Source organism: Rhinolophus sinicus, chromosome 1, assembly GCF_057876585.1.
Source record: "Rhinolophus sinicus isolate RSI-liver-muscle chromosome 1, RSI-T2T, whole genome shotgun sequence".
NCBI classification, from domain to species: domain Eukaryota; kingdom Metazoa; phylum Chordata; class Mammalia; order Chiroptera; family Rhinolophidae; genus Rhinolophus; species Rhinolophus sinicus.
In genome coordinates this window covers 166,617,813-166,683,880 of record NC_142501.1, presented here as the reverse complement: position 1 = coordinate 166,683,880, position 66,068 = coordinate 166,617,813, and the positions used below count along the sequence as shown (strand labels likewise).

The 66,068-nt window shown below is 38.8% G+C and overlaps 1 protein-coding gene across 1 annotated transcript; it reads right to left on the bottom strand.

Moving 5' to 3' along the window:
- Positions 1 to 7,743: 7,743 nt before the first annotated feature.
- CDS1 (CDP-diacylglycerol synthase 1) lies at positions 7,744 to 59,096 on the bottom strand. Its single transcript, XM_019731301.3, has 13 exons — positions 58,447 to 59,096; positions 45,634 to 45,761; positions 40,191 to 40,287; positions 34,329 to 34,426; positions 31,538 to 31,677; positions 26,016 to 26,074; positions 24,123 to 24,205; positions 22,745 to 22,832; positions 20,776 to 20,844; positions 18,490 to 18,642; positions 16,895 to 17,014; positions 14,229 to 14,332; positions 7,744 to 10,565 (listed from the first exon to the last, which is right to left on the bottom strand). The coding sequence occupies exons 1-13, from the start codon at positions 58,561 to 58,563 to the stop codon at positions 10,436 to 10,438; spliced, it is 1,386 nt and encodes a 461-aa protein (XP_019586860.3). The 5' UTR covers positions 58,564 to 59,096; the 3' UTR covers positions 7,744 to 10,435.
- Between the last annotated feature and the right edge of the window lie 6,972 nt (positions 59,097 to 66,068).

The following is a 66,068-nucleotide window of genomic DNA, read 5'->3' as shown; positions in this document are numbered from 1 at the left end:
TTAGTTCTTTTTCTGGATTTTTCTCTCATTTGGGATGCATTTTTTTGTTTCCTAATTTTGACTGCCTCTCTGTGTTTATTTCTATGCATTAGGTAGATATGCTATGTCTCCTAGTCTTGGCTGGGTGGTCTTATATAGTAGGTGTTCTGTGGGGCCCAGTGGCACAGTCTCCCTGGTCACCTGCTCTGGGTGCTCCAGGAGTGTCCCTTGTGTGGGTTGTGGGTACCCTATTCTTATAGTTGAGCCTTGATTGCTATTGGTATGTCAGTGGGTGGGACTGACCCTTAGGCTGACTGGCTGTGGATTTTTACCACATCCACAGCTTAAAGGCTGCTGTGTGGGGGACTTACCCCACTGAGTGGGATTCGCCCCAGCAGGCTCTGGGGCCTATTGAGACCACCCTTTGTGTGTGCTATTTGTGGGCTAATTGGGCAGTGCTCTGCTGTGGTCTGAAGCCACCGTCCAAGTATGTTGGTTCTGGGGCCTCTCGGGAGGGGCTCCAGTGCAGGCCCAGGTCACCCACTGCCTGTGATGGTTCAGGGACTACGTGGTAGGAGCCAAAGCGATCCATGGTTGTTCACTGCCTGTGCTAAACCTGGAGGCGTATGGGAGAGGCCAAGCTACAAACCTAGGATATCTGCCACCAGTACCAGGCCTGGGGCATCTCTGCAAAAAGCGAGGACACCCCGAAGCCTGCTTCTACATGCCAGCTTTCTTAAGGTTCAGCCACTGATAGAGCCTCATGTGGTGTGCAAGTTAGGTGAGGCAGGGTTTCAGGGAGTCACTGAAGTGGAAAGAGTTGTAGTGACCAAGTTAATGTAAATTCTGTTTTGGTGCCAGTGCTGAACATGGAGCAACTCAGCAAGTCTCAGAGCACATTGAGGCCAGTCACTTCGTACTAGGGGCCTGCCAGACTCCCATAGTTTTCCAAGAAAGAGTGCAATGCCGGCAGGCCTGACTGCTTACAGAGAAAGTGCCTCCGGCGTTGGGGCAGTTGGGTTGGGCGGGATCCCAGCTGAGTCAGCAAGGTGGAGCAGCAGAGCTCACCACCCAATCAGATTCAGATTTGGCCTGTGGGGGTGGGTTCAACACAGGAAAGATGGCGCCTGCCTGAGGGCTGCACAGGAGTAGGACCTCACACAGGGAAAATGCTGACTTTCCTCCAGTCTTCCCGCCAAAATGACACACCTCATTCTGCACCCTCTTATGTCTCAGATGCCTCCCAAGTTACCGCCTCTCCGCTGGAGCCCAAGGTGAGTGCTTGCGAGCGAGGGAGTTTGTGCGCCGGCCGTTTAAGAGGATGCCTAGGTTTCCTGCAGCCTTCCGTCTCACCTGAACAGTCGGAATCCCCTGTTTTTCACAGCCTGATGCTGTGGGGGCTCCTCTTCCCACCACCAGTATCCTGTGCTGGGAACCTGGTGTGGGGGCGTGTGGTCCTTCACTCCTTTGTGGGAGAAGAAGCTCCTTGGCTGAGACATCCCTCCTGATTTTCAACCACTACACAGAGGTTTGGGGCCTGCTCTGTGTCTCCACCCCTCCTACCAGTCTCAAAGCGGCTTCTTTATATTGTTAGTCATAGGACTTCTGTACAGCTAGACTTCAGATGGTTCTCCAGGTTGATTTTTCTATATTTTAGTTGTATTTTAATGTGCTCACAGAAGGCACAAGCCTAGTGTTTATCTATTCTGCCATCTTGGATCTCTCAAACAAGTGGTCTGATTCAACATTTTTATACCTTACAAGGTGGTAACCCCACTAATTCTAGTAATCATCTGTCACTGTGCAAACTTACCATAATATTATTGACTATATTCTCCTTCACCATTTCACCCATCCTCCCACTCCCTTCCCTCTGGTAACCATCCCTTTGGTCTCTGTTTCTATGAGTCTTTGTTTTGTTTCTTAGTTTTGTGGGGTTTTGCTTTGTTTTAGATTCCACATATAAGTGAAATCATAAGGTACCGTGTTTCCCCGAAAATAAGACCTAACCAGACAATCAGCTCTACTGTGTCCTTTGGAGCAAAAATTAGTGTAAGACCCAGTCTTATTTTACTGTAATATAAGACTGGGTCTTCAATATAATATAATATAATATAATATAATATAATATAATATAATATAATATAATATAATACAATACAATACAATACAATAAATAAATAATATAATATAATATAATATAATATAATATAATATAATATAATATAATATAATAAATATATATAATATAATATAAAATATACTGGGTCTTATATTAATTTTTGCTCCAAAAGTCGCATTAGAGCTGATCATCCTGCTAGATCTTATTTTCGGGGAAACACGGTATTTGTCTCTCTGACTTATTTTACTTAAACTAATACCCTCTAGGTCCATCCATGTTGTTGCAAAAAGCAAAATTTCATTTTTTTTATTGCTGTGTAATACTCCTCCGTGTGTGTGTGTGTGTCTGTGTGTGTATGTGTGTGACATCTTTATCCATTCATTTATCAGTGGACACCTAAGTTGCTTCCATATCTTGCTATTGTAAGTAGTGCTGCAATGAACACAGGGGTGCATATATCTTTTACAATTCGTGTTTTCATTTTCTTCAGACAAACACCCAGAAATGGAATTGCTGGGTTTTATAAAGATCTATTTTCAGTTTTTTGAGAAGTCTCCATATTGTTTTCCATAATGGCTGCCACAATTTGCAGTCCCACCAACAGTGCAGAAGGGTTCCCTTTTCTCCAATCCTTGCCAAAACGTGTTGTTACCTTTTTGACAATAGCAATTCTGACTGGTATGAAATAATATTTCATTGTGGTTCTCATTTGCATTTCCTTGATTATTAGTGATGTTGTACATTTTATCATATGTCTGTTGGCCATTCGTATGTCTTCTTTAGAGAAATATCTTTTTATGTCCTCTGCTCATTTTTTGATCAGATTATTTATTTTTTGTTATTATGTTGTATGAATTTCTTGTATATTTTTTATATCAACCTCTTCCTGGATACATCACTTACAAATATATTCTCCTATTCAGTAGGTTGTCTTTTTGTTTTGTTGATGGTTTCCTTTGCTGCACAGAAGCTTTTTAGTTTGATAAAGTCTTATTTGTTTATTTTTGCTTTTGTCTCACTTGTTCCAGGGGATGTATCCAAAATATTACTGAGACTGATGTCAAATAGTTTATCACCTATGTTTTCTTCTAGGAATTTTATGGTTTCGGGTCTTATATTTAAGGTTTTAATCCATTTTGAGTTTATTTTCATATATGGTGTAAGAGAGTGCTACAGATTTTCTTTTCTTTTTGAGGCAATTATAAATGGGGTTGTTTTCTTAATTTCTCCTTCTGATTATTCATTATTATAAGTATGTATGAACAAAACAGATTTCTGTATATTAATTTTATATCCTGCTACTTTACTGAATTCTTTTATTTTATTAATTTTTGGTGGATTCTTTAGAGTTTTCTATATATATTATCATGTCATGTGCATATATTGACAGTTTTACTTCTTTCCAGTTTGGATGTCTTTTTTTTTTTTTTCCTCTTGTCTGATTGCTGTAGCCAGGACTTTCAGTACTATATCGGATAGTAGTGGTGAGAGCTGGCATTCTTGTCTAGCTCCTAATCTTAGAGGAAAAGCTTTCAGTTTTTCACAGTTCAGTGATGTTAGCCTTGTGCTTGTCACATATAGCCCTTAGCAAGTTGAGGTAAGTTCCTCTTGTACCCACATTGTTGATAGTTTTCTTTTGTTTTTAATCATAAATGGGTGTTAAATTTTGTCAAATGCTTTTTCTGCATCTATTGAGAACTCACATCCTTGGTTTTGTGGATGGAATGAATCACATTGTTTTGCAGATGATGAAACCAGTCTTGCATCCCTGGTATAAATCCCACTTGGTCATGGAGTATAATCCCTTTAATGTACTGTTGAATTCAGTTTGCTAGTATTTTGTTGAGAATTTTGGCTTCTATGTTCATCAGGGATATTGGCCTATAATTCTCTTTCTTTGTGGTGTCTTTGTCTGGTTTTGGTATCAAGGTAATGTTGGCCTCATAAAATGAGTTTGGAAGGGTTCCTTTTCACTGTTTTGGAATAGTTTGAGAAGGATAGGTATTCATTCTTCTTTAATGTTTGTTAGAATTCACCTGTGAAGTTGTCTGGTCCTTGGCTTTTGTTTGTTAGAAGTTTTCTTTTCTTTCTTTTTTTTTCTGCTTCAATTTCATTGCTAGTAATTGGTCTGTTCAGATTCTGTTTCTTCCTGTTTTAGCCTTTGAAGGTTATATATTTCTCTAATTTTACACATTTTTTCTAGATTGTCCAATTTGTTGGCATGTAATTGTTACAGTATTCTTTGATGATCCTTTGCATTTCTGTGGTGTCTGTTGTATCCTCTTGTCTTTCATTTCTGATTTTATTTGTGATCGCTCTCTTTTCTGCTTGATGAGTCTGGCTAGAGGCTCATCAATTTTATTTTTCCTTTCAAAGAACCAGCTATTTCATTAATCCCTTTTATTGTGTGTTTTTTATTTTTCTATTTTGTTTATTTCCACTCCAATCGTTATCATTTCCTTCTTCTACTTTGGGTCTTCTTTGTTCCTCTTTTTCTAATTTCTTTAGTTATAAATTTAGATTGTTTGAGATTTTTCCTGCCTCTTGAGGTAGGCCTGTATAACTATAAACTTTTATCTTATTATTTTTACTGCATCCCATAAATTTTGTAAAGTTGTGTTTTCATTTTCATTTGTCTCAGGGTAGTTTTTGATTTCATGTTTGATTCATTGGTTGTTTGGAAGCCTGTTGTTTACTATCTACACATTTGTGTTTTTTCCAGTTTTCTTCCTGTAGTTTGATTTATAGTTTCATGCCATTGTGATCAGAAAATATACTTGATATAATTCCAGTTTTCTTGAATTTATTGAAGCTTGTTTTATGACCAAGTAGGTAATCTATCCTGGAAAATATTCCATGTGCACTTTAGAAAAATGTGTGCTGTTTAGTTTGGGGATGAAATGCTCTATAATTACCTAGCAAGTCAAAATGGTCTAATGTGGCATTTAAGGCCATTATTTCCTTATTAATTTTCTGTCTGGGTGATCTATCCATTGAGGTAAGTGGAATATTAAAATAGCTATTATAATATTACTATTAATTTCTGCCTTTATGTCCATTAACATTTGCTTTATATATTTGGGTGTTCCTATGTTAGGTGCATATTTATAAATGTCATATCCTCTTCATAGATTGACCCCTTTAAAATTGTGTAATGTCCTGCTTTGACTGTTTTTACATCCGTTGTTTTGAAGTCTATTTGTTGACTATTGCTACCCCAGCTTTCTTTTAGTTTCTATTTGCATGGAATATCTTTTCCCATCCCCTCACTCTCAGTCTTGTGTCTTTCAATTTAAAGCGAGTTCTCTTGTAAGCAGCATATAAATGGGTCATGTGTTTTGTCTTTTTATTTATTCTGCCACCCTATTCTCCATCCTCTTTTGATTGGAGGATTTAATTCATTTACATTTAGAGAAATTATTGATAGGTATGTGCTTATTGCTATTTAGTTCATTGGGTTTTTTTGGTTGTTTTTGTGTTCTTTGCTGTTCCTTTCTTCTTATCTTGACCTCTTCCCTTTTGATTTGTTGGTTTTCTTTAGTGTTTTGATTGGATTCCTGTCTCTTCATTTTTTCTGTATTTTTGTATGTTTTTGGTTTATGGTTACCATGAGATTCATATATATATCTATCTATATCCACAGCAGTCTGTTTTAAGCAGATAGGCATTTAAGTTCAATCTCATTCTAAAAGCACTACATTTTTACTCCCTCCTCCACTCTGTTTTGGATGTCATTTTTTATGTCATTTTGTTTTGTGTATCCCTATTAATTATTGTTAATTTTGCTGCTATTGTCTTTTACCCTTCATATTAGCTTTTTAAGTGGTTGATTCACTGTGATTATTGTATATGTGCCTTTACCAGTGAGATTTTTTTTCCCCTGTAGTTTCTTACTTCTGGTTATGGCCTTTTCTTCTGTGCGTAAAGAAGACACGTTAACATTTCTTGTAAGGCCAATTTAGTGGTTGTGTGATCCTTTAGTTTTTGTCTGGGAAACTCTCTCTCCTTCAATTCTGAATGATAACTTTGCCAGATATAGTATTCTAGACTGTAGATTCCTTTCTTTCAGCATTTTAAATATCTCCTGCCATTCCCTTCTGGACTATAAACTTGCTTCTGAAAAATCAGCTGCTAGCCTATGGGGTTTCCCGTGTACGTGAAGCAGCAGCCTGCTGGATCAATCTCTGGGTGTAGGGGCCCCTTGTGTGCACACCGTGGTGTCCTCCTGTGCCTACTGGATCTAGCTCCAGGAGGGGTGGCTGGGGACGCACTACAGTGACCTGCAGGTCGGACAGAGAACCTGGGTGGAGCTCCTGCCTGCTATGCACGTACCAGGCAAATGTAAACAGTGGTGCTCACCCGTTCCTCTGGTCCTGGGTTATTCCCTCAGCTCCCAAAGAGCTCCCGTGGTTCCCTGACATTCTCTATGTGGTCCCTCTCTTGTGCAGAAGCTGTTCAATTGGCTCACAGTTGTCTTAAGAGGAACTGCTTTAAATAGAGGGTACAGTCAATGTGTCCACCTATGCCGCCATCTTGGACCCGTGCCTCAAATGTATCTTACCTGTACTAGCTGAAGCTTCTGGTTTTTTTTCTTTACAAGTTCTTTTTTTTCATTTTAAGATTTTATTGGGGAAAGGGAACAGTGCGTATTTCCAGGACTTTATTGGGGAGCAGTGTGTTTTTCTCAGGACCCATTTGTTCCAAGTCAAGTTGTTGTCCTTCAATCTAGTTGTGGAGGGCGCAGCTCAGCTCCAAGTCCAGTCGCCGTTTTCAAACTAGGCAGAGAACTACTAGTTCTGATGTTTTTATTGGTTCTAGAACAAAAAAGCACAGTGCTGGTAGCCATTCCAGGTTTGCTGAAGTGAATTGATGTGCTGTCACCCATTCAAAGAACACTTCCGTTAACACCACCTAAATCAGATGGGGCCAGAGATGTAGTTACGTTTCTATGCAGTGCTACCAAACTGTCACTTCCCATTGGAGGTGGGGAACAGGAGAGAAGCAGATAGGAATTAAAAAGGAAACTATGGATTACTAATCAGCTCTAGGCTGGACACAAATCAAGGTCATTCGTGAGTTTTCACTTAAGCCTTAAAACGACCCCAGGAACTAGGAATAATGAAGCCCATCTCAGAGCTTTGCAAAATGAAAACTAGGGAGGGGCTGTCCTAGTTTTTTAAGAAAACTAGGGAGGGGCTGACCAAGAGACACAAGTGCGAATGTGCCCAGGTGGGTCTTCAGACTCCAAACCCATCCATTTGTACAGATGCTTGAGGGCCTAGGGAGTGCTGGCATTGAGCCAGACACTGGGAACCCCACAGTCGAACAAAACAGAGGCCATTCAGCATCCATGTAACGTACAGCTCTAGTGAGGACTAGATCAGAGAGTCACAGAAGTAAATTATAAACTCTGGAAGTGCTACAGACATTCAGTACTTTACCAAAAGGACATCACCTCGCTACAAACACATGTTCAGTCACCACCAGAACGTAATTATCCCCATCCCTGAAGATGTCACTCTTGGTGTTGGTGATGGAACACACACAATATACAAGACTTACTTATATCCATCATCACTCTGTAAATACAAGTTGAATGAATGTTTCTTCTCCAGTGAGAAAATGGCATGACAAAGTCAAAATGTGATTCATTCGTTTTATTTTCCTATCTGTTTCAGTAAAAGATTCTGAAAACTGACGGACACATATCAGAAGCTATCTCTCTCCCATATACAGTATATATACACTGTTTTTACTTTTTCTTTTCACTGAACAAGGTGACGCTATCTTTGTCCAAATCAAAGTACAAACAAAGAGATACTATAAATGACAAAAAAACAAAAAGGTGAGTAGGTGGTTTTTTCATTTTCAGACAGTAAATGTATATGTGCCACCACAAGGGGAAAAGCACTGAGGAAACATTTGCATCTCACAGGTTAAAAATTCCAGCAATGAGTATCATTCGAGTACCTCCCAAAATTGCTAATTTGGAACAATTAGCCATTACTGGGAAGGAAGTTTCTAGTCTTTCATTTCTCAGCCACCACATTGCTATACTAGAATTTAAGCCCTCTTCACGGTGCACATATAAAAATGATCAAAGTCAGGGTTTTATGGCTATCTTTTGCTAAAATATATTGTATTTTAATATTCATGCTATAAAAGCACACTAAAAAGGTACCTTAGAGCTCTGTTCAAAGTAACAATTTACTTTTCTACATATAGAATAATGTACACCCAACTCTAAAAGTGTATTTGAGGAAAGCTATTATTGTGACCCCAAATATTTCTAGCTTCGTATTTTGTTTATAATATTGATTTTAAAGTACATGTATTCACTAATGCTCTCTTATATAATAATTGTGTATTGCAGTGCCTCACCAATCACTTTACAGAAAAATGCGGAGGGAACTATGTATCTCCAAGGAGTTATTATTGTGCAAATCACCAAGTTTTCAACATAAATTCCTACTACCAATTTTCCATTTTATTTTTAAACTTTGGTATGCTAAATTCTTTTATGATCAACATTTGGAGCTTTTACGAGGCAAATAACAAGATGCTGAAAATTAACTTGTACATAGCCTGATTTTAAAAGTGATCATTCCCTCCTGTAATAACACTTCCAATGCTACATCTAGGTTTTTATGGAGTGAAATAACGCTGACCGAATACATACAGTGGAATGTATGCCAAACCAAGATATCAGCCTCTCGGTACTGAGTTTAACTACATCTCCCATAATGCACATGGTGAAGCTGCTAGTTAGAGATTACCTCCCAGGAATATCTACAGTGGAACCAGGTATATCTACAATCTTTTATTGTAGGTATAGGAGTAGAACAGAAATATAAAATAATCGAAATTTGTTTCTGATTTAAACAAAAATATTTACTCTTTTCATTAGCAAAACATTCTTTAAAATATATCTTTCTCTCCTCTCTGAACATTTAGGCAAAGAGCAATAGGCAACCTCCGAAGGTTTATTGCTGACTCTTCAGTACAATAAATATGGTTGGTTGTAGAGAGCCCACAGCAACAGTAGCTTATTTACATTCACTGATAAGAAATTTATCTGGTTACAGTGTCCAGTCCACCAGAGGAAAGGTTTGGCATTCGTGTGCTTTTTGTTCTCGGTGGCAATCACTTCTGCTTGATTTTCATTCTTGGAAGAAAAACATCAGCTGATGTCCTCAGGTCTTACATGATGTGAAAGAGGAATGGGACAAAGATGAGCCGTTCCCATGGAGTTAGTCTGGGTTGGGTCTCCAGGCCGATATTCCCTCTTGCCAAGTGAGTGTCCGGTGGGCTGCCCAGGGAACCAGGAGGGAGGCACCCACGACAGGCATGCAGAGCCTTATCTGGACATGGGTCACTTGTGCTCAGCCGAGCACCCCACTCTCTACTTCAGCCACCATCCCTACTCACTACCCTATAGATTGATCTTTGTGCTCATGGCTATAGAACTTATAGAAACCAGTTCACAGGGAAACAAGGAAAAGCAAGGAACTTGGCCACGAGGGGGCCTGTGCCATGTGTCACTGTCTTATGCTGTCTCCTGACCCGTCTGTTGAGATAATCTGTGGATGATGCCTACATTGTGTTCTTCACAGCAGAATTCGCTTTTGTTTCTCTTCAAAAGTTTTTGCAACGTTTTTCCAAACAACTTTATCGGAAGCAGAGTTTGATGTCTGCTCTTTCTAGCGAGCCAATAATGGTAGAAATTTCAGCTTCCCTCGCTTGAATTTCATACCTACCTATAAAAGTGGAATGTTTTTTCCTGGCAAATGATTACTTACTTATTTTTAGGGAGTGGGGGGTGAGGGGAAGGATCCAACTCAGTCCTTCAGAAAATACTTCAGACTAAAAGAGGAGAAAGTGCAGGAGAACTAACTTCCTACTGTGCCTTACATAAAACATTTTGTTAAAATTAAGAGCCGCTCCAAGTGCAAAAGTAAATATTTGTGCAAAGGGCACACTGCCAGGTGCAATCGTAAGACATCCTCAATTTACTCATTTTACAGTGTTTGACTCTAAAATGCAAGTCTTTTAAATTATGAAAATGGCAACTAAGGGGAAGGAAGTTGACATCAGAAAATACACTTTAGGAAAAGTACAGGACATTTTGAAGATAATTTGCTACTTAATTCATAACGTAGATCAAGTAAGTGTTAAATATTCACAGTAATTTCAGAGAAGAAACATTCATGTCTGTAAATCTTCAATCTATTGCATTTTTAACCATTTTTCTGTACATTTACAAAATTGTATCCGTCAGTGCTTTTCTGTAGAATTCCTTGTTGTCAGTTCAGTCCTTCCCTTCTCTGGAACCAGTTATACCTTCAATGCAGGCTGTAGGATTCCTTTCTCAATGAGATGAGTCTTCAGAGTTTTATATATGTTTAACTGCTGTTCTGGTTGAAGCACCAACAACTGCTGTAACACTTTGCTGGGATTTGGACCCCTGATAACAAAGCAGAAGAGACAAAGTTCATGCTATTTTAAGAAAGCTAAAGGAAGCATATGCAGGATTTAAAGTAAACCCTGTATTTAAGTGTAATCTAGCAATCTTTACAGAATTGAAATAGCTCTTGATCAGAGCTCACTTTAATGCCCAATTTTAGTGTCAATGGTAGGAAAATAACCCCAAAGTGATTCTCTGTTGAGAGGCAGGCAGATTAAATGTGGTAAAAATGCACAAACACAAAATTCAGGAACAACACTAGGCAATACAGGGGGTACATATCTAAGTTCCATAAAAATTCTCAAAAGGGCAACCTGAGTTAGAGGTGGGGACAGATAACGAGGCCTGGGCTTAGACACAGAAACTACCCTGTATAGAAAGGAGCAAAATTCCTAGTGGGTGACGATAAGCCAAAAGAGAACATGAACATATCCTTTAAGTTTTTAGCGTCAAAGAAATTTCTGACAATGGAAGGTAGTTTGTTGAAGAAATCCCGCTGGGGAGCTAGGAATGTTCCAGAGACAGGACACACAGGTTCTGAGCCTAGCACTCAATTCCTGCCTGGGATCTACAATAGGTGCCACAGAGAGTCTTCGGTAAATCCCAATATAAGAAAGAAGATAAAAGTGGATCTGCTCTAGTTGAAAGGCGGACAAGGAGGAGGGGAGCCCTGCCCTCCTCAGCCACCTCCCCCAGCGGTCCCCGTGGGGAGAAAATGAGCCCAGGGACACTGCAGGGTCCTCTCCTCAGGGAGCCTCCTTTGCGTCAGCTCCTCCAACATCCCTGCTCCCGCCCTTCCCGTGCCACCTCCATGGCGCGCGCTGAGTCAGAAAAGGTCTGGCACAGGACTCCTACCCTCACACCTTTCCCTGCTGTGACACTATTACAACAGGGGATTGCAGTTTCCCACTCCCTGGGCCCTAGAACTCAACCCATTTATAAACTGGAGGTCACCTGTGTGATCTTCTAAAGTGCTACTTTGTCAAATTCGGAATGAACCTAATTCAGGTTTTCATGTATATGTATTGTTCTTTGTAATTTCTACAGTCCCCGGAAGATGAAAAGTGTGGCTTACTTTTTGTGAAGAGCAATGAGTAAAATCCAACAGGAAGAAGCAAGATATAAGTAACATATAGAGAATGGTACAAAGACATTTACAAGGGCAATTACACTGATGACTTACAATAGGGCTGTTCAGTTCAAATGGAATATATGAGTAGAAAACCCAGCAACAAAGAAATGCCTGCTACATAACGATCTCAGGACCAAAATCTTAGATTTAAAACATTGCACAATATGCAGATCTATCCATCCCATGAGTCGCCTTCATGCATGTGGCTCACAGACACCATATACTCAAGTCAGGACACAGCTTGTCTTACATTTCTTCAAAAGATTCAGCAACTTCATAACATAAACCCAGCATAGGGGCCCACAGAGAAAAGGAAGACTATTCTAGCAAGTTCAGCTAAATGCAAAATTATGTCAGCAGGTGCTCCCAGCTAGTTGCATCCTGCCACTAGCACTGTATTCCTGAGTCTAAATATTTGTTTTCAAATGGCAGACAACATGGCTCAACATGACTTCTCTCTACTGGGAGAGGAGCGCATCACAAAAAAGAGTTAATGCCCGAAAAGCTATCTTCTTAAAATAAAGAGTTCAAATTAACTACTAATTACAAATACTCAAATATATATCAGTAAACAAATCACATAAATGGAGTGAATATTCCAAAAAAAAAGGACAAAGATTGTCAACTAACTTATAAAAAAGCAAACAAAAAAACCCAGATATACGCTTGTTAGAAAAGAGAAACACTCAACATAAGGATAAAGGAAGGCTAAAAATAAAAGGATAGACAAAGAAATACTATGCAAACACTAACCAAAAGAAGGGTGATGTAGCTATTCGAATACCCAAAATAGGCTTGATTACCCAAATAGTGTATAAAGATGGACATTATATAATGGCATTATAGTGATTCAACAGGGAACTATGACAGCCCTAAATACGTATATACTTAATACAGCCTCAAAATCTGTAAAGCAAAAACTGATAGAATTAAAAATAGGAATAGGTAAATTTACACTCATAATGGGAGATTTTGACAAAAAAGAGTGGATAGGAAAAAAAAAGTCAGTACAGAAGATTTAGCTAAACGTCACCCAACTGACAAACTGACATATACAACACACCATCGAGAAACTGCAGAAGGCACATTTGTTTCATGTGCACTTGGAACATGTAACTGAGTAGACAAGATACTGGGGCATAAAACAAGTCTCAACAAATGTGAAGTACTGAAATAATGGAGTATGTTTTCTGACCATAGTGGAATTAAGGCAAAAATTAATGAAGGAAGAAGAATGAGAAAAAGCCCCTTTTATTTGGACACTAATCAATATGCTTCTAAATAATATATGTGTCAAAGAAGGTATAATACTGGAAATCAGAAAATATTTGTAACGGAATAATGAAAATACAATCTGTAGGATGAGAATAAAGTAGTAAAGGGAAAATTTATAGTCTTAGATGAATATATTAGACAAGAAGGCTAAAAATCAATAATCTAAGCTTTATCTCAAGTTTGAGAAAGAATAGCAAATTGAACCTAGAAATAGATGAAGGAATGTCAGATGAGAGTAGACATCAATGAAATAGAAAACAAATATACAGTAGAGAAAGTTAACAATGTCAGAATTTGATTCTTTGAAAAGATTAACCAAATAGATAAAAGAAATAGATTAACTCCTAACAAAACTGCCCAAGAAAACTAAGTGTTAATACAAAAATTCTCACACTGCTATGAGTATATTTAAAATGTATATTGAGAGATCTATAAATATAAGTTTCAATCCAAATAACTCTATGAAGGAAATACATGTTTTTTTATGGCACTAGTGGAGATCATGGAAAATAAAATTACGTGGTTAGCTTTCATACCCCAAACTGGCACTTTAGGGCAGATCCAAAACATTGAGTTTAAAAACAAGAATAAACCACCCTACATAAAATAGCAACAACCATCCACTCGCCCCACCGCACCTCTCCTCTCCACTAACCACACAACCATAATCCCCTGGCCTATTTTATTTTTCTCTATAGCACTTATAGCCACCTAACAAGCTGTATTTATTTGTTTATTGTCCACTTCTGTCCCTTCTCCCTCCAACTCCCCAATAAGAATGTAAGCTTTGAGGGCAGGGATTTGGTTTGTTCTGTTCGTAGCTATATCTGTGCCTAGAACATTTGCAAACACATAACAGCCCCTCAAGTAATCACTGGTAGACTGGATGAATTACTGTGTCCTCCTTTTTAAGTCTTCATATTCACTATCACTGCCATACCCACAGTTGAGAAATTAAATCTTCTGATGTTCCAATCCAGTATCCTCCATATTAAATGGGTTTTAACCTGGCCCTATAAACACCATGACATATATTAATTGTTTTTCGAAGTTGTTCAAATGGATGTAACATAATTATAATCTCACCATACTGCTCAGGGCTACAGTGTGACACAACAGGGGACACCGCCATTCCCTTCTGATATTCTAGATTACCACTGACAGAAAAAAGTCACTTATTCACACTAATGCCTATGGAAAGGAGAACTTCAAGAAGTCACCTAATAAAACATTTTTTAAAACTCTAATAAAAGTACCTTATAAAACTTGTGATGTAGACATGCACAAACGTTGCCATCAGATACTGACAATCAAATCTGTCCATTATCCCGCCATGTCCAGGAATGGTGTTTGCAAAGTCCTTCAGAAACAAACAAACATATCAGCAAATTTTTTTTTAAATCACCTGCTATAAAATTTCTATCTGTAAATGTTTCGTTGGCATCAATGGACACTAAGGAAAATATTTTAATATTGGAGATTTTCCCACTAACTACAAACTTATTAGAACATGTTCAACAGATTAAAACTACATCTTTTGAATATGTCACGTTAGAACAATTACTGAATTGACCCACAACATTCAAATAACACTAATTAAATAATAATTAAGTCTAGCACTAACTTTTTTTAATTAATAAAACTTTCTGAATCAAAGTGCTATCAGCTGGGGCTGGCCCGGTGGCTCAGGTGGTTAGAGCTCCATGCTCCTAACTCCAAAGGCTGCCGGTTCGATTCCCCATGGGCCAGTGGGCTCTCAACCACAAGGTTGCCGGTTCTATTCCTCGAGTCCCGCAAGGGATGGTGGGCAGCGCCCCCTGCAACTAAGATTGAACACGGCACCTTGAGCTGAGCTGCCACTGAGCTCCCGGATGGCTCAGTTGGTTGGAGCGCATCCTCTCAACCACAAGGTTGCCGGTTCGACTCCTGCAAGGGATGGTGGGCTGTGCCCCTTGCAACTAGAAATGGCAACTGGACCTGGAGCTGAGCTGCACCCTCCACAACTAAGACTGAAAGGACAACAACTTGACTTGGAAAAAAAGTCCTGGAAAGTACACCCTGTTCCTCAATAAAGTCCTGTTCCCCTTCCCCAATAAAATATTTTTTTTAAAAAAAAGTGCTATCAGCTAGCACTAATCTACTACTGTTATCGCCTACTTTTCTGTTTAAGCAGAAACTATGTGGGGAGCTATTTTAGTGTTGTTGACAGGTGTACAGTGGTTCTAACTCAAATTTATCCTAATATTCTGAAATAAACTACTGTGATAAATATTTATTCTTCTTTTTTTAAGTGTTGGGGTAAACAAAAAATCAAAATAGATAGTTCATTTGGGACACATTAGTCCATTAAACAGCAAAATTAAAGGAACAGTTAGTAAGCCCCTGCAAATAGACTGTACATATATATCCACATGTCTGAGTACCCAGGAAATGGCAATGACTAATGCCTCTTCTAGTTTACTCAGGCAACCTGAAAACATCTAAAATGCAACAGCAATTACACCTTCCTTTCAGACATGCAAAAAAAAAAAAAAAAAAAAAAAAAATCTCAGTGTTCAACAAGAAACCTTGGATTGGAGACCATTAAAGAAAATACCATTCTAAACATAACATTTCTCTGTTTAAAACAATTATTGAGAAATTCTTTAGTTAATTTTTGCCAACACATTTCCTTCCTTGTCTGCCCTGCTAACTGAAGCACAGGAAAGCCACTCATGGTAACTCAGTTCCGTTCTACTGTGGCCTGACGGCCCTTACAGGACACTTGTCATGCACAGCCATTGCTGTGGTCCTTTGTGGACATGTACTCTCTCCCCTAATACATGGTCAGCATCTTGAGGACAGGAACATCGTATGCACTTTTCCTCTCGCCTAACACAGTATCTGCCCCACTGCAAGTCCTCACTGAGTAAACTTATTTCCTTGGTCTCCAAGGCCTTACGCGATCTAGCGCCACACCCCTCTGCAGTCTGACTTACTCTCTACCACAGCCACACTGTTCTTGCTCCCCTTCAAACAGGCTCCATTCCTCCACTCCTTTGCACTCGCTGGAACTCTCTTCCTTAGATTTCTCTGCAGGACTCATTCTTCTCCTTTTCTCAGATCCCTGTTCAAATGCCACCTCCTCTAAGAGGCCTGTCCTTACCCCTCCACCTCCAATCTTCAGCAGCCACTCTCTAACTTCTAATGGCACAACATTCGATCTTAACTTAGTGAATCCATGTGAGGAGAAGTGACATAATAGGGCAAATATACGTCACTTTATGAGAATCTAAATTAAAAAAAAAAAAGGATGGTTTTAAGTATCTGGAACAGGGATCAGCAAACCATGTCCCACAGACCAAATCCAGCCCACTGCCTGTTTCTGTAAATAAAGTTTTATTAAACCCACCATTCATTGATAGACTTATTGTCCACAGGGCTTTGACACGACAGTGGCAGAATTCAGAGTTGAGTAGTTGCAATATGATTAATAAACATATGATTTGGTCCTTTACAGAATGAGTTTGCTGACCCCTGATCTGGTCGAATGGACAGTGACATATCCAAAGGCTCTCCTACATGTCCTTTCACGTGAGGCTGGGGCAACAGAGTAAACTTCAGAAAATTCATGACAGAATTCTCAGATGAGCACTTGCAGGACCAAGATTCTGTGCTTGTCACATGCCATTCCTATAAAACAAGCTCACATGACACTTTAAAATGTATTAACATGGCACGACCAAAACCTAACAAGAAAGAATACACTTAAATCAGCCAGGAAACATTTCTGTGAGGCTGAAACAAAGAGGATGTAAAAGTTTTTGCCCAAGGCCTTAATATGTGAGACCAATAGAGAAACAAATTCCAACTATATTCTCTAATTATATTACATTCTCTAATTATATTCTCTAATAATGTAACAAAGAATCTAAACACACACCTTGATTTTGAAAGCTCTTTTGAATCCACTGGCAAAAAAGCCTCCGAATGGGCCAATCAAAGATGCAAACGTTGAAAGAGCAATGCTGTGTATCTGGAAAGGATACAAGCTCACTGTTTCCTAAAAATGGGGAAAAAGAGGAGAGGGGTTGGGGCTAACTGCATTAAAATTGTATTTGAGCACGTCACTAAACTAAGAACCATGACAGAAGTAGTAAGTCAAAGCATATGCCACATTTTTGTTAATTTCACAAACTTTCAGCATCATGGGAGAAAAATATATTGTAAACTCTCATTACCATCCTCCACTTAGGCAACGCCCTCCAGGCCCTCTGCATGCATCGTGACAGCACCTGGCACACTAAAATCTTGCAGCTGACAGGCTACTTTCCAGTTCGTCCAGCAATTTCTACAACCCTTGAGTTGTAAGCTTACGAAGAATCATTTGAGTTAATTTCTGTATTTGTTTTTTACCAGTAGTACATTTTTGGTAATTATATATTTTAATTTTGTATCTTATTTAACGTCATATGACAAAGTGAGGGGAAAGTTGGTCTTTCTCTTAAAACTAAGTTAAATGCCATGGAAACACATGAAAATAAGTTGCTTTAAAAAAGAAATTACCAAAATGAGCATCAGCAAGACAATTATAAAAGATTTGCGGAAGAGATCATAAAAATTGAGATTATTTTGTAAATTTTTAGTTCTTGCTCCACTTGAAATAAACTGAAACTACGAATTGTAGACAGTGCATAATGGGTGTGGTTTAACAACCATCATTGAGAACACCAATCTTTGGACCTGTTTTTGAAGCAATGGCCTTGCCCCTAATCAAAGACTGGCAGTATCAAAAAGTTTTACAGCAGGTAACAGATGGCTTAGAGACTGGAAAAATTCTTTGAATCCATGAGAAATAATTTATTGGTTAACCTGCTTCTCAAAAATTATAGACTTCAGGTAAAACCAGAATATTTCATATACACACATGTACACACAATTATTTGATTCCCCATTTTAAGTAACCACCCATCAGTCCCCATGGCATACATCAGCAGGGTTCTAGCTGGACAGCATGTCAAAATCCTTTCTTGTGAGACCTCAAGGTTGCCTTTAAACGGAAGTCCTGTGCTTTTGGAAGGGAAACTGATTTTAGAAGCAGCAGCTCTCTGTACTAACAAAGTTCCCCTAAAAATCTAGGAATCTTTGAGCTGGTAAATTTTAATTAATTTTTAAATTGAGTCAATTCATGCCAGTTACATGTGAAATTCATTGTAACTCGTTCAATTTGAAGAAATCTAAGGAACATTGAAAAATGTTTTCAAAACAAATATAAGATAAATTACCATCAGTACTCAAACCATAAGGCAAGTAAACTAATACACAACTGGTTTATGATGATAATATTTATTTTATATTCAAGAAATGGAAATTACAAAGGGATAGAATATATTATGGATGCTAAGCAGGCAATGAAACCACTTCTATATCATAGAATTAAAAATTCTACAGAAATCAATTTCTTGTAAAAATCTTAATCCTACTTTTAAATGAAGCTTAATCTTTAGTATAGAGGATCCACCACCATTTTTATCTTACCCGTCTCAGCACTGCCTTTAGAAAGGGAGGAAGCGAATAACTCTGAAGCTGGAAAAGTTCTGAGGGCTCGCATTCTGTAAGGAAGGAGTTGACGTCACTTCGGTATTCCACCGGACAGACAAAGTACTGGTATTTGGATAACACATAGGCGGCCTGAAAAAGAAAGCAAGAGTTCATGGAACAGTCAATGAAAAATTGTGTGTGTGTGTGTGTGTGTGTGTGTGTGTCAGCAGAAAGGTGAGAGAGTGCCAAAATTTCTTTCCATTCATATTCTGCTATGTAGTCTCAAAGTTAGATAGATGGTCACAACTGATCCAATAAAAGACTTTGAAAAGCCACTGACAAACAAAAGGCTTTGGAAATCAATGAGATTATTATCTCTGTATAAGCACAATCAAAAGAGGGAAGAGGAAAGAGAGAAAAAGAAGCTGATTTGAACATTTAAATAAACATTATACAAGATTTTACTTTTTTAAAGTACACATAATTAATATTAGCAGAAGCAAACAATCATAAGGTATGGAAGAGTACAGGACTGAAAATCATTAAATAAAGTTTATATTAATATCATCAATTAATAAATAACGAGTGATCTAAAAATTTTTTTCCCCAAAGTATAGGTGAGAAGCACCACTGTTCTTAGACAACAGTTTATTCTCTTTTGCAGCCATTCACTCCATTATATTGCTCAAAAATGGTTAACAAAAGTACAAATGTAACAGTAGGAATGGATAGAAACTGATTTTGCTTCTAAATAACCAGTTTACTCAAAATCACTTATTAAAAAATATATAATTGCCCTCCTCATTATTTTGTCATAATTACATTCTTATAGGGTAGCTTTTTATTTTCCTCCAATGATAGTATTTTTTCTTATAGTATTTCTAAATTAGTCTTTAATAATACCAAATTCTTGTACTATCATTTAACTTGATAATGCTCGCATTCTCCCTTCTCTGTAAGTATAAGCATTGGACAGGACTGGATCCCTTTTTATTATTTTATTTATCAACTATTATCAATATTCTACAACATAAACACTGCATTACAATTTTATCAAATTCTGCTGGAATTTTCACTGAGCATGAACTAAACCTGTAAATTAAACAGAGAATTTATGATGGTTTTCCCATTCAGGAACCTGATATATTTTCGTTTATTTGTATATTGTTCCCTCGCAAAGTTCCACGTTGTTACTAGTTACTCCATTATTTGGCTATGGAATATATTCTAGAACTGTCAAGGACTGGACTCTTAAAAAATTAAACTTCCTAACAGTAATTTTGTTGTCTATTTATCTTATATCCAGACATTTTACTGTACCTTTGTTGATTCTCATAAGATACTTCTTGACAAAAATCTAAATTCCATAGCTGCAAACTAATTTTTTAAAACATTCACAAGATCCATTAGTCATGGCTAACAGTGAACATCAATTTTTTTACATTAAAGTTTATTAGGGTGACAATAGTGAAATTACATAGATTTCAGGTGCACAATTCTGTAATACATCGTCTATACATCACACTGTGTGCTCACCACCCAGAGTCAGTTCTCCTTCCATCACCATATATTTGACCCCCTTTACCCTCATCTACCACCCCCCACACCCCTTACCCTCTGGTAACCACTAAACTATTGTCTGTGTCTATGAGTTTCTGTTTCTTTATTTGTCTTGTTCCTTTGTTGCTTTCAGTTTTATATCCCACATATTAGTGAAGTCATATGGTTTTCGACTTTTTCTGTGTGACTCATTTCGCTTAGCATAATAATCTAACAAACTTTTCCTGCAAGTTGGGCTCACAGCAGTGAGCACCCGCTAAGCCAAGCAGCAGCATGTATTAAGGAGGCAGAGCTCTTCAACATTATTTGCATTCCCTGCTTTTACTCAAAGCACACAATTATTTGATTTTACACAATTATTTGATTTCAAAGCTACCACCTGTCCCAGCACCTGTGTCCCCCACAAGGCAGAACAGCTGTTAGAAGCTGCCAAAACATAACAGCCCAGGAGTGGGTCTCAGGCCTAGTTGTACATTAGAATCCACTGGGGGAGTTAACTGATGTGGGATAGGACTGGACGTAGATGCTGTGTGAGCTCCCCGGGGATTCTGATGTGAGGCCAGGATGGGAGCTCCTGGGATACAGAATAGATTCTGTTTAGTGGGTTTCAGTACATACATTATTAGCATTTTGTGATATTATTCTTTTAGGTTTAGGATCGACTGAGGAACTTGCTACCGCTTTTCAAAATGTAAGCAAAACAAAAATCCTAGTAAAACTCACAATGAATCCAAACACGACCGTGGAAAAGAAACCGCCAATGAATCCTTCCCAAGTCTTTTTAGGAGACAACTAGAAAAGGCCAAATAAAATTTAGAAGGGTTAGTGCTCTCACAAAACACAATACACATGCAAACTCTGCTCAGTGAATTTCCACAAGATCCTGTACACCTCTCCTTCCCTTTTTCCTATTGGAATGGCTTTGCAACCCTTTTTCCTTCATTCCATGGTCCAGATTTATTTGTGCAAATCTCTTTAGTAGTATCTAACACATATTAGGCCCTCAAACATTTGACATACAGCAAAAATAGAACGAGTACAACAGAACATGGACATTACAGCACACCAGATTTCCATATATTCCCAAAGGCCATACCTACAACAGACCTCTTTCTAAAATGGCAAAAGGGTCCATAGCCACAGATCCAGTATTTGCTCCACAAGTATTCATCTATCCTTCTCCCTTTGGTCACATCTATGTCTGTCTCCATGAAGAAATGAGAATGTTTAGAGCTAATGTTTCTCTATCAATGTGACATTCAGGCAGAGGAATCTGGAGGAAGGTCAGGAACTTGGTGATGCAGCGGCAGGAGGAAAAGATTTAGGGGTGGACTGTACTCACAGCCTGAGGACTGAGTAGCATAAGCACTGAGGTGTGGGGAGCTGGTCACCAGGAGATCCCTGATGGCTTCTGTCATGATCCTTTCGGCTAAACAACGGGACAGACACCAAATAAATACCTGAGGGAAGTCTCTGCAGTCAGAAACGAGTGATAGCTAAGCTACACGAACTCTTTATAGACCTCCTGTCTGTATGATGTTCATAAAGCTCAAAGCCAAGAGGGTTGGCAGAAGTGGTTACTTGACAGATCTGACAATTCTGCCATCGTGAAGGAACTGATATACAACCTCTCCTCAGACAGATGATTCAGTGTTATTGTCATGAAGTGGGAGTTGACTCCAATACAGAAGTGCCTGCTGAGTATTTTAAAGATAGCTTATCAAATTGGATTGATCCATAGCATATTGATTTAGAGGTGTACTTGTTTAATTACATCTGAGTATATTATACAACTAATCCAGCCTGATAAATTCACTAGAAATCTATATTCAAAATCAGACAGTGAGGCTTCTATAGCCGTAACAGCCTCTCTGAAGGCTTCTTAAGCCAAAAACTCAGCTGGCATAGAAACCTTGAATGCTTAATTACTTTCTCTTGTGCTCAAGCAGTTTTAGAAACTGTTAAAAAATATATAACTGGCTTGTATCCCTACAGCTCAGCCTGGTGCTATGTGCTGGAAGCCTATGTGGGAAAGAATTCATGGAAGGTTTTTTGAAGGACAAGATCGGTTGTCCCACAAAGAATTGGTTTGTTTCTTTCTTCCCAAAATGAGAAGTTATAACTTAATTGATTTCCTTCTTCGCCTCGATTTACCAAATCTAAGGCAAAAGAACATGGTCTGCTCATGTGTATTTTCCTTTTCCTTACCTTAACTTTTCCTTATACTTGCATTATCAGTATTTTATTGTAGGGCCTTACTTTTTTTTTTTTGAAATGAGTTTGGGTGTAAAAGTCTTACAAATGATATGAGACTATGAAAATGGTACAATGTACACTTTCAAAAAGTTTGGAAAAAGGGGGTAGATGAGATAGCTGAAGGGAGAACAGAGTCAAGGAAAGGGCTATTGGGGAGCAGAATAAAGAACTACACCATAGCTAAGGGAAGGAAAACAGCAGCAAGATGAAATGAGCCTTCATGAGAGAAGTATAACTAATGGAGCCAACAGAATATATTTGATGATGAACCCAGATGGCATCATTGGGAAATACGGCTCACTGCCCCTACATTCTGGCTGCTAAGTGCAGCCAAGGAAAATAAAAACGTGCAACAGCACCAAATTGTTGCAAATTTTCTCCAGTGGCTAATCTTTAAGGTTATGGTAGTGGATTGCTTGTGATATTTTTCCATTACCTTAATTAATGGAGTTCTCCCAAAAAAAAATCCAAAAAGGTAAGCAGTGATGTCATTGCAGATAACACTTGATATTGGGACAAGGAACCTTTAAAAACAAAAAAAGTCAGCAGAATAAAGTTCATACGATTAAGTAACAAATATTTACACAGATTATGAGTCATAATGAACCAATACAATAAACCTTTGAATTACACTGCAGCCTAGTCCAGACAAAACACTTGCCAAAACATTATTAGAAATATTAAATATCAACCAAAGTTGCCCATTTAGCAATTAAGCAGAGCAAAATTAATTAATAAACTAACATAAAAGGAGAAAATTGCTAAGAAAGATATTAAATTGTCAATTTAATTTTAATATTAAATAATTAATTTCTATAGCTGTGGACTTTCAAATTTCAGTTTTATGAGGAACAAGTAATAATTATACAAAGAATTTTTAAAACAGTTTCAAAATGAACATGAGTCATTTTTTTACATAGAGTATAATCTGATATATTTATACCAAGCTCTTCATATAAATTCTCTTTCAGGAAAAATTATCAATTTTAATTCTATCTTAGCCTATAGTTGCATTAAACCCTACTAATTGTACAGAACCTACTAATTTCAGTAACTTCCCCCCATCAATTACAAGTTTGTATATGGAAGACAATCTTAAAATGATTCTGTTTACACACACACATACACACACAGCTTGGTTTAAAAAAAAAAAAAGCTGTCAAGAAAATAATACATTTTTACAAAAATCAATCAACTGTAAAGGATTTAAATTAATGGGTTTAAAAAGAATGTGGGAAAATATGGTCAGATTTCTTAAAATCATTTTTCTCCACTCTACTTGTTAATATTAATTTTAATAATTTTAAAGTAATTTTTAACTTATTACAAATGTTTTCTTAATCTGCAAGTCACTGCTGTACAGCAACTAACTCCATACATCAAAATCTGGACACCTATTCCTTGATACGAGCAGACCAGAACCTACCCAATTTTCACCTAGAGAAAATGCGCTGCCAGCGCACTGTTTACAAGCAAACTTTCATGCCCTTTTTGCATTCCACATAAATAAAAAAACTATGCTTTGTAAAAAGTCACATTAAAATGGAGTAAAACCTAAAAAAGTAATGGTTTGGAGCTTTTATGAGGCTTTTCTACATTTTATTTGGAACTTAAATAAGGAAGTCTTCCAGTTGTTAACAAAGCGTTTGTCTTCAGGTGTCAAGTAGTACACAGAACTCAGGAAGGTATTTTAATGGAATAGAGCAACAACAAATAGTACATTTTAGTAGAAATCTGTAAGTTTTAGTCCAATGTGAAAGAGCTTTAAAAGTGCTATGACAGAAATACAAAGCAGCATAATACTGTTCCCTTACCATATCATGCCTTCAAACAGATTTTGGATGACAAGATGTGACTGAGTAACTGTTATCAGTAAAGTGACATGAGTCCATGCGAACTGTTAATAGCCCAACGATACAATAATTAGTGAACACAACTGAACAGTGCAGCCCAGAAAGCAACAGCAATTTTTAAACAGAAATTTTTAGCATGACTTTTGGTTACATTCTGTAAGATAAGGTCATAAAATAAATGCCATTAGCAAATTATATTCATTCCGGTGCCTACTGGACCTGTATAACCATGAGAACATTTAAAAAAGTAATCTTAATTTACACACAAATGGAATGCTAATAATACTGAGATAAATTTTAAAAACTTAAAAATAAACCATAATCTTGAATCATTAGATTAAAATGATAATGAGAAATTTATGGTGTGTTTATGGCACTTAGAGGGGGACATTTTACTCTGGCTGCATTCTGTAGTTATTAAAAATGCTCAACTCTATTTTCCTTTAAGAGTTCATGTTTCCCATCAAGAGTTATTTCTAATTTCAATCAAACCAGCAGGGATCAATTGTCCTTAAGCTCCATCTTTTCAGATTTGAAAGTCTCTTCACAGCGCTGATCAATGACAGTATTCAGTTTCCAATTTGTTTTCAAAGGCCTCTGTGTTTCCATTCCATCTAGCCTGCGAGAGGGCCACTTCAGCAACTTTCAGTATCATCAGAATGACTGTCATCATTTCGTATCATCAGAATGACAATGGGAAAAAAGCTAATGTTTCTATGTACTAGTATCATAATTTTAATTAAAATTTATAAAGTGACTTTTCAAAATTCTTAGGATTTTGATTTATCCATAATAACGTATTTTCTATTTCAGAAAATAATATACCAATTGGTGTTTTATTTTTATCTGCTTAAAGGATCCAGTTCTCTTTATCCTGGTTGCTTAAAAATGCATACATGATTTTTTTTTTTAATTTTTATTGGGGAATATTGGAGAACAGTGTGTTTCTCCAAGACCCATCAGCTCCAAGTCAAGTAGTTGTTTTCAGTCTAGTTGTGGAGGGTACAGCTCACTGGCCCATGTGGGAATCGAACCAGCAACATTGGTGTTATGAACACTGCACTCTAACCAACTGAGCTAACCGGCCACCCCCCATACATTTATCCTATTATTTGTAATTTGTCCTGATGGTTTCTAGATTTTTTTCACTGAGATTTTTCCCTCGATATCTCCAGAAGTTAGAAATGTAAGAAATAATACAATTTCTCAGCACTAACGCTTAGCAGGAAGTCTAATAGAAAAAAGCAAAGCATACAGAATAGGAAAATATATTCCAAATCTAAAACAAGCATTATAATACATGAATTCACAGATCTAAATACTATATTTTTCATTTTGATCTTATAAATAGCTGCCTTTTTAGAAAATAAGTGAAGTTCATCATATACAGTGATAAATTTCATAAAACACTGAATGCTGTTCAATGATAAACTGAATAAAATACCTTAGGCCAAAAAGAATTATGCAATGGTATGACTAACCATAGCTACCAAAAAAATAATATGCTCTGTTCCCTTTATGCTCAACTAAGAGCTAGTAAATCATAGTTATTTTCCATAGAGAGAAATATGGTAGATGCTTCCCAGACTTACTAACTGTTCAGGAAACTACTGAAATGCTTCAAATTTCTACAAATTTAGGGAATCCAAATAATTGATTTCAATTTTATAGCCTTTGAAAGTATTCAAAGAAAAAGTTTTTAGGAAACTTTGAAACCAGTTAAAATTTTAAAACCCTCAAAAATCTCTCACATTTAAGCAACAACCAGCAGATTAGACTGTATCTTTCCACTACAGAAAAAATAATTAAAAGGTAAAGATATATAAAGACTACAAAGTAATGGGTAGTACATACCATATAAAACTGCAGCCTATAATGTTTCTTCACCAAGCTCAGCACAAACATGCAGAAACCTGTTCAAGAACAAAAAACATATGCTTGTTGTGCAATTTGTTACAAAGTGTAAGCTTCACTAAGCTCAAATGAGCCAATTTTCTACACCATGTCTGGCATATTCTAGTCACTTACTGATATGCCATCTCTCCTACTCTTATATTAAGCATTTTAAGTAAAAGTTGCTTGAGGGAAACAATCTTATATGCTCCAAAATGCCTAGTATATTCCATGTCATAAATTCAATAAATATCCTCTGCATTAAGTGGATTAGTCCTTGCTAATATGTGGACATAGAAAAACAGATCTTGAATTGCAGTTGAATAAAATGTATTTGCTGTATCAATCCACCAAGTGTATGTATATAGAATGTTTCAATCTCTACATAATACAAAAATTAATAATTATTATGGCAGCTAACACCTGTTGAACACTTATTATGTTCCAGGCTCTTGTCTCAGCATTTCACAAGCATAACTCATTTAATCCTTCCAACATGCGTATGATGCAGGTACCTAGTATTATCTCCATATTACAGATAAAGAAAAATGCACAAAGGTCTTCATTAATTTACTGATTATCACAAGGCTAAAGAGCAGTTAAACCCTCAGATCCTATTGACCCTTAAGAGTCATGTGGTTCCATAAACCATTATCAGCAAAATTCAGGCCAAGAGTGACTTGAAATTTCTCAGAACCATATTATAATATAATATTCTTAATCATTTCAAGATCTACAGACAGCATTTGTATTTATGGTTACATCCTACAAATTTATTAGAATGAAATTTTACTAAATAAAAATTCTACCTAATTAAATGAAATCTAAAAATCATGTACTAAAATAATGGGAGGTAATATGAAGCACTTTTTGCCAAATATGTCCATAAAATTCTAGAGATAAATAATTTTCACCGAGGTAGATATTAGAAATGCATAAACCAAGTTCAATTTCAGATAAACAGCCACCCAGGCATTCTATTCTGCAACATCTTTAGAGACTGAGACAGAAAATGAATTGTCAGCTAACTTTTCCCGTATGAAATAAACACTTTGTACATCTAAATTATACTTACCAAGGCAATTCTACCCACTAGAGTAAGTAAGGTTTATACTACTTTGACCAGAGCAAAGAATCAAATAGCAACTGCCTTGAGCTATATTTTGATGGCTGATTTGAAATGTCAGTGTGAAGAATGGTGAGAGAGGAAGAGAATGCATACTGGCTCCCAGATCCCACCTCACCTCCTCCTGGTCACCTATAGAATAATCTGACTGGTTGAACTACAAAAGAAATATGGAAACATTTTCTAAGCAGAGGCACAACTATGTCACTTTCTTGAGAGACTGAAAGAAAGCAAGCGGGGAGGGGTTAAAACATGGAATTCAGCACTGAAATCACCAGTAGTTTAAAAGACCTCTTTAAAAGGATGGCTTTTAAGTTTTTCTCCTACAGCAGGTAGACTTATTTTCTGGCTCAAGTAATGTAATTCCTATGTTGTTTTATGCCATTGGTCTATGGTTAAGGGGGCGAATGTAGATTAGACTTGGTTCAGAGGTAAACAGGGTAACAGCAAAGCAGAGACAACACAGATGCCTCTGGAACCTCCCCTTAGATCCAAACGGACCCCACTGGGGCTCCCAGCACCACCTTGGGAACTTCTCAACATCATTAACTAGGAATTATCTCCTCACAAAAACTACTCCAACATGTATGGTTTTCTCTATCTTGACATATTATATACAATGGTATATAATACCATTCACTCTTAAGCATTTCTCCAAATGAAATTACCAGCAGAATCATTCAGTATTTTCATAATGGTAATTTTATCCAGGACAGTCTTGGCAACTCACTTTTACCTGATCCAATTTCACCAGTATATCAACCAATAACATGCAGCTTTTTAGGGTGCTCTAATCAAAGACAGAATTATTTGTCTCCTAGAGACATTAAGGTAATACCATTCTTCCAAATGGGGGGCGGGGGTTTAATGTGTTTTCCTAGCATATCTAAGGTTAAATATTATTTTTGAAGAAAAACAACCTGGGGACATGGTCGTGTAGTCCATCTAGCCCTGTTTTTGGTGGGTTAGACTGCATGTCCCAGGACCTGGTCCTTTTCCTGGCTAGCATGTGGCTCAATACACCCTTTCTTTTAGGACAAAAAAGGAAAAATAGTCTGAAAAATAACATACGTGAATTTACTTTTTCATTTGCAACCATAAAGTTGTATGTATGTTTTATGATTAAATGTGTAAAAACACGTGCGTATGATAGTTCAGTAAATCTATGGAAAGAGTAACTTTGTACATTTTGATCCATAGGTTTACTTTTTCCCTAAATACAAAGAGTATTTGTATAGTTATATTTCCAAATAAAATCATAGGCTTTATTACAGTACCGTAAATAAAAGTATTCATTTAAAATGCTTCCTAACATACAGTTCTTGATGATATGTTTAGTTACACTTAGTGATCACCATTTATGTACACAGCCCTGTGCCTGGTGCTGTCCCTACAGAGCTGTTCCCTCGTATCAAGGAGTTCTCAGATGGTTAGGGAGATCCAGTTCCCAGTGGACTAAAGACAGGTATATTCAAAAAGAGCAAAAAACAATGAGATTTCTACCCTGGTCAGGAAAAGTAAAGGAGGAAAAAGACAATGAGAAGTCCAAAGAATGGAATTTCAAAAAAAAAATGGACAATCAAAAAATATTTATTAAGTATTTAAGATGTATCAGACATGAGATATAAAAATTGAATGACACAGACATTCTTATTCAATGTCTATTCAATTTCAATTCATAATATAGTTGAGATAGAAAATATAAAGAAATAATAAAGTTGTTTTTAAGATTTACTATTCATGATTAACCAGTTCAATAAATGCATATAGTCTTTAATTCAAATAGCAGACATGAAGATGGACGCCGAATTAAATACTGGAGCTTAGTGACTCGTGCCTCAGTCTTTCATGTGACTAAATTTTTCATTACACTTACATAACTATTCAAAACTCCGAAACGTTTCAAACATCATGTTAAATAAATTCAGAAGTGCACAGCATTATGTATGCCCATATTCAGATACTAGACTAACCACATCTGAGTTGTTTAGGAAATTTTCAAGTGACTATGCATTGTAGAAATTTAGAAACTGTCACACAAACCAATGATTATATTAGCTAAAAATTTTCTATTAATCTGCATGGCGAGTTTAAGTTGTAGAACAATAGTAGCATGTGTATAATTTCTAATAGACTTAAATTCACAAATTACAAGTAGTTTTGGAGATACAGTCCTTTGTGAACAGTTATTTGTGACATTTTTCTAAAGATTTCATCAACATTCTTTGAGGTAAAAGATATTCAGGATGTTTGGGGGAAACCTTAATTATGCATTAATTTTAGCTATAATTTAATTTTATATGTCCATTGCTTTTCTTGAATTCAAAGTATTATATTCAAGTCACACCTTCTCCTTAAGGGTTTTTAAAAAGAAATAAAAAACGTTGGCCATGAATACTCGTAAATACAAGCAAAAAACCCAAAAATCACTAGTTGACTAAATAGATGGTAATGATATTAAGGGTCAAAAATCTTAAGCTTATTCACCCATCACTGCTAGACATCTCATCACATGAATACTGTGGTTTCTAAAGAGTCCCAAATCCAAAATCACCAAGATCTTTTAAAAAATATATCTAGACGTTAGAGAAAATGTCTGTCCTATTATTTTCAGCCTCACTGATTTTCTCTTTGCTATCAGTTAAATTCATTTTACAACACAATGATATGAATGTCAGAATGACTTCTGGGTCCTAGTCAATGAGTCATTTTGTATGTTAGTAAACAAGTCATTTAATCTCATGGGCCTTGGTGAGGGGTCAGACCGGGAGATACCTATGTTTTACTTTAATAAAATTCAATGTTAATGAAATAGCTTGGGCTATCTCTGCTTTTTAAATCTATACTTTCCAAGGTTAGAACTAAAATGTTGACAGAATTCCTGGAATATTGTTTAACAAAAAGAATTCCAAAGACTTTCACAGCACAACTTGAGAGACAGGTACAAATAGCTCAGCCTAGCATACTTTCTATTTCCTTACTCCTGTTTCAAAGTCTAACTGCATTTGCTAGAGTAAGCTCATCCATGCTGCTAACCACTTCAGCAATCACCAGTAAAGCCTCAAGACTCAGCAAACAGAACACTGATGCTGAGAAAAGAGCTCTAAGAAGCACTGTGTGTGAATGTGCTTGTTCTCAGCCTCTTGATTAGTCATCCAACAAATAAGTATCGGGAACCTAAATGCCAGACCCTGCACTAGGCACTGGGGATTAAAAAAACAAGAGACACACAAATTGGTGCTTATGGTCTAACTGGACCATACTTAGGCCACACGTAAAATAACAGATAGAGAATACTAATATAAATATACTAATATATTCATATATTATACCTATATATTATATATATTTATAATATATAGATATATAATATATTAAATATATTAAATATAATATATAAATACATAATATATTAAATATAAACATAGATATAAATATTAACATAAATATAAATCTATATTGGAAGTTTCGTCATTTAACCCAGTAGCTCCTAACTTAACTACAAGCTTGCATTTTAAAAGTATATCTGTAAGACTGTAATAATGTCAGCATCTGCGTGTGATATTATACAGCAGTTTTGCAAAATATTACACTGGTGGAAACTAGGGAAAGCCTATAAAGGATATTTCTATTACTCCTTAAAACTGCATGTAAAGACACAATGATCTCAACAAAAAGCACACTTAAAATGCCAATAATTTGAGATACAAAGCAATTTTTCATAGATTGCCATAAATAGCAGTTGGTTTCTAAGATCAGCCCTCAGTATTTTTATTTAATTTGGTAAACTTTTATGGAAAAGAAATCTATTAATTCTAATTTTATCCTAATTATCTGATTCTTAATCTAACATCATAAGAAACATTTGGTATAGCATACTATAAGCAAATATATGCAATATATATATATATACACATAAAGTGTGTGTGTGTGTGTGTGTGTGTGATGAATATATAATAAACCATGTTAGGAAAACTAAGTACCCTGATTAAATCTACATGAAAACTCTATTTCCTTGGGACAAATAAAGCAATATAAATGTGAAAGTTTCTTTGTAAATTTCACTTGGTTTTTAATTATCAATCCATATATTTAAAAGTTTCTTTACTACAATTTGCAAAGAAAACTGTCATGTATAGAGTGACTATTAAGCAAGTACTTTTTTAAACCACCATTAGGTAGTGATTGCTGTTTAAGAACCTAATGAAAAAAATATAATAGCTTTCTACATGGGACAATTAAGAAAAGCTGGATTAAAATGTAACAAAGGATGTTATGAATTTAAATAACATAAACAAAGATAAACATGTAAAATATATTAGCTACATATCAATATAGAATATTTCTGCTAACTTACCCGCCAGATAGAGGGCAAATGATATAAATCTGTGGTAGCGAATGAGGAACTGAAGTTGCTCTTCTCTTTGAACAAATGTAGCAAAGTAATCAGCTAAAGTCTCTCCATAGAAAAAGTAGTTTACACACAGTAGAAAGTACCTGTAATTTAAAAACAATTAGCTTTTTTATATTTGAAGCTTTTTCCCCCTTCAACTGCCACAAAACTATTCTCTCTACATTATGATAGTGACACAAAGATCAAAACCAAGTTCAGAAGACCAGCTCTGGATATATTCCATCAAAATGCCTTTTTTCCTGTCTTAGATTTAATTTCAAACTTATCTGTCAACAAAATACTGAATTTAGTTCATACCTTTATTTACTACACACACACACACGGTATTAAGTTTAAAATGAAAATTCACTCCCAACTACTCACAGCTCTAATGCTTTTTAATATAATAGTAGAGATCCTAAGCCAAATTCCCACCTGCCTGGCACATATTGGAATCTTTCTCCCTCTCCTCAATGCTCCAGACGGACTCCGACTGAGCAGTGACTTTTAAGGGGTAGCAGCGGGGGCTAGCAGGTAGCTGCAGGTAAAAATCTCTTCAAGAAACTTAAAAACTATATAGATCAAACTTTAAACTATACTGTAGTTCAAAGTTTGAGGGATTTAGTCTGGTTGGTCACAGTTGACTAGTTTTATCCTCATTACTACTTGACTTCTTGAGGTTGTCCATCTCAAGATGGACAATCTTTTTGTCCATTTTGTTTCTTCAGTTACCCTAGGAAAATAACTGTATGTGCAAGTTTGCTTGTATATAATGGAGGTGCCAAAAAAATGTATACATACGATTTGTATTCATCTTTTATTATCGGTATATATTGAATATTACAACTTTAATAGTTTTTTCCTTTCTTAAAATGTGTATCCATTTTTGGACACCCTCTGTATGTATTTTTAACCATACACCCTAGTATATTTGCCCAAGGATAAAGGTACTATCAGAACAAATGGCTAAAACACCTTTACCCAATCACCCAGGGGTTTGGGCATGGTATTTTCCTTCTCTCGGCTGTGCCAGCTCTCCCAGTTCTGGTATATATATCGTTTCCCCCAGGGAGAGGGAGAACCCATGAGATCTTGCTGCTTGTGTGAGCCAGGGGAAAAAGCTGAGATACAGTCCCTTCGAGTTCCTCTGCACCTCATCCTTTGAAGGGCAGAGTCCTAGGTGGCCAGGAGAGCAGAAAGAGAGGGAAGGGGTGGCTTCCCTCTGGTTCTCATGAATGGATCTAGACCCCACTGTTCTCAAAGTAATGAGCAAGTATTCTCAATTCTATCCGCTGTGTTACCATTTTTCTATTCCCCTACAGTAGAAACTTTGACCCTACCCCACCCAATCCAACTTTCTGCCCACTCCCCTAATAAACACCTTTTGCTCAGGTGGGCCAGGAATAGCTCCTGGTCTGTAGCACATGCATCCTCATTCCCACACCTGGAACCTGGTGCCTGCAGCTTCCCCAGCCCGGAACTGGTCTCCAGCCAAAGCTTGTCTTAATTTCAAGTGACAGTGTCTCTCTCACCTTATCCATGAAGTTTTCTACAATCACTGGAGCCCATCCTGACCTACCCCTTTTTTCTACATTTAGAATCAATCCTGCACGGTTTAGCATTTAATTATTCTCCAACTACTTAATCTACCTAATATTTCCCGTACAGATTTTACCATTCAAAGAAAATTGCTAGAAGGAAAAATCAGCTATGACCTAAATCAAGAAACTATTTTTTTTACTATTCTGAACCCAAAAGTTGATACATTTGTTTCAATAAGACACTGGCCCCTCTGACTGATACTAGTCAAACAACTATATTGAAAGGCATGGCCAGTTAGGTTATTTATGAACTATCGAATTATGTTTCCTGGTCAAGGTCTTGACAACCAAGAATTACATCTGGAAAGTTTTAATAAGAAAACTTTAAATCTTAAGATCATTTGGTAATTTTTTTTTTTTTTTTTTACTAATTTTTCCATGATTTGTGCACACAGAATATTTCATGGGCTGGTTAACTGCCAGTGCTATTTACAACGGTGCCTTACACACTGTCCCCAACCAAAAGTCCTCTTCTTCCCCTACCTTCATGCTGCATGTCATGGGGCCCAGGGCCTGGAGAGGAGACCAAACATGAACAGCAAAGGTGGGGTCATCCCTCCTTACTCCTCCCCAACCCCACCTATGGGGGCTAAACAAAGGGCGGGCCAGATTGCAGGGGTGGGGATGGGAGACAGACATTCAGTGTGGGCTTTCCCCTCCTGAATGAACCACTGATCACTAAAAACAAAAACAACAACAACAAAAAACCCACAACTATTTTCATATCTCATCTTTCAATTTTTGTAGAGATTTTTATGTGTGGTCTCATGTCAACTAAGGGGAAATAAAGCACAAGATTACACATATTTGTAACATTTTACAAAAATGAAATGTTTTGCTAAAATTGTAATTATAAAGGATATTAAAAGTGTCCAATATTGAGGGTTTTTTTTAAAAAGTATAAGAATGGTGTATATATTCAACATAAATGAGATACCTCTATAAAGAGTGAAAGAGGAGATAAGAAAATAGTTGTATTGGGAGACTAAAGGTGATTTTCTTCTTTTCAAAATTCAATTGCATTCTTTTTATTTATCTTCCTCTAAAATCAATCTATAAGGTAAACTATGTGGATAATGACTGATCAGAATGCCTCCCTTACAAACTTTAGAAATAACTCATATTTTCATATCTGAAAGTTTTAATTTACTTACCAGCTTAGGGTTCTAAACCATGGCAGGTCATAAGAACGATAGACCCTATAACCTATAGTGATAATTTCATGGAAGCATTTCACTTGGATGCCTAGAACCTGAAACCAAGAGAAAACATTGACATACATTTCTCAATATTACATTTGTGCTTCATCATTTAATAAGTAGCTTGCTGTCATATGTATTTTTAAGATCTCTAGCCTACCCATTTTAATTATTCTAAATGTCAGTAGCAAAAATTCAATATTCAATGTCTCTAAAATCAAGTGATATCCCAAAGGGGTAAGCAAAACAATGTTTTATTGAGAAGACCTTCCCGGGGTAGGAGGTGGCATTGTAGTTCAAAGCTTGAGATATAGTCTGGTTGGTCACAGTTGACTAGCTTTATCCTCATTACTACTTGACTTCTTAGTAGTAACCTCAAGATAGACAATCTTTTTGTCCATTTTGTTTCTTCAGTTACCCTAGGAAAATAATTGTGTGTGAAAGTTTGCTTGTATATAATGGAGGTGCAAAAAAAATGTATACACATGACTTGTATTCATCTTTTACTATTGGCAATATATCGAGTATTACAATTTTAATAGTTTTTTCCTTTCTTAAAATGTGTATCCATTTTTTGGGCACCTTCTGTATTTATTTTTAACCATACACCCTAGTCTATTTGCCAAGGATAAAGTAGAACAAATGGCTAAAACTCCTTTACCCCGTCACGCAGGGGTTTGGGCACGGTATTTTCCTTCTCTCGGCGGTGCCAGCTCTCCCACATCTCTAATCAATCCCAGCAGTGCTACTTTGGCAAGCTATAAGCAGCCGTCTCCATTTGCAGCCACTTTGGCCAGTCAATCGCATCTATGCAGTTCTGTTTGCACAGTGCGTTATATACACACTTAGTAAATGGGTTTATATTTATGAATCCCTTTTTGGTGGTACATATAGTAGTCCTTCAAACTACTGTATCCGCCAACCTGGGTACAGATAATTCTTGGGGATATAGCATCATACCCAGCACTTGGCTTAAGTCAATTCCAAGACTCAAAGAGCAAATGGCAAGTTGAACACTTATTACCCTGAACTAAGAGATTAAAATCTTTATTAATATAGCAGACTAACTTTTTCAACCCCTAAGAGTATACCAGAGCACTTTTTGTACAGCCCTGGAGCTAAGACTGAGTTTTCTATTTTTTAAGAGAGAAAATACAGAAATCGAAGATTATGTGACAGAGACACATAAAGCCTAAAATATTCCTATCTGGTCACCTACAGAACAAGCTTACCAAACTGCCCAAGGACATACTTTGGGATTTCTTTTACAAGCTCCACAAATAAGCTTTCCCAACCTACTGCTCAGGATATTCTTAAGCTGTTCTCCCCCACTACACTATTCCATGTCCAATCACATATGTAATGTGTCCCTTCAGCCACATGGTAAGAAATTACTATGCCAAACTACTATAAGTAGTTCTTTCAAGAAAAAGTCATAAATGTATCATAAAGAGAAGAGGAAATTTAAATATTATCCTTCAAATAACCTTGGTACATAATATTGAAAGTTATTTTTAAACAGATATAATCAAATAATGGGGACAATGCTAGATGTTAAAATAAAATGGCAAAGCCATGCTATTTATGGAACCAAGGGCCTCAGCGCTGCTGAAATACTGAAGGGGGGGGGGGGTCGGGGGTGAGGCGTAGAGAGAGATAAGCCTGGTCACAGAATCATAGAAAACAGCCCAAAAGACTGCACAGGAGTTTGTGCTGATCATGAAGGGACGTGATGCGACGTGAGTATCTAGGTATGACAGAGGTAGAAAGAATTGACCGGAGAGCCAGCAAAAGTAGGGACAGTCCGGCAGTCAAAATACCACTGCCCAGATGAGTGTGGATGAACATCTAACTGCGACAGTGGCAGACGGTGGAGTACAAGGAATAAGAGACATTGAGGAGGAGAACTCACTGGATTTGGTGGTTGAGGAAACTGGGGGGAGGGAGGGCAAAGGAGAGAGGGGAACACAGTAACATTAGGGAAGCCTCAGGAAATAGATCTGTACAGAACAGCCAGGGATGGAATAGAAATTCAGATGTGAATATGTTGAGTCTAAACCATGTACCTACGGGTTATCCAAATGAAACTGCCTAATTTCACGTTGGGAATCTATTAAAATAATCCTGCATATGAAAAACGTTTACATTTTAGTATGTTTAGGATAGTGTTATTCACAGTAATGAAAAACCAGAACATAACCTGAATGTCTAAAAATAACACAATGATTTAAATAACTTGGGATGCACTCCATTCCATTGAGTAGATGAATGTATTAAACCTCACGGTTGTAAAGATTGTGGAGCAACACAAAACATTCAATAAGATACTTAGTTTACAGAACAGGATACAAAATTTTAGTCAATTATGATTACAATCATGGTTTTTAAAACATGAAAGAAAAAAGGATGAAAGGAAACATATCAAATGGTAGTATAAATTGGGTTTTGGTAATTGATAACTGGTTAGGGGTGATTTTTTTTTTAATTATCTATTTTCCAAAGTATTTGTAATATACTGTTATAACTCTCGTGATGGGGAAAAAATTAAAACACTATTTAAAAGTAAATTATATAATGTATATTAAAACAATTATTATAAGAGTTTCCAAGAAAGTTGGGGGGTGGAAGGGGGCCCCCTACAATATCTTTTATATGTTCACATCTGCCTTTAAATCAAAATATGCTTTAGTAACTCCATCATTTAGAAAAATATGATCTCAAGCTGTGAATACAACAATTAAAGAACTATAAATAGAAGGCTGAAGGAAAAGTTCATTTTAAGGAACATGAGTCCCATCTTAAAATAGTAGCTATCATTTCCTAGAATAGTAGCTATCATTTTAATAAAACTCTCTTGAATGAGTCATTTTTAAGTGCTAATATTATAAGGCAAATGCAAGCTAGACACAATGTATATGACTCATAATATAAATGACCTAGTTAGGGATATAAATGTAATTAAGATTTAAAACATAAAAATACTATCAATTGAATACCAACAGTGTGCTTATGTGTATATCCATCCATACTCCCTTAACATAAATATCATAAATATAGCATGTGGCTTAAGTCAATTCCAAGACTTAAAGAGCAAATGGCAAGTTGAACACTTATTACCATGAACTAAGAGATTAAAATCTTTATGAATGTAGCAGACTATACATGTGTGTGCATGCATATGCAATAAACCTAAATAAGAGCAGTAACTGTTCAAACCTACTTTAACTAGATCTTTAATTTTCTTATATTCTTCTCTGATTAAGCTAACCAAAGAAATAACAGAATGCCATTGTTGTAATAAAATGTTATCTTCCTTTCATCGCAGAAAAAATAAACAATGAAGCCCAAATACTTTAGGTATGCTTAAGATTCTGTCTTTAAAAAATCAGAATCCAAATACACAAGGATGTCTTTAAAGGAGTTTTGAATTTTGCCATAAAAGAATAGTTAAAAATTAGTCTCTATCTACAAATTCTGGCCCTAGTTACCACACCAACCAGTCTAGTTTGGAGACAATGTCACTTATTCACAGGGAGACCATCAAACTAGCCTGAGTCAGTGTATCAAGGTGACTGGTGCTTTGCGATCGATGTCTTAGATAAAAATTATCTTCTAAAGAGGAATCACAATTTAAATGATCCTCAGTATTTTCAATGTCTCTTCAGTGCTTTACAAATAAATCCTAACCTTCTTCACGCAGTATTGCAAGGCCCTCCTGGATCTGATCCCTAATGATTTTTCCAGTTCAAAGGCGCAGTACTCCAGGTAAAGGGCATCACCCGCCTTTTCCTGACACACCCAGCCATTCAGACCCGGTCACAGCAGGCACTCACTCCACCCTGATAGGTCCTCAGGGTCCACTCAGAAGTCCCTTCCACAATGCCTTACCGAGCTATCTGCCGTCATCCAACCCCTTCTTCCCAGGCTCACCCACTCATCACACAGCACTGGAAGTGCTCTGCACACATTCACTCCTTAAATGCCCACGTCCCGAGGCCAGCGTGGGTCACTGGCCCTCACAGCCCTGGCTGGGTTCACAGTGAGAAGACTGGGAGCTGGGGCCCCTCACGCCAAGTCACAGGGGGCAATGCTCCCCCTGCCGACCTGGCTTTCAGACTCAGCGTCTTCTACCCTCACATTCAATCAGTCCTATCCATTATCCATTTTTCTTTTTGAGAAAAAGCTCTTCAAGATGTCAGCCAAGTAACAGAACAGAAAAAGTAATCTCTAATTCATTTCTGTGACCCTCATATCCCCAAGGAAGTGCAAAATGAATGAGGACGAGGAGAAAAGTGAAAAGTGAAGGGCTTCATGGTGCTTAGAAGAGCTACTTTAAGTGGTTTCAGGAGTTGCAGTTTTTTTCCAATCGTGTCTAATTTCAATTCAAAACGTATTCTTTTATAGAATAAAAGAAAAACTGTATCATATTGCCTATAGCTCAGCACGCAGAATAGGACTGAACGTGAAGGGAGGGAGACAAGTGACACAGGTAAAGAGACTTCTAAGTGGGCAAGAGCAGCCAGGGGACAGGGAGCTGAGTACATAAGAAGAGGCTACATTAATCGAGATGGGATGAAGAAAAAGAAATAGTAAAAAAGAGGGACACTGCATATCCCACGCTTTCATTGTTCACTGCTAAACCACTGCTCAGCACCCAGTAATGAATTTATTAAACAAATGCATTTCTTCTGCTCACTCTCACCACTTTAGGCTTCAAATGTTTCATGCTTCTTTACATATCAAAGCTTTTATACACACGACTCCTCAGCTGTGACCCATCCTTCTCCCAAGCTTCCCCTTTCCCCTCGCTGCCTCTACCTGCTCAGCCTTCAGACCACGGCACATATGCTGGGCACATGCCTCTCAAAAGTCTCCCGACCACCCCTTTGCTCTCATAGCATCCTCTTCTTTTTTTCAAATGGTTATTGCAGTTTTTAATTATGTATCTGGTCAGTTCTTTAAAGTGTAGATAGTAAACTCCGTGACAGCACAGACAGGTTTCCTTAGCATCTCCACGCCACACCCCAGAAATAACACAATGCCTGGCACATAGCAGGCATTCTGGGAGCACTTGCTAAATGAACTGAAAGCTTTAAGTACTTGTTTGGCTTCCTGACTTGGCTTCCCACACACAACACAATCCCAAAGTCCTAGAATGGCTTCTGCTTGCCTCTCGTCTCATCCCTAAACATCCTCCACATGTACAACTTGCAAATCCCCCAACGGACCACATGCTCTCATCACCTCCCTGCCTCGCCCATGATGTCCCCACCCCGGAATGCCTTCCCCTGTCCAGCCCCTTCTTCAGGACTCAGCTTGGGCACCAGCTCTTCTGAAACTCTGTCCTCATCACTCTCTCAGGCTGGATTAGGTACCTCTTTACTGTGCCTCTGCCAGTAAGTCCTATCACGGGACTTACCCCGCTTGTTTACTATCCTATTTATTCACATGGTTACTTGTATGGCTCTGCAATTAGATTGAGTTTCTTGAAGTTAGGGATCTAGCTAACAGTCAAAAATACTGAAGTCATGTATGAGTGTGTGTGTTTCCGTTCTATTTCATGCTTCGTACAATGTCTGACAAAAAGGTATGTTACATATACTTGGTCTCTGCTCAGTGAACACATGGAATGGCCATTCTGCAAACAGAGGAGATTAATCCAGATCATTTCATGAACTAGAAAATGCTTAAAGGAACTAAATTCGCTGTTACCAAATCTTGAATTACCTTCTTTTTTATGACATGCTCAAATTATTTCAATCACATCAATGTTGAAACACAAAGTAAGAGACGCTTAGGGAAATGTAAAATACTTACAAGAAGCATCAGCATAAAAGATCCCATATAGATAATCAGGAAAAACAATGAAATCATAGTTAGAGTAAGAATTCCACGAATCCACCAGTTTTTCCACCTACAAAGAAAATGTTTATAACATCAGCATTTATGTATTCAGAAAGAGGGGGGGGGGTTTCAGTATGAAATTAGCAGACTTATGGATTTTCCCTAACTATACTTTAAGAATCCCTTACGTCACCTCACATAACAACAAAAACCAACCAACTAACCAATCAGCATTCATTCACTCACTGAGAGCTACATTAAATGTAAAAACTAAGTTCGCCAAAGGAAGAGAATAAATTTTGTTGACTATGAATGAGGATGAATCAGGAGGTTAGGTGGTGAGGTTGGTCAACGCGGACGTGTGCACACCCCCCCAGGCATCATCCAGAAGGGAAGGAGCCAGGTGCAGAAGCCCTCTAAGTAGATGACCAGTCCTCTGGGGTGGCAGACAAAAACAATAACGGTTTTCAGATGGTACTGACTGAGAGCACGACCTTCCTGTGAGAAGAACGAAAGGCTGATACAGAACTGAAACTGCAGAGCACAGTGATTTCAGTGAAATGAAGAAGGCACGAGGAGGTCAGGCCCAGGACAAGGCCAGATTGGAAGTCACTTCCTTCTATTGCTCTGTGTGCGGCCTGCTTTCCTGGATTAGGGACAGGGCCATTGGGAGAAAAGTATTTTCTCATCCCCGAAACTTTGCTTGGTCCTTGGAGCACAGCATCTCTGCTACACGCCTGGTGAGCTCCTGGCAGGCTGAGACCTGATCTCCCTCAATCCTCGGGTGTCAGTAGGGCCTGGGGTGCCCAACTGCTCCTTCTCCCCCAGGAGCCTCATACTTCATCCCAGTTTACCTTACAAACATTGTCACTCTTTATGTGGCCAGGTCATGAAAAATGTCAGCAGCCACTGTATGAAACATGCAAAATGATTCTAATTACACCTATACATGGACAATGATTCCCGAATCTATAATTGTTACCCCTGCTTTTATTCATTCCACACTCAATTTTGCATTTTACTGAGTACTTTCTTCAAGACTTTTCTGAATTCTATCAATTAAAATGATAGCATTTAAATTATGTAACAAAAGATTTGGGTTCAACTTCAAGTATAGTAATATATATGTATAATATCTAAGCACAGGATTTTATTCTCCATCCCATAAAAGGAATATTAGCTGATTTCATCCATTTATCAAATATTGAGGACATTCTCTGCTTTCAATCACTCTCCTGTGTAGTCCAAATATATCTTATCCCTTTTATCATGTCATTTCTGTGCTCAAGATCTAAAATGCCAACAACATTAAGTTCAAACCCTTTTTTCTAGCTTCCAAGGTTTTTCACGAGGTGATCAAATTGTACTTATCAGCCTTTATGGCCCTCTTACTGTTCAACAAACTATATAGACTCATAAATTTCTCACAGACTGTAAACTCTGGGGCTGAACTGGAATATAGAGTCAAAACTGCTACAGCTGGAAGGCTCCATTTAGTTTTCTAGATATAACCCTCTACGGATTAATGAATGGATTAGGAAACTGGGCTAGGTCACAGAGTTGGTCAGAGGTAGATAAAGGACCCTAAACCAGTCTCCTGACACTAATCCCATCCTACTTGCAGGAAACCCAGAAGGCTACTTAGCCTTCCTTTACAATTAATCCTCAGACTCAGAACTATCAAGAACCTCTTCTAGGGAAGAGGACAGATGGTACCTAAGTGCCAGAAACCAGCCTCTAGGTAGATGTTGCCAACACCCACGTGTGCCTCTGTTAGAGGCCTGGCTTTGAACTTCAGAGAATGGTAGCTGCTGAGAACCAGAGATTTTAAACAGGGAACATACTCTCTTCATGTCATCCAAAAATTCCACAGTGACTGAAAACCTGGGCCCTCAAGGACCATATTCTATCTGGTTGTCTTTTATATAGATAGTTCCTCTCTGAGAAAAATTCCCTTCCCCCAGTAAGATCAAAGATTTAATTCCCTTATTTATTTTGACTCCCCAAGTTTCTCAAGAATACCTAATACAAAGTTAAGCACGTAGTTAAATGTAACATATACATCCACTGACACAGTAACCAAAAGTCATCCTTCAGAGGACAAGCACTAAATTTAAAACAGAGCATGATATGTTAAAAAAAAAAAAAAAAAAATATTCAGTGGTTACTAAAAACCAGAGAACAGGCTGATTTTGAATTCAAAAGTCTCAATTTCCTTTACTATGCTACCATGATCACATTTGAGAGAGCCTTAATTTTTAGACGAAGTCACTTCAAAAAACTGTTTTGGGGGCGGCCGGATGGCTCAATTGGTTAGAGCGTGAGCTCTGAACAGAGTTGCCGGTTCAATTCCTACGTGGGCCTTTAAGCTGCGCCCTCCACAGCTAGCTTGAAGGACAACACGTTGGAGCTGATGTGCCCTGGGGAAACACACTGTTTCCTATAAAATTTTTTTTTTAATTGTTTTGGAAAAAGGAATTCAGAATCAGTATGAGAATTTCATTCAAGTCTCATGTCTCAAGAACCTACTGAGCCAGAGACAATATTTTTTAGAAGTATATTATAGTGTCTTATTAAACGTGTCTTATTAAACGTGATCATCTAAAGTGGATACACATTTATTGTTCAAATCAATTTTGAGACGTGCGACAACCTACTGTTACTACCACTATTAAATCATGTCAAGATTAAAAAAAAAAAAAATGGTGTTCCTAGTGCCAAAAGCATCATGAGTCATTAAAAACCTGGGTTGGTAAGACAATTCACCTGAGCCAAGAATTGGGACCCAGAGGCCCTCCTCAAGAATAAACAAGAACTTGGCAGGCCATCTGGCAAAGAGCAGGAGTTTTGAGAATGTCTACCTATCAGCCTTTGGAGAAAGTAGACAGGAAGTGTGCAGATTCCCAGGAAGTAGGAAAATGGCATGATGGAGTGAGTATAAGAGACTGGTTTCTCAGCCTCAGCACTAGCAACATTTTGTGCCCGATAATTCTTTGTTGTGAAGAGCTGTCCTGTGAACTGTAGGGTGTTTAGCTCCCTCTCTAACCACCACCGTTTCTCATTGTGACAACCAAAAATGTCTCCAATAATTCCCAAATGTTCGGGGGATGGATGGGGGGGTGGAGGGGGGCAAAATCCAGGGCATTGCCTCTGGAGGAAAACTCCTAAGGAAGACGCATGGCCGAAGAAGAGCTTCACTAAAGGACAGAGACAGACTTAACTGGCTAATGTTCACACACACAGGTCAAGAAACAGACAACTTGGGACAACTTGCCAAGTAACTGAAGACCTTTCAGGCCTCTTCTGATTTCAACAGCTTATGCTCTTTTTGACATTATATATTAAAACCTTCAAAACGAGCATAAATCTTGACCAAGCTATTTCACTTTTAAGACTTTATTCGAAGGAAGTAATTATGGATGCTAAATTAAAGTTAGCTACAAAGAAAAATGTTTAATGCAGAGTTGTCTTTAATCATGAGAATTTAGCTAAATGCCCAGCAATAGCTGTTGAGGTAACTGAACTATAGTCATCAAAGAAATATATTATGCAGGCATCAAAAATATTTAAGTATATTTAAGGATGTTGTTCTTAATACCACAGAATGAAAATGACAATAGAAAGGCAGGAAAGAGAGCAATGCTATTTTTACATCACACATACACACATACACACACACACACTTTGCACAAGAAAAAAAGCTTCAGAGTAAACCCCACAGTATTTTAAATATCAGTGTCTTGGTGCGAAGGTTATAGAGTTTTTTCTGCAATTCATGAAAATTTCTTATGTAATCAGTATTTTTAATCCTATGCATCTACAACTTCTAAATCATTGCACGGCAGACTATTGTGGGTACTAGATAAAGAGACTAAAATGAGTAAGATATAGACTTTGAAACATTCATGTAATCTTTATAGTGAAGTTTCTTGAGAAGATTGAAATTGGTCACTTATAATCTATTGTTCATGTTTTAAAACCCGTTCTTTCATAAATAGAGTAGAATGCCTAGGTTCAGCATGTGGTTCTATCGCTTACTAGCTACATGACCCTTGATATGTAAAATTTCTTTGTTTTAGTTTACTCATTTATAAAATAGGTATGTAACTGAACCTGTGCTACAGGATTGCTATGAGAATAAGTTAGTTGATAGGTGTAAGGTGCCTGGAGCAGTGCTTAGGACATAGTATATGCTCAATAAAAATGAACTGTTATTTGCTATTGCTACTTTATACTGGGGGGTGGACCTTCATTATTAAGAAATTATTACGAATGACACACAGGAATCCAGCATCATTCTTATATAAATCAACATAAGACAATTTCAAATCTGAGATATACCTGACAAGATTTTTAAAGCAAAGGTACATTTGTAAACTACATCATGAAAACAACTGGGACCACAGCTATTAAAATAATAATCATGCTTCTAATAATGGATAGCAAAAATCTGTTCTATTGACTAAAAAAGTATGAAAACTTTGCTTTAAAGCAATTTATTATAATATGGTTATCTCCTAGAAATTAAAAACAGAAAAACTCATTACATTTACTAGATATATGGACCAGTTTTTCTCATTATGCCACATGGGTAGTAATCAATTTAGTAAGTCACATCCAACATTTTTCATTCACTAACAGAACAGTATCAAACAGAAAGAAATCACAGAGGGCATCACATAATAATGGCAAGAACTGCTTCATAACATTTTTGCAGCAGTTAAAATACACATGTGGTATAAAATCTATCTCTTACTGTATGTCACTGTCAAAAAAGATGGAAAAACACTGTTCTATACCAACACTTGAGATTTTACATATTACATAAAAGCTTACATTTACTTTGCTTTTATAAATTTTATAATTCATGTTACTAACACATAATATGGAGGGCAATATAAAACTAGCTGAAATTTGGTGGTGATAACACATTTAAAAATATAGCACAAATATAAAATAGTAAAGGGTTGTGGAGTTATAAACGATACTTTAAAATTCAGTTAAGAGGAAAAAAAGGCCTATTTTCATCTGGCACTTGAAAAACAGGGAACAGAGAATATAGAATTTTCTTTATTACATATTCCAATATCAGAAAGGGCAACCTGATGTGGTAAATGGATCACTGCTTTCAGGAATCTGACAAACCAGGACAAGAATCCCAGGTCTGTATCTCACTAGCTCTGTAACCATCAGTTAATCTCTCAGACTTGATTTTCTCATACTTCACAAGATTTTAGGAATTAAATAAAAAAAATGCACATTAAGCATTTAGTAGCGTGCCTCGTATATAGTGACAAAGCATAAGCCTTCCCTCTCAGAGCTCTAAAACTCAGAAAAAGTGAAATTTAATACATGGACCAGGATAACCTCCCAACTTATCTTGTGCATCCATTATATTCATCTTCACCAATCATACCTTGAAGATAAACCAGATAGAGCTTTCTTGAGGATCTCAGGGGTTCTATCTGAGGATGGTGGGATTTCTGGAATATCAGAATCTGCTCTGGAATCCAAATCTCCATATCTGTCATCAATATCTGTTTCCTAAAATTAAAGAAAAAGGAATATCATTTTGTAAAACACACAAAAAAGCACACTCTTGCCAATGCTTTCATTTATTGCTCACTGTGTCAAATCTCAGTTACATAACTTGAAACAAAGAAACAACTATTAATTTAGCTTGCTATCCAAGCACTGCTGTACTTCCTCGTTAGGAACATCGGATTATCTTTGCTAGAATCTATCAATATAAAGAATTCATTTAAACGAAATACACAAAAAGGAACTCCCATATTGTCTAAATTCTCAAATTTACCATAAGAATCAAATATTTATTCTTTTGCTACTTAACTAGGAGAACATGGTATTGATTCCACATAGATTGAACTCTGTACAGTCCTTTTTCATTACAAGCAAAGCCTCAACAACAAGAGTAATACCTTACACTGGCATAGCACTCTATATGTATAAAATATATATAACTCAGTTTTGAACTTGTTCCTTATGCTCCACTCCCTTTTCCTCCTTTCTCCTACGCACCCACCCTGCTATCACCAGCAACCTTGTGTAAAAAGTGCTGCACATACATACATGTACTTTGGAAGAGTGGGTTACAGAGGGAGAAACTGGGGCAAGGGGGTTGAATTGGGGAAGAGGAATGAGAATATTCACAGGAGGCAAATGCAAGCAGATGGCGCCTGAGCAGAATGTTAGGCCAGAAGTGAGCTTGGGAATGAAAGTGCCTAGGAGTTCAGAATGTTCAGGAATCTCAAACCAAACATAGCCCTTAGTAGCACCAAAGTTTCATCATCCCTTGTGACTGCTTCTTCATGCATCCATTTTATGTAATGCCAAGGACTGAGCGAAGCTAAAGAAGTGAGCTCGCCCCATGATTGAATCAAGTCTTCCCATTCCTCATGAAGTGGCTGACCAAATAAAACTTTAGCCCTGGAGGAGTATTTTCAGTTTTCACAAAGCAACAATAAACGTGTGTTTGCTAACTATAATGTTCTTCCTATACAATCATGAAATTAAATGTCATTATACCAAAAATGACAAGTGCAACAGACATGTCGAATTCCCACTGTGACACTGAGAGTCAGTTAGCCCAAAAGCAGTTTAAACACAGAGAGAGAGAGAGAGAGAGAGAGAGAGAGAGAGAGAGAGAGAGACTTAAACCATCAGAAAAAACACCCCCTGAAAATGTCAGGGCACCTCCTACCGTGTTTCCCCGAAAATAAGCCCTAACAGGAAAATAAGCCCTAGCATGATTTTTCAGGATGACATCCCCTGAACATAAGCCCTAATGTGTCTTTTGGAGCAAAACTTAATATAAGACCCAGTCTTATTTTCGGGGAAACACGGCATTAACCTGACACGCTGGCAGGTCTTTGACATCTAGAACAATGGAACACATCACTTTTCTTTTCCTTACTACTCTTTTCTCACGTTCAATAACCCAGAGTGTTTCAGGGGTGGTGTGAGTGGCAGTGGAGACGGTGGCTCGTGGAAGAGGCTCCATGAGGCAGCATCACCGTCCAGCAGGAAGAGCAGGAAGAGCACTAGACTAGGAGTCAGGAGTTGTCAGGACTAATTGCACCTCTACTCTACCTAGAGGTGTGACAAAGGGCAAACCACTTAACCCTGAAGAAATTCAGCCTTTGTTTCCTTCATAAATAAAAGCACTGGACCAGAATTCAAATTGTGCTCTTTAAAATACTAATGCTTTCAAAGACCACTTGTTATGACAACATCACAGCACTCCCCTCCACGCCCTCAAGAAAGCTGTCCTGCTTTTATTTTTATTATTTTCAGCTTCTGGTTTTCTATTGTATGTAACTTAGAGAAACACAAAATGAAAAACTGAAGATTTAACGAGGCTTCTTCAATTTCATTCTAATAACTAAAGAATGAAAGATAATCCCTAAATAGTGGCATTTGAGAGCAATTTTGCTCAACTCCTAGAATTAGTAGCAGACTTTTGTGTTTCTGCATTTCTTGTAGGGATCCCGTTACAAAGATGCCAGACTTGACAACGAAAACAAGAGTGTGATTGGAGATCATGGAAAGAAGGAAACAGTACTTTAATGATCAACTAGAGCCATGCAGCATTGTACATACTGAATGAAGATACATACTTAAAATGTTTAAGAAAATCGAATTAGGAGCTTCTTCTCAAACCCACAATTTAAAGACAATAACCTTCCCCTTCTGTCTGAAGCCCGTGCTCTCCCACCAACCACCAGGTGATCTGATTTATCCTCATAGCTTCCTCTTCAGCTCTCTATACACTCGTGATTCCCCATAAACCTGTGTCTATAGCTCCCAACACGCCATCTCCAGGTGGGTTTATACATACAAGGTCAGACAATTAAGTTTGCAAACTCATCCTAGAAAAAGTGCTACATTCCTCACTGCTGAATATCACTATGGTCACCTTTGAAGTACTCCCCCTGGGAAGCTATGCACCGATGCCAGGGCCTAGTCCACCCTTCAAAGCAACTTTGGAACTCTATTTTTTGGAATGGTCATCAGAGCTGTCGTTGTATTACCCTTGATGTCCTGAATGTTATCAAAATGTCTTCCTTTCAATATTGCCTTTATTTTTGGGTAAAGAAAGAAGTCATTGGGGGTCAGATCAGGTGAGTAGGGAGGGTGTTCCAATATAGTTATTTATTTACTGGCTGAAAACCCCCTCACAGACAGTGCCATGTGAGCTGGTGCATTGTCGTGATGCAAGAGCCATGAATTGTTGGTGAAAAGTTCAGGTTGTCTTTTTCACGCAGCCTTTTCAGCACTTCCAAATAGTAAACTTGGTTAACTGTTTGTCTAGTTGGTACAAATTCATAATGAATAATCCCTCTGATATCAAAAAAAAGTTAGCAACATCGTTGCAACAAGTTCGCGAACTTATTTGTCAGACCTCGTATGTCAGAACTTATCAATTGTAAGCATAGCTAGGAACCCAAAAAGCACTACTGCTTTCCTAGCCACCAAGTTTGCAAAAAGCAGGTTTAAATTTCCTGAGCTCCTCACACAGGATTGGACTCTTGTTTCTCCCTTCCTATGCATTCCAATTTTATATTTAAAAGAAAGCTTAAAATCTTGATAATTCTGACAATGTCTTAAGCAAACAAACATCCAATGACATAACATGAAAAATAACTTTGACCTCTACCTGTGGATAATCCAATGAGTAAACATTTGGAAAGACAACTAAACTTGGAATACCTCAATAATAATCATATTATTGTGGATGGAGCCACAGGTTAAACCTGATAAGTTCAGGAGACTGAAAATAACCACACAGGATCGAGTGAACATAAAAATTCTTAATTAAGGTGGGCCATGGCAGGAAGTCCATCTTTAGTCTGTAGCTTCCTTGACAAAGGTCAATCTCTACCTTAAGGAATGATCAGGAATGATCAAGAATCAATCGGTCACTATGAAATTATAATACGTCCTCTGCCTTTCTGCAGTCACTTCAAAATGCCACCTTATTCTCATTAAATAGGTTCTGAGAAATCTCCCAACTAAATGAATTAAAATGTGGACAGCTATACAATAAGAACTAATGATTCCTAATCAATCATAAAATAAGCAAGAATACTAGAAACAATTTTGTTTGATTCAAATGCAGGCGCCTGAAATCACAGAATTAAGGGTTCTCAAGTTTCTAGCCAAATTCAGAAACGTCAAAATAGTTTACAAATCACACAAAATGGTAACAGTAAAAAAAAGTTCCCAAGTAAATACTTTCGTTAGCTTTATAAATTTAGGACAATATACCTAATTTCTCCTTTACCTTACTGTTGTCAGAAAATTTAGGGTAAATCCCAGCTCTAAATACTGTGTGTGACCTTGGGAAAGGAATTTAGATTTTCACACTTTAGTTTTCTCAGGTGTAAACTAAGTCTGTTTCTCTTGTCTACACAATTGCGAAAGAATTCAAATTGGTATTGTGTACATGTTAGTGTTTTGCAAACTATAAATTGCTTTATTATCTTTATTCCGTTGGCAAGAAGAAAATTCTGATGTTCTAAATTAAAATTATAACAGCCAGAGGGTGAGAGAGACAAAACAGCCTGCTCTGAAAAGATGGCTCACATTCCTGTATATGTGTCGGAATTTTGGATTAATTTCCAGTGGCCATTTCCACAGATTATTTTAGCCAGGCACCATGAAACTCCAGGAGCCTCCCCTTGTTGTTTACACGTGGGCTTCCAGGACCGCTGCCCCAGCCAATCTACAGGAGTGGACATTTCTTTATGCAGACTCTGGGCCCAGAGCTGGCCCCACTTCACCTTCTCCACCCCTTGTCTATAGCTCATGCAAACTCTTTCAGAGGTTTACTTCTTTCTTTCTTCTTCCTTCCCTCTATTTGATATATAAAAATACTTGCAAACTCCTAGACGATGGAAATGTTTTCTTTCCTACCTAGCCATGCTGCTTGTGGTTTAGACTCCATGGCCCAAGACTGGTCTTTTTTGCTAGCAATGGCTTAATAAATAATAAACCCTTTCTTTTAAAAAGTCTTTTAGCTGTGGAAGTTAAATTTTTTTGTATAACACCAAGCAGTTAAAGTCTACAATCCAAGATGTTAGTATATTCTTCTGTTAGTTGTTGAGCAACAAACAAATCTTGGCTTCACTCCTATTCTCAAAAGTATAAAGAACTACAAGGTGACATTCAATCAGAACTTCAAATATAATAGGCACCCAACAAGCATTTACTGAATACACAGAAGCAAGCCAAGCTTTATGCAATATGTCTGTAAATTCTTAAATGACCTATTTTCCTTAAACTGAATTAAAACCTGTATTTTTTAAAGATATCCCCCAAACAGAATAGTTAAAGGACAAGCACACAAAACCTCCATATTGAAAAAACATGTGAAAAGTCTGTTTTACAAAAAAAGCATATACATATATAAGTATAAACATAAAAACAAACAATAATCATATTATTGTGGATGGAGCCACAGGTTAAACCTGATGAGCTCAGGAGACTGAAAATAACCACACAGGATGGAGTGAACATAAAAATTCTTAACTAAGGTGGGCCAAGGCGGGAAGTCCATCTTTAATCTGTAGCTTCCTTGACAAAGGTCAATCTCTACCGTAAGTGGGCCTGTCTGTTGTCTTTTTGCATCTAAGATAACATCCTTGGAAGGTCAGTAATACCTTCTTCCAGACTAGAGCATAAAACTACAGAATCCCTCATTATTATTCTTGTCCCCTGATGACCATCTCTATGTGCTGTAAAAAGTGAACTATTAACTATCCTGTACTCACCTATGTAAAAGAAGCACCTGTCCCTCCAATTTACTTTTATCCAATCCCAGAGATTCCCACCACCACCACCACCACCACCCCACGCCCCCGTGCTTTCTCCTGCCCCTTAATCTACCACTAATGGATTTCACGTAACCCTCCTCCTTTGATTCTACGTATAAAATAAACTGCAAAGCGCCATTCTGCAGAGCATTTTCTCAATCTGTTGAGATTTTGCTTCCCGGCAATTGTCATCAGTTTGGCTCAAATAAACTCTTATAAGCTTTCTGTTAGACTGGATGTTTTTTCGTCGACACTATATACATGTATATGTTGTAATTTTTCTTTATAACTTTTGGAGTGCAGTACTATTTTAAATTGTTCCACTCCTCCCTAATACATTCATGACAAACAAAATATTGTTTACATCCAAAAGTCCACTGCATCCAAAACTTGATATAACTGATGACATTCTATGGTAAAATTTCTCAAAATACTACGAAAATACTCTGATCAAAGTCAAGATCACAAGCAGTAAGAAAAAACTCATGTGGTAACACCAGGATATTCTTTAGAAGTTCCAAGTATAATACAAAACATACTTTACAGAAACTTCCAGCCTCACCCCACATGGCTTATTGCCTACATTAACATGACTTTAGAATTCGACTGTCTCATTAGCATAACTTTACTACTCCTGGAGACTTGCTCTGGAGTTCACTGTTCATACGAAGAATTTGTGAGACACATCAACTCTTCCATCGGAAGCAGCAACAAACAAGTTTTCTCCCTAAAACTCAAAATCCTTGCCTGGCTATTGCCACCAATCCCAAACTGTGACACTGTGACCTTCACCCAATCCTAATCAAGTCCCTGAATTGAAAGGCCGCCCATCCCCTACCCTTAAACCAAACTTCCAATACTCAATAAAATTCACCCACGTCTTTCCCCCTTCAAGACTGCCAAAGCTCTGGCGTGGGGGTGCTCTCCCTCACAGCACAAAGTCATAAACTCAACTCTGTCTCACCGATTGGCTGGTTGGTGATATCTGGGGAGTGAGCACTCAAAAAGTGTCATTAAATAAAATGAATAGGCTGCAAATAACAAAAGAATCATGGAAAATTACTTAGGTGGTAACACTAACAACTGATCAACAGTTGAGGAGTTATCACCCAAAATTGTATTCTAGAAATCTAGATATAAATACTAGCATTTTATTAATGGCTTAGATTTAGATGTATGGACGGAAAAGGGCCACATATTAAACCTGACAAGCTCAGGAGAATGAAAATAACCACGTAAAATGGCATGAGCATAGAAAATTTCATAACTACATGACCCATGGTGGGAAGTCACATCTTCAGCTTCCTTCATCAAGTTATTAAATGGGGGATATCCCTAAAACATTTGTTATGAGGAGCAAATACAATAAAATGTGCCTTTCAGTGGGTCTGTCCGTTGTCTTTTTGCACCACCTAAAATGACATCCTTGGAATGTCACTAATCCCTTTTTCAAGACCAGAGCAGGAAACTATAGAATGCCTCATTATTCTTGTCCCTTCATTAACATCTCTAAGTGAACTATTAACTATCCTGCACTCACCTATGTGAAAGAAGTACCTGTCTCTCCAATTTACTTTTATCCAGTCCCAGAGACTTCCCCACTTTGCTTTCTCCCACACCCTTAATCTATCACCAGTGGATTTTATGTAACCCTCCTCCTTTGATTTTATGTATAAAATAAGCTACAAACTGCCATTTTGCCGAGCATTTTCTCAATCCGTTGAGATTTTGCTTCCCAGCAATTGTCATCAGTTTGGCTCAAATAAACTCTTATAAGCTTTCTCTTAGGCTGGATGTTTTTCGTCGACAGATGAAACAATACAGAAAATGTTTATTATACCTGAGGTGGCACCAAGACAACTCATGTTGAAGTGTGCCAAAATAAAGAATTTATAGGAACATAAGTTCCAAAATTAAGTTTATTTAAGAAACATGAGCATTGATGAAAGCGACTATACACATATCAAATGGGGAAGGACAGAAATTAACTGACTTCAGGATGCTTTCACCCTCAACTTCACAAACCAAAATCTGTAACAAAGCAGCAGCCCCACATAAAAAGCCCACTGGGGACACTTACAGGCTCCCCTTTACTGGCCACGACTTCATGTGCACCCCCTTTTCTCCCATTTCTGGTCGAGTAAATCAGGTCTTAGCTTCACTTGTGAGACGGAGGGTCCTTATATAAGACTTTGATTAAATTTAGTTCTAAATCCTAGCCCTAGAAATCATAGCCCTCTCTCTATATGTAACCCCTCTGAGACCTCTTCCCCTGAGAATCAGCCAGCAACCCCTCAACCCCCGAGGGAGAAGACAGCAGCCCAGACCTGACTGATGGTCACAGGGTCTGAACCTCTGCAGACTAAAGATAACATCCTGACCTAAATTATGTTTTAGTTCCTGAGCCCTAAGGTAGAACCACCCCCTGGCTACTTTCCCATGAGACCGGACAGAGAGGGACTCTGGAACAGACCTCAGAACTGTCCTCAAGGCCTGAAGAAATGATGTGTTGCTTTCCTCACCTCCAACCCATCAGCTTCCAACACGACCCCGAACCCCTAACCTACAGTGTCTTGTGATTTTGCCCTATAGAATCTGTAACATACACATCATCAGGGAGCCTGATCTTTGAGCGCTACCTCACCTGTGTCTCTAGGCTTGGCGCCATTTCCTTAAATAAACCTTTACTTTCTTTGCTGCAAACTCCTATTCAGTCTCCTTTGGCTTTGATGCATGCAAGCAAACCAAACCCCTTGAGTTAGGTAGGTAACACTTGAAATTACTCAGATTCTCTCAACCCATCCAGAGCTTCAATAACCCACTTGGGCTTCCGTCCACTTCCCTGCCCACCCTAACTCATGGTCAGCCACTTCAGTCCTGGCCTCAGAGACCACCCCCCACCCCCATTCTTTTAACATCCTTGACCTGGCATTTCCAGGCCAAAATCATTCCTACTGCCTTTCCTATTCAGCTATTAAATGGGGGATATCCCTAAAACATTTGTTATGAGGAGCAAATACAGTAAAATGTATAAGTACTCTGTGAACCCTAAATCACTATGCAAATATTGACTGTTATGACTATTGCTGCTACCGAGTTAAGAGCTATGTTAATTTGGTACACAACAAATTTGTGTTACTTTAGTTCAACTGAATCTTCACTGACCGAGTTTGATTAATTCTAGTGCTTGCTTCTTGATCATTTCACATTACACACCCTAAAATAACACTCTAAAGGTGTCCCATCAGAGATGAGTTCTAGTTCCAGCTTTGCCACTTGCTCTTTAGGTCATTTGGGGCAGTAACAACCACACTCCAGAGTTAAGTTTAATATATAGTATGAGAGAGAGACAGAGACAGAGAGAGAGGGATATTGGGTTGAACTACATTGTTTTCTAAGATCCCTTGAAGCTCTATGGTTCTGAGACCCTACTTTACTGAGAAAATTGAAAGCATCAAACACTTTGATCTTCCCTCTTCTTCTTTTCAAAATGTTTCTGCATCCAGCCTTTGCTTTCTTTTTTCTAGGACCTGCCCATTCTGATCAGCATCTTCACTCCCACTTGACCTCCTTCACACAAATGCCTATCTTTCTTCCCTTGAAAAAGGTAATTTTCACTTGATCCTCCAGTTCACGCTACCTGCTATCCCGTATTGCCTTTTGCCACTGGCACTTCCTGAAAATAACTACCTATATTTCACCTCTCACAGTCCTCAGCCTAAAGCCTGGCTTCTACTAAGATCTTTTGCTAACCAGTGCTCTATGCCTCACCCTCTTTCCTAAACACTACTTATGTCCTCTAAGCAATGCCTCCTCTCCTCGCTCCCAGAACCTCATCGTCTTGGTTCCTTCCCTATATCTCCCACCCTCCTCTACCCCTGGACACCTCCCAAAGCTGTCTTCAGTTCTCGCCCCTCCCTATCCTACTCAAAAGTCGACATTTCCATACCTGACCTTCCATTTCAGTTTTCATTACGACCTGGAACCACCTCTCTATTTTAGAGAATGACACACCCTGTCCAAACCAACTCACCCATGCTCACTCCTAACCTGCAAAACTGACCAATACTTTTTGCCACTTACCTAAAGACTCTTAACTTATGGATGAAAATGTGTCTCCTGGCAGGCTTATTAGTCTTTGATCACCCTAGTCTAGGTCCCACTACTATTATCTAAAATATACATCCTCTCTCTCAACCCCTACTCCCCTGCCCCTAATAGATCCACTTCAAGCTCTCAACATTTTTCACCTATAGCATGTACAATATGCTCCTATCTGAATTCTTTGTGGCAGATCTTTCCCCCTTCCAACTTTCTCCAGACTGCTGCTAGAGTGATAAGCTAATGCCTTTGCAAACACTTTCCAGTGGCTTCCCAAAGTCCATGGAATAAAGCCTAACCTCCTTCACAAGACTCTCAGGCTCCCACCCCATGTACCAAACAGACACAGCTTATGCTCCAGGATTACCAAACTAATTTCAGGTCCCTGTGCCTAGAATCCTGACTCAAGAAACACTTCCAGGGCAAGCCTGGTGGCTCCGGTGGTTGGAGCGCAATGCTCCTAATGCCAAGGTCGCCAGTTAGATTCCCACATAGGCCAGTGAGTTGCACCCGTGGGCTACTGTGTGCTGCCATGAGCAGCCAGTGGCCAGCATAAGTGGCCGGCAGCTGGCGAGAGCTGCCATGAGCTGCTGTGAGCAGCTGATGGATGACTACTGACCGACTGCCACAGCCAGGAGGAGCGCAAGGCTCATAATACCAGCATGGGCCAGGGAGCTGTGTCCTACACAACTAGACTGAGAAACAACGCTTGAACTGGGGTGGGGGGGGCAAGGGAGGAGGGGCTTAAAAAGGGGGGGACTGAAGAAGCGGGGGAACACTTCCGTGTGCCCTTTGCCTAGAATGCCCTTCTCCAACACTTGTTACCTGGTGAGTCCCCAGCCATCTTTCAATTCCAAGCTCAACCCTCACCTCCTCTTTAAAGCTTTTCCTGTTGTCTCCATGCAGAGTCCAACTACGCCTTGTTCAGACTTCTAATAGCTAACTCGTATGTCTCCTGGGGGTTCCTGGAGAAGGTGGTCTTGTTGTCTCTCAAGTATTACTCTAGCATTTAACAATTGGGAACATGAACTTGCAGGTAAGAAGCATTTTTCACTTGCTAATTCTCCAGAGCACAGAGCTTTCTCTCAGCATAAGTCTCCAGGTCCTGAACAATGAGTGTCATGTTAATAACACCATTATAAAAAGACTACAAAATGGCATGGGAGTGTACTATAATAGCATAATATAATGCACCTCCTCCACTTCTTTCATTAATTCCCCAAGAGTTTTCCCTTTACAGCAACTTAAACAGAGAAGGCACTTAAAGAGTTTAAATAGACCAATTATTAACCAGTCTCCGATGTGCAAACTGATTTTAAAATAGCCCTTGACCTGGAAATACAGGTGCATTCAAATATACACCGTGATAAGAAAGGACAGATAGAGGATAGAGTTCAATGTCTCAAAGCTTGCCAAGAATTCCTTGTGATAAACTCTAAAAGTACAGCAACATTTTAGACATGGTTTGAAAATGCTCATCCTTGTCTAAGAAATCTTAACAGAACAGGTTACATATGGCAACATCTACTCTCAGAAAACAAAATACAGCTGGGTATGTATTAAAGAAAACCAACAGGGCAGTGGTTATAAGTAAATAAATAAATAAATACGCAGTGAGGAAACCCAGTCACAGATAGCTAGAGACAACAGTTCTAATGAGTCAAATCAAACCACAGAAATAGTTTCCATTTTAAATACATCAGGGTGTTAAGGAAATCAATTAAATCAAAAGTTATTTTATGCATGCTTCCTGAACATGTTTTCTTTTATTAAAAGCTTGTTAATTTCTTCTAGTTAAGGAAGTTGACATGGGGAACCTGCTATTTCCTTGATTATAAACTATACCAGTGCTAAGACAAAACAAATCCCAACCTAATTAATTCTATTTTTGGTCTAGTTTCCAAGGCAGTTTTCACAAGGACTGTTCTCAGCCCACGGTTCCTAGCTTTGTAACTTCAACTTTCAGTAGCTGGAAACTGTTATATTTTGTGTAATTCTTTGACATATGTTCTATCACAGACTCATTTTAGTCCACCTGCTATCAAAGGCAGAACAAAGTAAAGAAGATGTCATCTTAATGATTCTAAAGTTTCATTCCTAAAATCACTGTTAAATTTATTATTTCATGATATCATGTGATACGCTCTCATCAGGGCTTTGTAACTTAGATTACATCAAGTTCATCAACATCAAGTTCCAGGTGGAACCCTCCCCAAATCAGAACTGCCAGTGAGGCTCTCAGCAACAGCACAAACCGGAAGAAAGGGAATCAGGAAACCAGTTCTAGTTCCAAAGGCCACTGACTTGACCTTGGCCAATCCACTTCATTTCTGTAATTCAAAATGGGAATACCTGCTTCCAAAAAAAAAGAAGCCTTCTAGAAACAGTTTAAGTGCTTTGAGCTTCTGAAATAAAAATGGAATTTTATTAGCAGAAGATTTTATAAAACAATGTATTCTCTGGCCCAATTACCTAAACCATCCAGTCTAAAGGGTCAGAAAACTGCATTGTTTTCAAAAATTCCTTCTTGCACCACTACATTACCGAATTAACCTAACACTGAATCTTTTTCTACCTTTAAATAGATGTAATAGTGGTATTACATCTACTTATTCTTAAAGTTGAAGCAAAGGTAATCCATAGAAATGGGAGTTAAAAGTCCTCATGAATTAACCTGTCAGGTCAAATGAAATCTACTGGTAGACAGAAGAACTGCACTGTCTGCGAAAGACTCAAAAGAAGGAGGATTGTAATTGTGTCATGTGTATGATACACTCAAACCTCCACAGTCTATTACACTGAAAAAGGACAGAGGAAACGAAAGTGCTGATGGGGGAGCGGGAGAAGGCAAGCCTCCAGCGTCAGGATCCAATGACATGTTGGAACCGAAGGTGCCTGTCACAAGTTTAGTCCTTACTAACTTTGTTCCTCTACAGACAAGAGGTGTGAGGTAGCAGCTAGTTCCTAAGGTGCCAGGTTCTATCCAGATTCTAGCGTCAGCCCCAGAGCCCGGAGAGGGCCGGAAACTGGAATGGGAAGAAAATAAATTGTAGTCAAGTTGAATCATCCAGCTATCCCGGCAGCGGCCGCGGTTATCCTGGGAAAAGCATCATCACTGGGGTCCGGGTTTTCGAACCCACTCCAGGAAGGAGGAAATAATGCCAGGCCGGGAGGAAGGCGCAGCGGGCAGCCGACAGCTTCACCTGCATTCCGTGGGCCCCACCCATGCTCCCAGGTGTCCCGGCCCAAACCAGGACCTAATCGGGGCGTGCGCCTCTCGCGGCTCTACTTACTTTGTCACTAGTGCTCTCGGTTTCGTGATCGCCACCGGCGGCCTCTCCCTCGTGGGGTGGCGACGCCACTACTCCCCCGGGGCCGGGGCAGCCTCCCCGGTGTCTCAGCTCCAACATCTCGCGCTCCCGCTTCGCCGTGGCTGCCTCCAGCACCCCGAAACCTGAACTGCGCGCGGGGTCTCTCTGGCTGGCTGTCCTTCACCCTGCAGCCGCGCACTCGACGTCCAGCAGAGCCGCGGCCACTAACACGCCCCCACCATGGAGGCGCCGCCGCCGCGCCGGGTCACCCCCAAAACGGCATCAACGAGCGAGCGCTCGAGGGACGCCACCAGCGAGCGCGGCGCCGAGGGCCGGAGATCGGCTCGGGGTGCGTGCGGGTCAGGCTGTGGGCGCCCGGCCCGAGCCAAGAAGGCGGGGACGCGGCGGAGCGCGGCTGCCGGTTGCCAGGTGCGCGTCTCCACGCAGAGGCCCAGGTGGGAGGAGAAGAAGGGGCGGGGAGGGAGGAAGGAAGCTTGACCCGATTTAGCGCTTCGCTGGGCGCCCGCCGCCTGGGCCGGGTCACTCTCCGCCCCGCCTCTGGACTCGACCGGTCCGGGCTCCCCTACACCTTGCTACGGGTTCCTGCCTCCCGCATCCAGGTCACGCGCCGCAGGCCCCGCCCCGCCCCGCCCCTCTGCGCTACACTGCGGTTCCCACAATCCCGCCTCCCTGGCCGAGGGGTGACGTCAGGAGCCCGCCCCAAGGCTCTGCCCCCGTCTTTGCGCGCACATTGGATGGAGCTTTGAGAAAAGGTATGAGCTGCAAGAGCTGAAGAAAAGAGGAGGAGCAGGGAGGTGGCGGAGGGACGGGCACCGTCCTCCCAACTGAGGAGTGAGAACTTGTAGACTTGTCCCCGGAACAACTGGGAAAGCTGAAAGACGTCTGGTAGGTATTGACGGCACTCAGCACTCCCCCTGCCAATGACTCCTCAGCTGCATAAGCTCGGCACACTGCGGTGTGTCGGAGGTTCAGAGGCGTCCAGAAACAGAAACTTGTCTGGCAGGATGGACTCGTTGACTTCGCGGCATTCTAGCCCAGTGTCATCACCTTGAAAATAGGAGATGCGTTTGCCTCACTGGGCGTCCCGGGGTGGCTTGGCCAGTTTCAGTCACAAACCCAGGCTCTGTCGCCGAGAAAATCGAGTATTTAATCTCACAAAATTCGCTGCCTGGGATCCGAAGAGAGAACTCGGACCCTGAGATGGCGTGGGGTGCAAACTGCCAACCAGCTAATCTCTGAGCAGGCATGGGCCTTGGGTTGCTAAAGCTGGAACTGGAAAGGCACAATATCGCATTTAATTCCATTCCAAATCCTGTTAGAAGGTGACTAGTTTTCCTGATATGTATGTGGCACCTGGTCATTACTAAGAAGCTGACAAATGGTTTAAAACCAAAAAAAGGGGGGGGGGGGACAGCCCATCACACAAACAGGACAATGTTCAGGAATTCCCTTTATAGAACTAAATTAATTTCTCCAAGTCATTACCAACACATTGAAAATAAGTAATGTTTTCCTGCAACTTTAATAACAAGCAAAAACAGTCAAAGTAGGAAGCATTAAAAAGCAGAGCACAAGGGGGCGGCCAGTTGGCTCAGTTGCTTAGAGCAGATACTCTTAACAAAGTTGCTTGTTGGATCCCCACATGGGCCACTGTGAGCTATGCCCTCCACAACTAGATTGAAACAACTACTTGACTTTGAGCTGCGGGAGTCCTGGAAAAACACACTTAAATAAATAAAAGTTAAAAAAAAACAAAAAAAAAAAAACAGAGCCCAAGGAAATCATTTTAGTTCATCAAACAAATCTTTAAAGCTCTAGGTTCAGATTGAGTAGCCACCTTTTCAAAAGGGTATATAGAGAAATGGGTCAGTCTTATGGGAAGGGTAACAAAAATTATAAAAGATATGAAAATAAGTCCTTTGAGAGATAGTTATTATTGAGTGATTTTCCTTTAAAGCACAGAAGATGTGGGGTGACTAGGTTAATCAGTTGTTCTCCATTTCTTTGGAGAACCAGAAATTAAGGACTGCCTCATTGTCAAGAACATAAGGTTGAAGAGGCTGCTAAAGGCAGTAGTGGAGTTTCCATCTCTGACTCCCTCACCTCACCCAGCAAAAAGGGGCATTAGAAGTGCTCCACTGGTCCATTCTAACCTTTGTGGAAGTTAAGAAGTCTAGTTCTTGTCCCACCGATGCCACTAATTGCCTGTGTAGCCTTGGATAAGTCATTAAGCCTCAATGTCCCCAACTATAAATTGGATAGTAAGGAGAATGGCCTCTGTGGTCCCTTCCAGCTTACACATGACTCTGCAACGAAAGCTCACTTTATCAGAATCCAATCCTCCCTTTTCCCCATGCCTCAAGAAAAGAGTACCTAGCATAGCAAGGTGCCACGATGGTTTCCTCCACTTCCCCTAGTCAACCCAATAGCTCCTTTGACTGTCTTCTCCCTTTGCTACAGGAGAAAAAAGGTAGTGAGAGAAGTAACAGGAAGTAACAACAGAGGACATAAGTGCATGACAGAAGAAATAGAATTCCCTGACCCAGGAAAAATGGGCCCAGTGCAGAGACTGCTGAAATAGAGTGGTTTACTACTTTACCTCACCCTTCCTTAAGCTCTGCCTACTTCCTATATTTCAGCTGAGACGGTAATTTCTTTCTGTCTTCTTCATTATAGTTATTGCCACTCATTGAGTGGTTACACTGAGCCCAGACAACAGGAAGCACAGCTTATTCATCTTGACAGGCCAAACCCTCGCCACAGTACTCACCTTCACCTCCACATAGTCAACACATTTGTTGAAGAAGTGAATGAAGAAATGAATGAATGGCAGAGATACAGCATAACCAAAGAAATATATGTAGTATTTGTGATTTGGGGGACACATTTCTTTGTTTCCTCATTTGGCTGCCTCTCTGTGTTTGTTTCTATGTAATAGGTAGATATGCTATGTCTCCTAGTCTTGGCTGCGTGGTCTTATATAGTAGGTGTCCTGTGGGGCCCAATGGCACAGTCTCCCTGGTCCCCTGCTCCGGGTGCTCCAGGAGTGTCTCTTGTATGGGTTGTGGGTACCCTCTCATTATTGTTGAGCCTTGATTGCTATAGGCACACTCCTGGAGTGGAATTTGCCCCAGCGGGCTCTGGTGCCTGTTGAGACCACCCTTTGTGTGTGCCACTTACGGGGCTAACTGGGCGGTGTTCTGCTGTGGTCTGAAGCCACCCTCCAAGTATGTTGGCTCTGGACCTCTTGGGAGGGGCTCTGGTGCAGGCCCAGGTCATCCACTGCTTGTGGCTGTTCGGGGCCTGCTTGGTAGGAGCTACAAAGCGACCATGGTTGTTCGCTGCCTGTGCTAAACCTGGAGGCACGTGGGAGAGACCACACTATGAACCAAGGACATCTGCACCAATACCGGTCCTCAGGTAGCTCTGCAAAAAGTCAGGACACCCCGAGGCCTGCTGCCACCTGCTGGGTCCCTTAAGGTTCGGCCACTGATGGAGCCTCTTGTGGAATGCAAGTTTGGTGAGGCAGGGTTTCAGGGAGTCACTAGAGTGGGAAGAGTTATGGTCACCAGGTTAATGTAAATTCTGGTTTGGTGCTAGTGCTGACTCTGGAGCTACTCAGCAAAAGTCTCAGAGCACACGGAGGCCAGTTGCCACCCACCAGGGGCCTTCCAGACTCTGATAGTTTTCCAAGAAAGAATGCAAGGCAGGTGGGGATGGCTGCTCACCAAGAAAGTGTTGGAGGAGTTGTGTGGGGCAGGGACCCAGTGAGTCAGCAGGGTGGAGCAGTGAAGCTCACCAGGCCAATCAGATTCAGATTTGGCCAGAGGGGGCGGGCTCATCACAGGAAAGATGGCACCCACCTGCTAGCTGCACAGGAGGAAGACCTCACACAGGGAAAATGCTGACTGTCTTCTAGTCCTCGCTCAAAGCCACACACCTCAGTGCTCTCCTGTATGTGTCCGACACCTCTCAAGTCACCGTCCCCCCGCTGGAACCCAGGGTGAGTGCCTGCGAGCGAGTGAGCCTGTGTGTGGGCTGTTTAAGAGGATGTCTGGGTTTCCCGCAGCCGTCCGTCCCACCCAGATGGTTAGAATCCCCACTGTTTTTCACAGCCAGATATGGTCTGGGCTCCTCTTCTCAGCGCCAGTACTCTAGGCTGGGGAGCCTGGTATGGGGGGCTGGGATCCCTCACTTTTCAGGGGGGAACCTCTGTGGCCAGGATATCCCTCCTGATTCTCAACCACCACATGGAAGCTCCAGGCCCGTTCGTTCTCTGTCTCCACCCCTCCTACCAGTCTCTCCATGGCTTCTTTATATTTTTAGTCATAGGACTTCTGTTCGGCTAGACTTCTGATAGTTCTCCAGGTTGATTGTTCTATAATTTAGTTGTCATTTTAATGTGTTCATGGAAGGCACAGGCGCAGTGTTTATCTACTCCGCCATCTTGGATCTCTTGAAGGGCCCATTAGTGTTAGTTGAGCAGATTTTAATTGCTAATAGAAATATTGGCTACCGTAATGTGGTAAAAATGTTAATTGTGTAGGTATTATTTTCTTTTTTCCCCCTCTCCATTTCTTTTCTCTCTGATCAAAGACAGGACAAATATTAAATATTTTCTACTGTCTCATAGGCTAATATTCTTTCATCTGCTCACCCATGAATGGATCAGGGAACAGTGGTTAAAATGAAAGTTTATGTGCTTAATATGAGCAGAATGTAGGGTGGCCAGATTTAGCAAATAAAATTATAGGATGCCCAGTAGAATTCAAATTTCAAATAAATAACAAATAAAATTTTTTTAGCATAAGTATGTTCTAAATATTGTATGGATAATAAATATTCACTGTTTATCTAAAATTGAAATTTAACTAGGTATCGTGTATTTTATCTGGCAACTACCAAACAGTGCATGCAGGTCATCTTTTTTCTGACTTGACAATTCAAATTAATTTGACCCAGTAATTTGATGGCACAAAGTGAGAATGGTACAAAATGTTGCCTCTGAGAGTCTATTCCATTTGAACTCACCTGAAAATATTTATAAACCGCACTTCCTGAGTACTCTGGTAACTATGGGCAACAGGAGACAGGACACTCACATTCCCCAGGGAATGGAGCATGAAGCTACAGCTAACACGGAAGGAAATGTTATTTGTGCTGTAATTTGAGTCTGGGTGGCTCATGGCTGTCTGGTTTCACACTGAATTTGAGCGGCTATCTGGCTAAATATATCCAGTTGAAAATTAGTGTCAATTCTGCAATTTTCAAGTTTGTTTAAATCAAGTAAATAACTGTTAGAAGTACACCCTCCCACCAAAGCCTCTCCTTTTTAGTTTTAAATGTCTGTTTTAAGTCTTGAAGTAAGCTAATTGTCCACTGATTTCCCACTTTTTCATGTTCTATACTACTCAACTGACTTCAGGCCGTTTTTCTTATCTTTAGGTATTATTAAAGATATCTAATCAGAAACAAAGATGACTGCTACTGAAATGGGTAGAATGCTATGGGCTTATGTGTACTTTTCCTAATATAGGCATCTTTTACTCTGATAGTACTAATATCTTTACACATTTTGACAATAAAGAGTCCCTCTTGTATGTCAGCCCCATGGACTTGCCGTATAGTTTATAGCCAAAAGAGGAATAGATTATTTGTCATTCATTTTTTAAAATAAATTTTATTGGGGGTTCACACAGTGTGAGGGATATAAATGATAAACGTCTAAAAAAAATTTATTGGGGGATATTGGGGGACAGTGTGTTTTTCCAGGGCCCATAAGCTCCAAGTCATTGTCGTTCAATCTAGTTGTGGAGGGTGCAGCTCAGCTACAAGTCCAGTCGCCGTTTTCAATCTTTAGTTGCGGGGGGTGCAGCCCACCATCCCATGCGGGAATTGAACTGGCAACCTTGTTGAAAGCTCGTGCTCTAGTCAACTGAGCCATCCGGCCTCCCCTCTGGAAGCTCAGTGGCAGCTCGTTGTCTTCATTCTAGTTATGGAGGGCACAGCTAGCTCATTGGCTCATGTGGGAATCAAACTGGCAACCCTGTCATTCAGAGCTCAAGCTCTAACCAACTGAGCCATCTGGCTGCCCTTGTCATTCATTTTTCCAGCCCACAAATATGTACTTTGATTAGAGGTACGACTGTGAAGAATGGTAGCTAATCTTTATTTGTGCCATCTACTGTTCCAAGTGTTTTACATGCCAGTCATTTAGCTCGCTCAGCGCTCTTATGAGTAGATACTTCAGAAAAATCATCCATCTGGATATGCAAGGAAAGGATGAATACCTCACTAAGGTCACATTCCTAAAAAGTGTTAGTGGCAGGATGAAACTAAGGCAGTTTAGTGTTAAAGCCTACTCTCTTATCAGTGAACAAAACAGATACGATCTCTGCCCTTAAGGAGCTTAGAATACTCTCAGATGCTATTCCTTTTATCATATACGCTTTGTGCAAAACCCAACATAGATTAATAAAAGCAAATGTACCTACTAACTTTCAAAGCACATAAATATACATATATTTTCAAGAGTTTATTTTTCATCTCATTATGAAGAAGTAATATTTTTTTGAAAAATAGATATTGGTAAAAATACTCTGTAATTATAGTCTAGGCTAACATGCTTATGCTTGATTATGCATATTTGTAAAATATGAACAAGAATCTGGAAATACATTGGAATACAAATCAATTTGAACTTTTTATGAAACTGTGCTTACTGTTGTAGCACCTTTGCAAAAAAACATTTTACAAACACCTGTGAGTTAAAAGCTTAAGGTAATTTCTTTATACATTTTGGTATAAAGAAGGTAATTTAATAAACCATGACTTACCATCTACTCACTTGTTTTGGGTGTTAAAAATGCCTTGGAATTCAGATCTCCACTCCTCAGAAACCAATCAGTCCTACTTATCCAAAGCCACTGAACTAGTGGACTGGATGTCTGTCTGGATGTGCCATGCAGCATAAATACCTGGTTTATTTGTCTACAAAGAACAATTCACTTTATCACTTTCAGAATAACCATCTTAATCAGATTCCCTTGAACATTTTGTATAAAGATCTTTTAAAGTAGCTTTCCTGTTTTTTATTCATGGGTAATGTTTAGGCTTTCTTCCACTCCGTTTACTCTTTTTAAATAAAATATTCTCTATTTTGTAATAAATCCAATATGGTGCTTTAATTTTGTTTTCATTCTGCATTCTCCTGACTGCTCAATTATGGAATATATTTTGTAGGAGTGTGTTCTATATACCAATCCAAACTGAATATTAAGAAATTCAAATTTTCCCAAATAAACATGTGCACAAATGCTTGTGCACACACACACACAAAATCATTGCCTTATAAACAAATTATTTATGGTATTACTTTAAAAAGCAAGTTCTTCCTGGTTTATTTAAAATCTTGTTCTAAATACACATTCTTTAAAGAAAGTATCTATTTTCTGATGTTGGTCTGTGTGACCTCAGCAGAGTCAAATTTTCAATGATTCTCGACTTGCCCTGATCGGCATTGTCCATTTGTAACAGGCAGTACAGAGGCGGTGGAGGGAGGGGATTGGGAGACTGAGAGGTGG

Bases quoted from the DNA above. Each gene is read 5' to 3' on its own strand.
- CDS1 (XM_019731301.3), bottom strand. From the start codon at position 58,563: ATGTTGGAGCTGAGACACCGGGGAGGCTGCCCCGGCCCCGGGGGAGTA. The intron at 45,762-58,446 runs GTAAGTAGAGCC...CTTTAATTTTAG, and splicing joins CCGAGAGCACTAGTGACAAA to GAAACAGATATTGATGACAG. The intron at 26,075-31,537 runs GTAAGTTAGCAG...GTTCTTGAACAG, and splicing joins ATTTGCCCTCTATCTGGCGG to GTTTCTGCATGTTTGTGCTG.